The 72,089-nt window shown below is 44.5% G+C and overlaps 1 protein-coding gene across 1 annotated transcript; it reads right to left on the reverse strand.

Moving 5' to 3' along the window:
* Window positions 1-11,916: 11,916 nt before the first annotated feature.
* LOC147990117 (uncharacterized) lies at window positions 11,917-56,356 on the reverse strand. Its single transcript, XM_087537151.1, has 9 exons — window positions 56,149-56,356; window positions 15,008-15,113; window positions 14,250-14,469; window positions 14,161-14,171; window positions 13,978-14,074; window positions 13,717-13,890; window positions 13,103-13,627; window positions 12,948-13,010; window positions 11,917-11,931 (listed from the first exon to the last, which is right to left on the reverse strand). The coding sequence occupies exons 1-9, from the start codon at window positions 56,354-56,356 to the stop codon at window positions 11,917-11,919; spliced, it is 1,419 nt and encodes a 472-aa protein (XP_087393277.1).
* Window positions 56,357-72,089: the final 15,733 nt, after the last annotated feature.

Here is a 72,089-nt window from a genome sequence, read left to right on the forward strand (position 1 = left end):
GATCACATCCGAGACTCCGAACAACCTTCAGTACATCAAATCACAAAAACCCTAATTACGATCGTCACCGAACTTTAAGCGTGCGGACCCTACGGGTTCGAGAACTATGTAGACATGACCGAGACACGTCTCCGGTCAATAACCAATAGCGGAACCTGGATGCTCATATTGGCTCCTACATATTCTGTGAAGATCTTTATCGGTCAGACCGCATAACAACGTACGTTGTTCCCTTTGTCATCGGTTTGTTACTTGCCCGAGATTCGATCATCGGTATCTTAATACCTAGTTCAATCTCGTTACCGGCAAGTCTCTTTACTCGTTCCATAATACATCATCCCGCAACTAACTTATTAGTTGCAAGGCTTGAGTGATGTGCATTACCGAGAGGGCCCAGAGATACCTCTCCGACAATCGGAGTGACAAATCCTAATCTCGAAATACGCCAACCCAACAAGTACCTTCGGAGACACCTGTAGAGCACCTTTACAATCACCCAGTTATGTTGTGACGTTTGGTAGCACACAAAGTGTTCCTCCGGTAAACGGGAGTTGCATAATCTCATAGTCATAGGAACATGTATATGTTATGAAGAAAGCAATAGCAACAAACTAAATGATCAAGTGCTAAGCTAACAGAATGGGTCAAGTCAATCACGTCATTCTCCTAATGATGTGATCCCGTTAATCAAATGACAACTCATGTCTATGGTTAGGAAACATAACCATCTTCGATCAACGAGCTAGTCAAGTAGAGGCATACTAGTGACACTCTGTTTGTCTATGCATTCACACATGTGTTATGTTTCCGATTAATACAATTCTAGCATGAATAATAAACATTTATCATGATATAAGGAAATAAACAATAACTTTATTATTGCCTCTAGGGCATATTTCCTTCAGTCTCCCACTTGCACTAGAGTCAATAATCTAGATTACACAGTAATGATTCTAACACCCATGGAGCCTTGGTGCTGATCATGTTTTGCTTGTGGAAGAGGCTTAGTCAGCGGGTCCGCAACATTCAGATCCGTATGTATCTTGCAAATTTCTATGTCTCCCACTTGGACTAAATCCCGAATGGAATTGAAGCATCTCTTGATGTGCTTGGTTCTCTTGTGAAACCTGGATTCCTTCGCCAAGGCAATTGCACCAGTATTGTCACAAAAGATTTTCATTGGACCCGATGCACTAGGTATGACACCTAGATAGGATATGAACTCCTTCATCCAGACTCCTTCATTTGCTGCTTCCGAAGCAGCTATGTACTCCGCTTCACGTGTAGATCCTGCCACGACGCTTTGTTTCGAACTGCACCAACTGACAGCTCCACCGTTCAGTATAAACACGTATCTGGTTTGCGATTTAGAATCGTCTGGATCAGTGTCAAAGCTTGCATCAACGTAACCATTTATGATGAGCTGTTTGTCACCTCCATATACAAGAAACATATCCTTAGTCCTTTTCAGGTATTTCAGGATGTTCTTGACCGCTGTCCAGTGATCCACTCCTGGATTACTTTGGTACCTCCCTGCTAGACTTATAGCGAGGCACACATCAGGTCTGGTACACAGCATTGCATACATGATAGAGCCTATGGCTGAAGCATAGGGAACATCTTTCATTTTCTCTCTATCTTCTGCGGTGGTCGGACATTGAGTCTTACTCAACTTCACACCTTGTAACACAGGCAAGAACCCTTTCTTTGCTTGATCCATTTTAAACTTCTTCAAAACTTTGTCAAGGTATGTGCTTTGTGAAAGTCCAATTAAGCATCTTGATCTATCTCTATAGGTCTTAATGCCCAATATGTAAGCAGCTTCACCGAGGTCTTTCATTGAAAAACTCTTATTCAAGTATCCCTTTATGCTATCCAGAAATTCTATATCATTTTCAATCAATAATATGTCATCCATATATAATATCAGAAATGCTACAGAGCTCCCACTCACTTTCTTGTAAATACAGGCTTCTCCAAAAGTCTGTACAAAACCAAATGCTTTGATCACACTATCAAAGCGTTTATTCCAACTCCGATAGGCTTGCACCAGTCCATAAATGGATCGCTGGAGCTTGCACACTTTGTTAGCTCCCTTTGGATTGGCAAAACCTTCTGGTTGCATCATATACAACTCTTCTTCTAGAAATCCATTTAGGAATGCAGTTTTGACATCCATTTGCCAAATTTCATAATCATAAAATGCGGCAATTGCTAACATGATTCGGACAGACTTAAGAGTCGCTACGGGTGAGAAGGTATCATCGTAGTCAATCCCTTGAACTTGTTGAAAACCTTTCACAACAAGTCGAGCTTTGTAGACAGTAACATTACCGTCAGCGTCAGTCTTCTTCTTGAAGATCCATTTATTCTCAATTGCTTGCCGATCAACGGGCAAGTCAACCAAAGTCCACACTTTGTTCTCATACATGGATCCCATCTCAGATTTCATGGCTTCTAGCCACTTTGCGGAATCTGGGCTCACCATCGCTTCTTCATAGTTTGTAGGTTCATCATGATCTAGTAGCATGACTTCCAGAACAGGATTACCATACCACTCTGGTGCGGATCTTACTCTGGTTGATCTACGAGGTTCGGTAGTAACTTGATCTGAAGTTTCATGATCATTATCATTAGCTTCCTCACTAATTGGTGTAGGTGTCACAGAAACCAGTTTCTGTGATGTACTACTTTCCAATAAGGGAGAAGGTACAATTACCTCATCAAATTCTACTTTTCTCCCACTCACTTCTTTCGAGAGAAACTCCTTCTCTAGAAAGGATGCATTTTTAGCAACGAAAGTCTTGCCTTCGAATCTGTGATAGAAGGTGTACCCAACAGTTTCCTTTGGGTATCCTATGAAGAAACATTTCTCCGATTTGGGTTCGAGCTTATCAGGTTGAAGCTTTTTCACATAAGCATCGCAGCCCCAAACTTTCAGAAACGACAACTTTGGTTTTTTGCCAAACCACAGTTCATAAGGTGTTGTCTCAACGGATTTTGATGGTGCCCTATTTAACGTGAATGTAGCCATCTAAAGCATAACCCCAAAACGATAGCGGTAAATCTGTAAGAGACATCATAGATCGCACCATATCTAGTAAAGTACGATTTCGACGTTCAGACACACCATTACGCTATGGTGTTCCAGGTGGCGTGAGTTGCGAAAATATTCCGCATTGTTTCAAATGTAGACCAAACTCGTAACTCAAATATTCTCCTCCACGATCAGATCGTAGAAACTTTATTTTCTTGTTACGATGATTTTCAACTTCACTCTAAAATTCTTTGAACTTTTCAAATGTTTCAGACTTATGTTTCATTAAGTAGATATACCCATATCTGCTTAAATCATCTGTGAAGATGAGAAAATAACGATATCCGCCATGAGCCTCAATATTCATCGGACCACCTACATCTGTATGTATGATTTCCAACAAATCCGTTGCTCTCTCCATAGTACCGGAGAACGGCGTTTTAGTCATCTTGCCCATGAGGCACGGTCCGCAAGTACCAAGTGATTCATAATCAAGTGATTCCAAAAGTCCATCAGTATGGAGTTTCTTCATGCGCTTTACACCGATATGACCTAAACGACAGTGCCACAAATAAGTTGCACTATCATTATCAACTCTGCATCTTTTGGCTTCAACAATATGAATATGTGTATCACTATTATCGAGATTCATCAAAAATAGACCACTCTTCAAGGGTGCATGACCATAAAAGATATTACTCATATAAATAGAACAACCATTATTCTCTGATTTAAATGAATAACCGTCTCGCATCAAACAAGATCCAGATATAATGTTCATGCTCAACGCTGGCACCAAATAACAATTATTTAGGTCTAAAACTAATCCCGAAGGTAGATGTAGAGGTAGCGTGCCGACTGCGATCACATCGACTTTGGAACCATTTCCCACGTGCATCATCACCTAGTCCTTTGCTAGTGTTCGCTTAATCCGTAGTCCCTGTTTCGAGTTGCAAATGTTAGCAACAGAACCAGTATCAAATACCCAGGTGCTACTGCGAGCTCTAGTAAGGTACACATCAATAACATGTATATCACATATACCTTTGTTCACTTTGCCATCCTTCTTATCCGCCAAATACTTGGGGCAGTTCCGCTTCTAGTGTCCAGTCTGCTTGCAGTAGAAGCACTCAGTTTCAGGCTTAGGTCCAGATTTGGGTTTCTTCTCCTGAGCAGCAACTTTCTTACTGTTCTTCTTGAAGTTCCCCTTCTTCTTCCCTTTGCACTTTTTTCTTGAAACTGGCGGTCTTGTTGACCATCAACACGTGATGCTCCTTCTTGATTTCTACCTCCGCAGCCTTAAGCATTGCGAAGAGCTCGGGAATTGTCTTATCCATCCCTTGCATGTTATAGTTCATCACAAAGCTCTTGTAGCTTGGTGGCAGTGATTGAAGAACTCTGTCAATGACACTATCAACAAGAAGATTAACCCCCAGTTGAGTCAAGTGATTATGATACCCAGACATTTTGAGTACATGTTCACTGACAGAACTATTCTCCTCCATCTTGCAGCTATAGAATTTAATAGAGACTTCTTATCTCTCAATCCGGGCATTTGCTTGAAATATTAACTTCAACTCCTGGAACATCTCATATGCTCCATGACGTTTAAAACGTCGTTGAAGTCCCGATTCTAAGCCGTAAAGCATGGCACACTGAACTATCGAGTAGTCATCAGCTTTGCTCTGCCAGACGTTCATAACATCTGGTGTTGCTCCAGCAGCAGGCCTGGCACCTAGCGGTGCTTCCAGGATGTAATTCTTCTGTGCAGCAATGAGGATAATCCTCAAGTTACGAACCCAGTCCGTGTAATTGCTACCATCATCTTTCAACTTTGCCTTCTCAAGGAACACATTAAAATTCAACGGAACAACAGCACGGGCCATCTATCTACAAATAAACATAGACAAGCAAGATACTATCAGGTACTAAGTTCATGATAAATTTAAGTTCAATTAATCATATTACCTAAGAACTCCCACTTAGAAAGACATCCCTCTAATCTTCTAAGTGATCACGTGATCCAAATCAACTAAACCATAACCGATCATCACGTGAAATGGAGTAGCTTTCAATGGTGAACATCAATATGTTGATCATATCTACTATATGATTCACGCTCGACCTTTCGGTCTCAGTGTTCCGAGGCCATATCTGCATATGCTAGGCTCGTCAAGTTTAACTTGAGTATTCTGCGTGTGCAAAACTGACTTGCACCCGTTGTAGATGGACGTAGAGCTTATCACACCCGATCATCACGTGGTGTCTGGGCATGACGAACTTTGGCAACTGTGCATACTCAGGGAGAACACTTTTATCTTGAAATTTAGTGAGAGATCATCTTATAATGCTACCGTCAATCAAAGCAAGATAAGATGCATAAAAGATAAACATCACATGCAATCAATATAAGTGATATGATATGGTCATCATCATCTTGTGCTTGTGATCTCCATTTCCGAGGCACCGTCATGATCACCATCGTCACCGGCGTGATACCTTGATCACCATCGTAGCATCGTTGTCGTCTTGCCAATCTTATGCTTCCACGACTATCGCAACCGCTTAGTGATAAAGTAAAGCATTACAGCGCAATTGCATTGCATACAATGAAGCGACAACCATATGGCTCCTGCCAGTTGCCGATAACTCGGTTACAAAACATGATCATCTCATACAATAAAATTTAGCATCATGTCTTAACCATATCACATCACAACATGCCCTGCAAAAACAAGTTAGACGTCCTCTACTTTGTTGTTGCAAGTTTTACGTGGCTGCTACGGGCTTAGCAAGAACCGTTCTTACCTACGCATCAAAACCACAACGATAGTTTGTCAAGTTGGTGTTGTTTTACCTTCGCAAGGACCGGGCGTAGCCACACTCGGTTCAACTAAAGTTGGAGAAACTGACACCCGCCAGCCACCTGTGTGCAAAGCACGTCGGTAGAACCAGTCTCGCGTAAGCGTACGTGTAATGTCGGTCCGGGCCGCTTCATCCAACAATACCGCCGAACCAAAGTATGACATGCTGGTAAGCAGTATGACTTATATCACCCACAACTCACTTGTGTTCTACTCGTGCAAATAACATCATCGCATAAAACCTAGGCTCTGATACCACTGTTGGGGAATGTAGTAATTTCAAAAAAATTCCTACGCACACGCAAGATCATGGTGATGCATAGCAACAAGAGGGGAGAGTGTTGTCTACATACCCTCGTAGACCGGCAACGGAAGCGTTGACACAACATAGAGGAAGTAGTCGTACGTCTTCCCGATTCGACCGATCCAAGTACCGAACGTACGGCACCTCCGAGTTCTGCACACGTTCAACTCGGTGACGTCCCTTGAGCTCCGATCCAGCAAAACATTGAGGGAGAGTTTCGTCAGCACGACGGCGTGATGACGGTGATGATGTTCTACCGACACAGGGCTTTGCCTAAGCACCGCTACGATATGACTGAGGTGGAATATGGTGGAAGGGGGCACCGCACACGGCTAAGGAACGATCACGAAGATCAACTTGTGTGTCATGGGGTGCCCCCTTGCCCCCGTATATAAAGGAGGGAGAGGGGGAGGTGCGGCCGGCCCTAGGGGTGCACCTGGAGGAGTCCTACTCCCACCGGGAGTAGGACTCCCCCCTCTTGCCTTGTTGGAAAAGGAAGGGGAAAGGGAGAAAGAGGAAAGGGGGGGGGGCGCCGCCCCCCCTTCCTTGTCCTATTTGGACTAGGGGGGGAGGGGGCGTGCGGCCTGCCCTAGCCGGCCCCCCTCTTCTCCCTTATGGCCCATGTAGGCCCAATAACCCCCCGGGGGGTTCCGGTAACCCCCCGGTACTCCGGTAAAATCCCGATTTCACCCGGAATGTTTCCGATATCCAAATATAGGCTTCCAATATATCAATATTTATGTCTCGACCATTTCGAGCCTCGTCGTCATGTCCGTGATCACATCCGGGACTCCAAACAACCTTCGGTACATCAAAACACAAAAACCCTAATTAGGATCGTCACCGAACATTAAGCCTGCGGATCCTACGGGTTCGAGAACTATGTAGACATGCCCGAGACACATCTCTGGTCAATAACCAATAGCGGAACCTGGATGCTCATATTGGCTCCTACATATTCTACGAAGATCTTTATCGGTCAGACCGCATAACAACATACGTTGTTCCCTTTGTCATCGGTATGTCACTTGCCCGAGATTCGCTCGTCGGTATCTTAATACCTAGTTCAATCTCGTTACCGGCAAGTCTCTTTACTCGTTCCGTAATACATCATCCTGCAACTAACTTATTAGTTGCAATGCTTGCATGGCTTGAGTGATGTGCATTACCGAGAGGGCCCAGAGATACCTCTCCGACAATCGGAGTGACAAATCCTAATTTCGAAATACGCCAACCCAACAAGTACCTTCGGAGACACCTGTAGAGCACCTTTATAATCACTCAGTTACGTTGTGGCGTTTGGTAGCACACAAAGTATTCCTCTGGTAAACGGGAGTTGCATAACCTCATAGTCATAGGGACATGTATAAGTTATGAAGAAAGCAATAGCAACAAACTAAATGATCAAGTGCTAAGCTAACGGAATGGGTCAAGTAAATCACGTCATTCTCCTAATGATGTGTTCCTGTTAATCAAATGAAAACTCATGTCTATTGTTAGGAAACATAACCATCTTCGATCAACGAGCTAGTAAAGTAGAGGCATACTAGTGACACTCTGTTTGTCTATGTATTCACACATGTATTATGTTTCCGGTTAATACAATTCTAGCATGAATAATAAACATTTATAATGATATAAGGAAATAAATAATAACTTTATTATTGCCTCTAGGGCATATTTCCTTCACAAACACCTTCAGAGACACCCGTAGAGCATCTCTATAATCACCCAGTTACGTTGTGACGTTTGATAGCACACAAAGTGTTCCTCCGGTATTCGGGAGTTGCATAATCTCATAGTCAAAGGAATATGTATAAGTCATGAAGAAAGCAATAGCAATAAAACTTAACGATCATTATGCTAAGCTAACGGATGGGTCTTGTCCATCACATCATTCTCCTAATGATTTGATCTTGTTCATCAAATGACAACACATGTCTATGGTCGGGAAACTTAACCATCTTTGATTAACGAGCTAGCCCCCTCCCCTTGTCCAATTCAGACTGCCCATGGGGGGGGCGCCACCCCTTGTGGGCTGCCCTCTCTCTCCCCTATGGCCCATCTTGACCCATTACTTTCCCCGGGGGGTTCCGGTAACCCCTTGGTACTCCGATTCCGAAATACTCTGAAACCATTCCGGTGTCCTAATACAATCGTCCAATATATCAATCTTTACCTCTCGACCATTTCGAGACTCCTCATCATGACCGTGATCTCATTCAGGACTCCGAACAATCTACGGTCACCAAAACACATAACTCATAATACAAATCGTACACGAACGTTATGCGTGCGGACCCTATAGGTTCGAGAACTATGTAGACATGACCAAGACAAATCTCTGATTAATAACCAACAGCGGAACCTGGATGCTCATATTGGTTCCTACATATTCTACGAAGATCTTTATCGGTCAAACCGTAATGACATCATATGTTATTCCCTTTGTCATCGGTATGTTACTTGCCTGAGATTCGATCATTGGTATCCTCATACCTAGTTCAATCTCGTTACCAACAAGTCTTTTTACTCATTCTGTAATGCATCATCCCGTAACTAACTCATTAGTCACATTGCTCGAAAGGCTTATCATGTTGTGCATTACCGAGAGGGCCCAGAGATACCTCTCCGATACTCGGAGTGACAAATCCTAATCTCGATCTATGCCAACCCAACAAACACCTTAAGAGACACCTGTAGAGCATCTCTATAATCACCCAGTTACGTTGTGACGTTTGATAGCACACAAAGTGTTCCTACGGTATTCGGGAGTTGCATAATCTCATAGTCAAAGGAATATGTATAAGTCATGAAGAAAGCAATAGCAATAAAACTTAACGATCATTATGCTAAGCTAACGGATGGGTCTTGTCCATCACATCATTCTCCTAATGATGTGATCTCGTTCATTAAATGACAACACATGTCTATGGTCGGGAAACTTAACCATCTTTGATTAACGAGCTAGCCCCCTCCCCTTGTCCAATTCAGACTGCCCATGAGGGGGCGTCACCCCTTGTGGGCTGCCCTCTCTCTCCCCTATGGCCCATGTTGACCCATTACTTTCCCCGGGGGTTCCGATAACCCCTCGGTACTCTGATAAATATCTGAAATACTCCAAAACCATTCCGGTGTCCTAATACTATCGTCCAATATATCAATCTTTACCTCTCGACCATTTTGAGACTCATCATCATGTCCGTGATCTCATTGAGGACTCCGAACAATCTACAATCACCAAAACACATAACTCATAATACAAATCGTCATCGAACGTTAAGCGTGCGGACCCTACAGGTTCGAGAACTATGTAGACATGACCGAGACACATCTCTGATTAATAACCAACAGCGGAACCTGGATGCTCATATTGGTTCCTACATATTCTACGAAGATATTTATCGGTCAAACCGTAATGACATCATACGTTATTCCCTTTGTCATCGATATGTTACTTGCCCGAGATTCGATCGTCGGTATCCTCATACCTAGTTCAATCTCGTTACCGACAAGTCTTTTTACTTGTTCCTTAATGCATCATCCCATAACTAACTCATTAGTCACATTGCTCGCAAGGCTTATCATGTTGTGCATTACCGAGAGGGCCTAGAGATACCTCTCCGATACTTGGAGTGACAAATCCTAATCTCGATCTATGCCAACCCAATAAACACCTTCAGAGACACCTGTAGAGCATCTCTATAATCACCTAGTTGCGTTGTGATGTTTGATAGCACACAAAGTGTTCCTCCAGTATTCAGGAGTTGCATAATCTCATAGTCAAAGGAATATGTATAAGTCATGAAGAAAGCAATAGTAATAAAACTTAACGATCATTATGCTAAGCTAACGGATGGGTCTTGTCCATCACATCATTCTCCTAATGATGTGATCCCGTTCATCAAATGACAACACATGTCTATAGTCGGGAAACTTAACCATCTTTGATTAACGATCTAGTCAAGTAGAGGCATACTAGGGACACTTTGTTTCGTCTATGGATTCACACATGTATCAAGTTTCCGGTTAATACAATTCTAGCATCAATAATAAACATTTATCATGATATAAGGAAATATAAATAACAACTTTATTATTGCCTTTAGGGCATATTTCCTTCACTTGGGTGGCAGAGATGAGTGGAGGGGAGGGGAGTAAAGTGGACGGGGAGGATTTTATGTGGGGTCGGGCGGGCCAACGTTGGCCAGGTCCAACGTGGCGAGTGTGCCCGGGGCCCCCATATCCACTCTATATTTGGGCTGAATATGGGGAGTGCCGATCAGCCCGGGCATTTGAGGGCCCGTCTAGGTCAAGAAATCGTGACCAGATAGTGACCGGGCGGCCCGCCCCGGTGTATGAGGCGGGTTTGAGGCACCCAGCTATAGATGCTGTAAGTGTCATGGTTTTCTCGTGCTTCTCATATACCATTCATTTTGCATTACTAAAGGCATCTTCAACAGCAACCCACAAATTTCCTCCCGCATCCGTCCGAGGATAGGGGACCAGTCCGCAGACACGGATGTAGGAGGACGCCATTCAACGCTAGCCGCACACATTTCAACCCACATTTTAACAAATCATATGAAATTCATGCAAACCGACCGATATTCATCAAAGTTCAGATAGAAAAATAGTACAAAGCATACATATCATGCAAATTAAGTCTAGTACAACAAGGTCTCAAATTCGACTAGATCCCGGATGTCCAACAAGGTTTTCATAAATGGATCATGTCGTCCCACACATACTCTCCCTTCAGCTTCATCCAACGTGTGTGCACGTAAATGGCCGTCTCTGTATTCAGTGTTACACCACGACAGCACGTGCGGGCTACATATAACGTGTAGACCAACATTGAGTGAATGAATCAATCAACAAGTTGAGCAAGAGGAAGAAAAACTTACGATCTCGTCCTCTGCCGCGTGCAATGGCCACCTTGCCTTGAGCGGGGTAACCATGTCGCAAAACTTTTGGTGACGCTGAATTGGATAGCGTGGAAGCGATATGACAACGACCTCATATTGGGTGGTTGAATGATGTACATGTCGTAGAGCGCAATGTGCTTTCGTGCGTGAAAATTTCCATGCACTTTCTCCCAGAAGGGCTCCCCAGTGCTCCTACCTACGAACCCGCCGATACGGCCAGCCACGCATCGCACAACAACTCATCCTCCATGGTCGAGTAACTGACCATCCTGCATACTCTAAAAAACAACATACACTACAAGAATCAGGCACTTTGCTGCCAGCTAGCAGACGACAACAGGTCCGACTGAATAAGCTACGACAAAGGCCTCTTTGCCATCTACTGGCAGACGGCAAAGACGCAAAGGCCTTTGCCATCCGTTGGCAGAAGGCAAAGAGCCTGGACGGCACACGTGGCAGCTTAGCTCCGTTAAGGGGTTAACGACGTTCTTTGTCGTCTGCTAGCAGACGGCAAAGACCTTTGCATCTTTGCTGAAGTGCCCATATAGGCCAGGTTAGGTAGCTGCCACGTGGGCAGACGGCAAAGATGCAAAGGTCTTTGCCGTTTGCCAGCAGACGACAAAGCAACCATATAGGCCAGCCCAGTGCCCCCAGGTTGCACAGGTAGCTGCCACGTGGCAGCTTTGCCGTCTACTGGCCAATGGCAAAGCTCTTTGCCGTCTGCCAACATACGGCAAATTGCCTGTATAGCCCCTGTTTTTTTTCTTATCAATGGAAGCTTCCTCATCTAAAGCAAATCTGCAAATTAGGAAAGATGAAAGTTAGAAGCAGAAAAAGACTAGCTAGAAGAAAAAGAAGAAAAGGAAGAAGAAGAAGAAGAAGAAGAAGAAGAAGAAGAAGAAAAAGAAGAAGAATTTATCTTCTCATTATTTTTCTCCTCTCCTCTTCTTTATCTTCTTCTTCCAACTAAGGTAGGTAAAAATGCCATTTTTTAGCTAAGCTAGGTAAAAATGCTAAGTGTGTAGGTCATTTTAGAGCTAAGCTAGGTAAATAGGCCATTTTGGAGCTAACCTAGGTAGTTATGCCATTTTGAGCTAACTTAAGCATATTTCTTCATTTTGTAGGAAAAAATGGTAAGTGCAGGTCATTTTAGAGCTATCCTAGTTAAAATCGGTCATTTTGGAGCTAGGTAATGTTATTTTGTCATTTTGGAGGAAAATAAACTAATTATATGATAGTTTGGAGCTAAACCAAGGTTATTATGCCATTTTTTACCTAAGTTAGCTAATTATGTCATAAATGAACTAGCTAAGGTATAGATTATTATTGAGCTATCCTAGGTAGTTATGCTATTTTTACCTAAGTGAGCTAATTATGTCATAAATGAACTAGCTAAGCTAGCTATAGATCATTATTGAGCTATCCTAGATAGTTATGCCATTTTCTAGCTAACTAAGCATATTTTGTCATTTTGGAGGAAAAATGCTAAGTATAGGTCATTTTATAGCGATCCTAGGTAAAATATGTCATTTTGGAGCTAAGTAAGTCATTCCTTAAGCTAAGTATGCATTTTAAAGCAAAACACTTGGGAAAACTTACCATCATCACAGAGGTGAAGGACCGGTTGGGTTTGCGCCAATGCTAGATGGAGAAGGACCGGTCGGGGTCGGGGTTGCGCAAGTTCGAGACAGAGAAGGATCGATTGATGCTTGTCGGGAGGCATGCTGCACCAAAGATCATTTGCAATGTCTCGTTAGCATGATGCAACCGAAATGTGAATACTAGTAACCAATGACCATTCAAATGAAACTCACCATGTCCGCTATGCCAATCTGGGGCATCGGCGGAGGGGTGTGACTGTTTTTCTCGCACACGGACTGCACATTTTGTTTTCATGAGTCAGTCATATTAGTTAGTAATGAAACGAACATTACGTGCATGATTGGGCTAATATGCAGGGGAAACTTACCACGAGGAGCTCATATAGGGCCCGGTGAGATATGTCGTTCCGATTCCTCTCCGCCTCCAACAGACTAGCTGTCCTCTCCTCCAACTCCCTCTCCCTCTGCTTAGCCTGCCTGTTTGCCTCCTCCAGAAGCTCATGGGCCCTAGCCTCAATGGCGAGCTGCATTGGCCGTGGACGAGGCGGTATCTCAGGATCGGAGCTCGTCTGGCGCTTCTTGATCTCCCGAAGAGTTCTAGGACAACACATGAGTCCATCCCCAATGGCTACTGAGCAATGGTACCTCCCGTCACCAGATAGCATCTTGATCTCTGGATCAAAAGGACTCTGTCTCGGGTTGAAGTCGTCCCCTTTCCTCGTCTTCCCAACGTCTCTGTACCTCACGATCTTGGTGTGGGAGGACATGTTGGTGAAGCTCTCTGGATGATCAAGGTCATCCTTAGAGAATGCCTTGGCCTTCTTGAACGGGGCAGTATGGGCCATGGCATAGAGGTCGTACAGCGGTGGCACGTCCTTCTTGTTGTGTTTCGCCTAAAAGAGAGGAACAGCATATTAGTTAAGGGCTCAAGCTAGCATGAAGCATGAAATTGCATGAATCGTTAAGGGCTCAAACCACATACCCAGTGATCCCCATACCTAAACAGGTTGGAGCTCTGTTGATGGTGTGGCACACCTTGCATTTGGGCACGCTTATCCCTGGTCTTGTTGTGGACGGCTAGCCATTCAGGAGAGCACCACTCATCCACCAACGCCTCCCAACATTCCATCCTATCCACACACCATCTCGGGGGCACCTAAGTTAGGCAAAGAGAAATTTCAGCACTACGCCTGCGAATGAAATCAAGGAAACTAAGTACAAGGCCTTAAGAATAGGTAATTACCTTCATGTACTTCTCCTTACTTAGATAATTGGCGCGACACTTCTTCTTGGCCCTCCTAATGTTAGTCGAGGCGTAGTAGTCCCGAATAGCCTGCACCCTAGCCTCATGCGTAAGTTCTGAAGTAGGCGCTTGAACTCGGCTTCAAGAACCCTAGCCACCTCCGCCTTGTGTTCCTCAGGACACCTGTAGAAGGTCTGCAATCGACGAAGACAACACTGATTAGTACAATCACTAGGTACTGTTGATTTTTAATTCTATAAAGGAGAAATTACCCAAAACCGGTGCCTCACAATGTTAGCCACCGTCTCGCACAAGACACCATCGACCCTCTCCTCCGGCGGGGACGGGGCAGCCACGTATAGTTCCCAGCTCAGTGCTAGCTGTGGAACCTGGCCCTCACCGGGCAACGTGACCCACCCCGGGAAGTGGCGCCGGCAAAGCACACCAAGGACCTGGTTGGGCCTGCGGACACCATCGCCATATTTCCAACCACTGCAGTATGACAATGCCAGCACATTAGATATTATTTTGAAAAAACATGAAGGACAAAGGTTAAAAGGAGTAAATGCACTTACTTCTCCCCGTTAGGCTCAATCAACCACCTCTGATCGCGCGGTCGCCGGCACGGCCAGGAGCTTCGTACCACCATGCTGGTAGACCGTCTTGCCCCCCTCAACTAGCTCACCCTCGCTATAACTATCATCAGACCAGGTGTCCTCGCCATTAGCATGGCCACTAGTCTATGGAGTCTCGTGGGACGAAGACTCTGGGGCCCGAGTCTCGTGGGACGAAGGCTCGGTGACCCGAGGCTCGTGGACCGGAATCCGAGACGGGTCCAAGTCTGACGGGTCCACCTGAGACGAAGCACTCTGATGGTCCGAAGAATCAGATGGGGTTGGCAGCGAGGAAGGCGCAACACCCTTCCTACCTCTCCCGCCACCGCGTCCACCTCTAGCTGCACCCCTCTTCATCTTCCCCGACCCCTCTCGGTCGAATAAGAAGCGCCCGCCGGTGTCGTCATGCTGTCTACCAATGCTCTTCGAAGGTGCTGGGGTGGAATAATAGCACCCCTCCCAGCACGCGCCGAGGAAGTAGGCTCGGAGCGCTCTCGACCCTCGCCCACCATCTGTCAACACCTGCAATGACAAAGAGTAAACGAAATTAGTACAACATAAACATAATAAAATATTTAAGTGTGTACCATCATCATGAACATAATAAAAAACTGAATACCTAATAACATGAACTAATTGGATAATAGCATCGGGGTGTTGTGTCGGGGTCAGGCGTGCCGTGTTGGGTCGGGGTGCTGTGTCGGGGTCGCGGTGCGGGTGTCGAGGAGGGTCGGGGTGCTGTGTCGGGGTCGCGGTGCGGGTGTCGAGGAGGGGTCGGGGTCAGGGGGTTAGGGTCTCATGGTTGGGATGGCAAATCATCGACACCTCGGCGACCCTCGACCCCTTCTCCCCTTGACGCTCTACCCCTCGACACCTCGATCCTCGACCCCTAGACCCTCAACTCATTTTCCCCTTGATCCTCGACCCCTGGACCCCTTTTCCCCTCGACCCCTTGACACCTCGATCCTTCACCCCTAGACCCTCGACTCCTTTTCCCCTCGACCACTTGGTGACCCTCGACCATCGGTGACCCTCTTTTTCTACTTTTCCTACTTCTTTTTTTTCATCTTCTTCTTCTACTTCTTTTTTTTCAACATCTTCTTCTTTCTTCTTCTTCTTCTCCTTCTTCTTCTACTTATTGTTCTTTTTATCATCTTCTTCTTCCTCTTCTTCTTTTACTTCTTTTTTCATCTTTCTTGTCTATTCTTAAAAAATAGAAAAACCTAAACTAATTAAACTAAACTAAGGCCAAGAAAGAATCACCTACCATGGCCAAGAGGCATACATACATCCATACATGCTAATTTAACTCAAGCCGTTCAATTTCTCTAGGGAATTTAGCCTAGCTAGATTAGCATCACATGGAAATAAACAATATACCAAATCAGCCCTCTTCTTATCAAAATTACTCCATAGAATTTCTCTCAATGAAAAAAGGTTGTACACCCACAAGTCATGCCATACGATTGCTAAAGAAGCTACAGACAGTTAACAAACTACTGAGAACTGAGGAAGCATCAACCAAATCATTCAAAAAGAAGTCTAGACTTAGCATGCTACAAATATTCTAGTGTGTTATTCCGAATCATTTAACCGAATCAAATCAGCCCTTTTTAATTAAACAAAATAACCTAAACTAATTAAACCTAAACTAACTCAACTAAAAACCCTAAACTAATTAAACCTAAACTAAAAAACCTAAACTAATTAAACCTAAACTAATTAAACTAAAGAATGTAAACTAACTAAATTGAAAAAGCTAAACTAAAAAACCTAAACTAAACAGAAAAAACAGGAGAGGGGTGGCAGGGGCTCACCGTGGGGGTGGCGACTGGTGCGGGAGGAGCGGCGATGGGGCGACGGGAGGCGTGGTGGCGACGGGGCTGGGAGGGGGCGGCGACGGGCGGCGCTCCTCGGGGGTGGTCGACCCGCGGCTGCGGCGGGGAGGCGGCGACCGAGAGGCTCAAGAGTGGGGTGAGGAGGCAGGAAGGGGTGTGGGGAGGTAGGGAGGGGGCGGCGACGGGGCGGGGAGGGGGTGGCGACAGGGCGGCGACGGTGTGGGGAGGGTGCGGCGGCGACGACACGGGGTGGCAAAGGGAGGAAAGAGGAGAGGAGACAGAGAGAGAGGGCAATGGCAGGGGCGTGACCCCGTTAAATCAATTTGGATGCTTTGTCATCCGCCTCTCGTTTGCCGTCTGCTAGCGGATGGCAAAGAGGGGGGCCGTTAGGGTTTGACGGCCAGTGGGCCAAACCCCCTCTTTGCCGTCCGCTAGCAGACGATAAAGAGTTGGCTGATGGCAAAGCCTACCTTTTCCTTCCGCTGCCTCTTTTCCGTCTGCTTTCTGGTGGCTGATGCCAAACCTACGTTTGCCGTCCGCTAGCGGATGGCCAAGAGTGGGCAGACGGCAAATTTGCTGATTCCAGTAGTGATATCATTTGAAAATAAGCTCAATGGCATTTGACCTAACACCTGCTAGGTGTGGTGTCCACCATGAAGGTCCTCGACAAGGGCGGAGTGTACCTGGGTACAAACGGCTCCAGGATAGAAAGCTTCGTCGTAACGGCGAGCTCGCAGGTTGGTGCTGGTTGCGGACGTCCGGCGGCTGAGGTGGAGGGTGCAAATGCAAAACAAGGTAGAGAAGGGGCGAAGTGGAAGGAAATGGGACCGGGAGGGGGGTTGGATGGGCTGGGGGCGTACTAGTCCTACGTTTTGAGTGTCCGGACTCCCGCGAACCTCCCCCCAATTTGTCTCCAATTTGAGGAGGAAGTCATGTCTGGACCGGCCCACAGACCGATACATGCCCGCATTGGATGTCTGGATCCGGATAGCTCGGTCCAGATGGATGCAGGCCGTTTATGGGTCCGCCTTGGAGATTCCCTAATAGTATAGCCAACAACCGTCTATATGGAGTTGGTACGTCTTCTATAATCAACGTAATAATCAACATGTAAGGTAGTTACTGAGGGCATCTCCAATGGTAACCCGCAAAAATCCTTCCGCATCCGTCCGCGGACAGGGGTGACTAGTCCGCGGACATGGATGCAGGAGGTCAACATCCAATGTTAGCCACATACATTTCAAACTCTTTTTTAATAAACCGATGAAATCATGGAAACACGGACGGATTTCATACAAACATGATAGATTTCATACAAACCGAACGAAAACGGTTACATTTTGGACATATTTTCAACTAAAAAGCTAAAACTATGTGCACATACGGTTGCGTGGAGCTCCACTCCCAGGACACGAATACACTACACTAGTCTATGGACGGCCGCAGGTTGTCTTCCCCATGTCCGACAGCCTTGAATAACCGACTGTCGGGAGCCCCGGAGGCATGTTCTTCCCTTGTATCTTCCCTATGCCTGGTTGTGCCACTCATCGGAGCGGCAAAGAGGGTGCTTCAGCTGGAGGGGAAGGGTGTTTCCACGGAGCTCAAGCGGGTGCCCAGGATGGTCTGAGGTAAAGGAGAATCAGTCGGGTATCCGGCGATGCTCATCCACATCCGCGCAACAGGCTTCTTTCTCTAGGTGCATGGCACGGCTATGCGCGTGTCGACAGCAGATGGTGCGGTCGCGTGCACTGGATGTGGCCATGCCCGTGCCCCCCTTTCCCCCCGTCGTGCCGGTGTGGAGCAACTCGCGACTCCTCATCGAGTTGTCTTGGAGCAGTGATTTGTTGAACCATGCGGCAGCTTGGGGTGGCAACTTACTCTGTCGGGTAAGGCGCGGGAGCTAGAGCAGCGAGCTAACTCACTCATATCAGGCAGGCTGTAGCGATCCGACCTCAAACGGTCAAATCTCTGTGCATAAGTGGCATCCCTGGATCGGTAATGCTGACACACACAGTACTTGAAGAATTTATAACAGAGTGGCAATCACACACTTATTACATCGAATGTCTCAAAGAGAACTTATTACAATAAATATGGCTTAAGACCATCTAAATAAGATAACATCGGAAGGCTTGGAAGATAAAGTGAATCCATCAACTCCAATGGCATAGCTGAGTGCACGACAACGACCTAGTGCACCTTACTCTTCGTCTGAAAAGTCTGCAACATGATATGTTGCAGCCCGAAATGGGTCAACACATGGAATATGCTGGCAAGATAACATAGTAGAGCAATGAAATAAGTAAATGCTATCACTACATGCATATATGGCCGGTGGAGGCTCTATGGTTATAATGTTTTTGCGAAAAGCCAATTTTTCCCTACAATAAAGGAATATATTTTATTTAACTATCATGGTAGTTGAAAAACATTGAGAATGGTAAAACCCCATCTCAATCCCAATTAAAAGTAATTAACATCCCCACAAATTAATTTAGGGTGATGAGATCCACATGATAATCCAAGAACCAGATACTCAAGATGTCCATAACTGGGGAGACGACTAACCATGATTAGTTTGTACACTCTGCAGAGGTTTGCGCACTTTTCCCCACAAGACTTGATCTAGTCCGTTTTATTTCTCGCACTGCATGGTGTTTGAGAAATGGATGACCGAGACACAGTCTTTCCGAAGAGGTCCCCTTAACCGATAGATAGGCCGGTGCACCTATAATCCCCTACATCTGCTAGCCATCATGGAAAGGTTCCCCACAACTTACTCAACTATGCCAGAGCCCATAATGTCTTGTTCCTGCACACGGAAGTTTCTAGCATGAATAATCTTATGATCCCTTTGAGCCTGGGTGACGAACCAAAAAGGACATCACTGGTATATCCCCAGGTGCCCGCAACCAATCCACCCAGATGTGTGTTTAAGTAGCCACCTTAAGTAAACCATTAATTAATAATCTCACATCTGTCATGGATACACACAAACCCAATCCACATCTACGAGCATAGCATGGCAATAAATAGCATAACGTAGCAGTACTCCCAGGGTTTGATGATAAAAAGGGTAATGGGCTCTACCTCATCATCTACTTCCCAAACCCACATGTTAAGAGATCCTACTCACAAAATGTTTGAGGGTTGAGCTAATGCATAAAAACTGGGTAATAAAGGGGTATGATCAATGTGTTACTTGCCTTGCTGATGATCCGCAAAACCTAGTGACTCGTAGTAGCACGCTGCGCACTCCGGGAATTCTAGCACAAACAAACAATAGCATACATAAGCACTCAAGCAAATATGCAAGGGGAAATCTTCAAATAAGAAGATCCAAACTAAAAGTTCAATTGAAGAGGTTCGATTTGCAAAAAGAATCGATCAAAACAGAGATACAGAACTGAAACTACCATCAAAAGAACTTTGTAGACAAATCTGCTTGAGACCAAATTTTAAATTTGTCAAAACCTTGTTCAATTTGATTAAACAGAAAGAGGGTTTCGAAACAAAGATTTTGGCGTTGGTTTCACTGGACTTGGACAAACGGTTAAGAAACGGCAAGGGTTTGAAGATCAGGGGCTAATCTGCAAGAAAAATAATCGCGAATAGGTCCCTGGCTGAAAATAAAATGAAAAGAAAAGACTAACGAATGAACGTTCGCTATCTGAACCTAACCGGCGAACAACATTCGTTAAAACAAATGAACGGACGAACGTCCCCTAAATAAATAAACCGACAAAAACCGATCTAAGAAAATAACCGCCAAACTAAAAAAATCGGGGTTAACCGAAGAAAAACCGACCGGTCAACGGCGGTGGTTTCCGGCGAGATCCTATGGGCGGGCGATGGCTTTCAGGCGGGCGGCGGAGCTCGGCGAGGTGGCAGGGTGAGGCAAGGCGGCGCGGCACTGCGGCGGCGGCAGGCGACGGCGGCTGCTGCGCTTGTCGGTGTCAAAACTGGCGGATCTCGGGTAGGGGGTCCCGAACTGTGCGTCAAGGCCGGATGGTAACAGGAGACAAGGGACACGATGTTTTTACCCAGGTTCGGGCCCTCTCGATGGAGGTAATACCCTACTCCTGCTTGATTAATATTGATGATATGGTAGTACAAGAGTAGATCTACCACGAGATCAAGGAGGCTAAACCCTAGAAGCTAGCCTATGGTATGATTGTTGTATATGGAGTTGATGTCCTACGGACTACAACCCTCCGGTTTATATAGACACCGGATAGGGTTAGGGTTACACAGAGTCGGTTACAATGGTAGGAGATCTTGAATATCCGCATCGCCAAGCTTGCCTTCCACGCCAAGGAAAGTCCCATCCGGACACGGGACGAAGTCTTCAATCTTGTATCTTCATAGTCCTGGAGTCCGACTGAAGGTATAGTCCGGCTACCCGAACACCCCCTAATCCAGGACTCCCTCAGTAGCCCCTGAACCAGGCTTCAATGACGACGAGTCCGGCGCGCAGATTGTCTTCGGCATTGCAAGGCGGGTTCCTCCTCCAAGTCCTTCATAGAGATTGTAAACACCAAGAGTAGTGTCCGGCTCTGCAAAATAAGTTTCCACATATTGCCATAGAGAGAATAATATTAACACAAATCAAATCTGCTGACGTATTCCGCAGTGCGCCATTGCACTACGGCCAAGTCCTTTACTCGAATCGTTTTTACTTTTCCACCTCAGCATGTTTTGCGAGGCGGTTTCCTTGGCACGTCTTGTCAAAGCAGAGATCGTGTACCCCTTTTACGGGATTGTCATCAATACGGACGTGGGTAACCCAACCGTGCCCGTTAGCACGTTTCCTCGAGTAAAGACGAGTCCCGAACGGTTGCGAGGAGGGCTCTTGGTATTCAGTCTCTTATAAAGAGACCAAGGCCTTACTCCTTTTTTCAATCTCAAGCGAGTTCGCTCGTCGCCTCGAGTTCCAACACCCTAGGCTCCAGATTCCAGGCGCTTCGGACCTTCGACGATGTCCGGTTCTGACCTTCAAGGCCGATGGACGCCCTCCTCCGTCACGGAGGAGGACGTACTAAAGTTGAGGGAGGCTAAGTTCCTGACCGGCGAAATTTCGCATAGGTTGCCTGCTCAAGGGCAGGTCATTCCGAGTCCCCAGCCCGGTGAGAGCGTGGTGTTCATGTCTCACTTCCTTCGGGGGTTGGGCTTCCCAATGGATCCCTTTGTGAGGGGACTGCTGTTTTATTACGGGCTGGAATTCCATGACTTAGCCCCGGAATCCATCCTCCATATCTCCTCGTTTATTGTCGTGTGTGAAGCATTCCTCCGTGTTACCCCTCACTTCAGATTATGGCTCAAGACCTTCAAAGTGGAGCCGAAGATGATCAAGGGACGGCACGCAGAGTGCGGAGGCGCTGTTATAAGCAAAAATGCTGATGCTCCATGGCCCGAGGGCTCTTTTCAGGAGGAGCTAGGCTTGTGGCAACGAGAGTGGTTTTATATCACCGCTCCCGGGAGCACCAAGTGGGTGGCGCCTCCTGCCTTTCGCTCGGGTCCCCCATCACGGCTAGCGTCATGGGTCAACAGAGGGTTAGATTGGGGTTTTCCCAAAGATGTTCCCTTGTTACAGGGCCGCATTAAGGATCTCTTGGAAGGAGACCTCAGCCTGGTCAAGGTGACGCAGGTCATGCTGATTCGCCGAATATTGCCCGGCAAACGTCGCTCCCTTCGCTTGTGGGAGTTTAATCCAGAGGGACCGCGAGCTCTCCAGAATTTCATGGGAGCCACGCCCGCGGAGATGTATAACTTTTCTTCGGATCACAAGAGATGTGTCAGGATTTAACCGAGGACGCAGGCCTAAGCTGGAATCGCCCGGATACTCAAGTAAGCAACCTTGTTCCCGGACCTTCTATCCGTATAATTTTCATAAACTTGCCCCTAAAAGAGCCGTCCTTTTAAACAGGAGTGGATAGCGAAGGAAAAGCCAATCAGGTGTCCGGCTCCCCTTCCCGAAACCAGGCCGGATCCCGTGCTGGTGAGGATGCTGGAGATAATGCCTTTGGAGGAAAGCAAGGGGAAGGACAAGGAAACTATGGCCTCCTCGAAGGAGGCTGCTCCGAAGGGAGGAACCGACGATTCCTCTCCTAAGGGGAAGAAGAGAGCCGCCTCTGACGACCCGGAAACCATGGCCTCGAAGCGGGGGGAAAATCCTCGTCAGAGGGTCCAACGCCGGGGAGTTCCTCGGCCGGACTACGCCCTCAAGGGGATCAGCCCTCTAGCGAGCCGTAAGTAGAGAAAGATTTTCCTTTTGAGGGGTGAGGGAAATCCTTGATTTATATCTGAGAAGATTAACCGAATTTTTACCTTGTAGCTCGGACCTCAGCCCTTCTCAGCAGAGCTCGTCTTCGGGGGATCTCCTTCCGGAGATGATGGAGAGCGGGACGCCTCCCCCTGCTGTGCCACCTAGCGAGGCGGGCGACCCTGAGGTGTCGCCGCAGAGGGTTTCTCCGAATCCGGCAGGGGCGGAAGATAGCTATGTGGCCCCCCGAGGTTCTCCGCGTCCGGCCTTCGAAAGAGGTCATGGGACAAGTCCGGCACCGTCTGGTGCTCGGCTGGAGGAGCTAAAGATTCTGCTGGGGCGAGCTTCTATCTCGGAGGAGCACCATGCATTGATGGGCACCGTGATTGGAAGGATTTCATCCGCAGAGAGCGGATTGCATGAGGCCGTCAAAAGTTTACTGACGGGTTTTGAGGTACATTAGATAATGTACACTTTTGTCAGTTGCGCATGAATAAGATGCGCCCTGTGTAGATAGTAGCCCCTGAGACTCTGCGCGTCGTCAAGAAATGACGGCACGCGGAGGATCATAATCCCAGGTCTAAGATGTCGCCTTTGAATGTAGGCGGCAGGGTGTCCGGAATCAAGCCGAACTGATGATTTTGCCGAACTAAAGCGGCAACTGGACGTGGCAGATGCCAACAGCGTGCTTGTTAACAAGTGGCTTGATGAGGCTCAAGGTATGTAATTCCTCGGGCGGCATCAGGTAAGAAGAGTTTTATGCCAGTGTCTTACGATGTGTGTGCTTGACGCGGATGGTGCCGCCGCCGTGGAGATTCTTAGGGCAGAACTTGCCCGGGCTAAAGAACAAGCCAAAGAAAGTGATGCGGCTGCCAAGAAAGCCCTTGAAGAGCTGAGAGCCAAACAGGCTGCTGATTGCCGAAGCAAGGAAGGGATGGCCGAAAAGTTAAAGAGTGCTGCAGACCGTTGCATACTTCTTGAGAAAGAAGACCAGGCGAAACAGACAGACTTAGAGAAGGCCGTTGCCAATGCCAAGGACGCGCGCTCTGCGATGAGAGCTGTGAAGGAGGAGCTGCGTCAGGCCGAACAGATTGCGGCTGGAAAGCCCTTTATGCTGCGAAGGAAATTTTGCAATCCGAAGTTTGCTCCGTTGGACCGGATGTGGAGTGTGGAGGATACCTATCTGGATTTGGCAGCGAGTGCTGCTGATGCGACCGAACACTTTCGAGATCAGAAAGATCGCGAAGTGGAAAAGCTTTTCTGGTCACAGTTTCACAATCCAGAGCATCCACTGGCAGTGGACGATCGTTTGGCTCAATGGGCCGAACTGAATAGGTTGTCCGGACTCGCCATGAAGTACGTCATGGGTCATCTGTGGCCGGGGAGATCGGAGCCGAAGAGTTATTTCAGCTTGGTGCAGCAATTCCTTGACGCGGTGCCGCGTATTAATGCAATGGAGAGGTCAGCATGTATAGAGGGCGCAAGGATGGCTCTGGCCCATGTCAAGACATACTGGGTAGAGATGGAGACCACCGTTGTTGCGTCCCGAGATTCGGACAAAAGCCGAGTACCCTCCGAGCACTACTTTCAGGAAGTCCTTGAAGGCGCTCGTGTAATAGAGACGCAGTGCTTGAAAGATGCTATGTTATGATAGCATATGTAATTATAAAGTAATATTTTGATAAACTGTAGTGGCCTTTTTATACTTGTGCCTTCAAGTATTGGGAATACCTCCTGTGCGGCCGTTTTAAGATATATATATACAAAATCTGAAAGATGGCAGTCATTGGCTTCAGCCCCCACGCACATAGTGCGGGGGTGCTCATAGAAGACGCATTTTCACACTTAACCCAACATCTTGGTCCTACAAAGGAGGTGATAGCGCAGCGGGCCAGGCAACCGGACTATAATGCTTTAAAACTTTCACTTAGCCATAGGAGCTTGACAGTGAGACTATTTAGGTAGCCCCTTGGTGGCGACTGCGCTCGCCCGAGTTCGGGGCGCGTATGTGCCTGACCGGGAAGCGGCCCTTCGTTAAAGTGGAGGAATCTGATAGATTCCGATAGGTCATCGAGTGGCTGACCAGTCTCACGCTACATCATGACAGTCAGTTTTCGGCTTTCTCTACTGAGGTGCTCGCCCGGCCGAACCGGGGCACAATCACAGTAGTTCTCCTGGTGCTACCTTAGCCGATAGAGCGGAACATAAGGTAGCCGAACTCAGGAGCCGGGCAACCCAACATTTGACCAAAGACATGATTCGGAGCTGATGCATATAATGCCAAAACTCGCGACGCCAAACACTCCCTAAGGTGTTCGGTCTTTATGAGTGCGGGCGAAACAACACTCTTTATTAAAAAAGCCCCTAGTGTCCAGGTACGTGCAAAAATTCTGACGTGGCCACATGCCAAGACGCCAGCCTCCTCCTTGGTTATATCAGAAAAAACCAGGGGATGTGTAGCAACAAGAGACAGTAAAAAAGGTTTACGCAGGGTCTTATCTAAAAAGAATCCTTTAGGACGGGTCCCTACTGCACGTCTGCGCCTGTGTCTCCGTTGTGCCGTATCCTGGACGGGCGCCGCACGACGTTCATCTGTAAAAGAGAGGAACTGAGTTGAAAATGGGCCGTTCCGAACAAAGTATAAAGTAAAATATATAAAATTGAGCTTTATTGTCTCTTATTGTATATGCATGGAGCCCCTAGTGGGGGTATATGGCCACTAAGCCCGCATCAATGATGATTTTGTCCCGAACTCGTCTATCCGCATTCGTGGTCTTTAATGACCTATTTCGAAGTTTATTGGCCGGTGAGGCCATTTTACTGTGGGGCTGTCAAAGCGGCCGCACAGTCCTCCGCTTGGGGAGGCGCACTTTAGTGCTTCCCCTTCAAAGAGATGATGCCTCGTGGACCGGGCATCTTAAGCATGAGAGATGCATAATGCGGTATTGCGTTAAAGCGGGCGAAAGCTTCGCGTCCCAGTAGTGCTTGATAGCGACTTGAGAACGGGACGATATGGAAGGTCAGCTTTTCGCGGCGGAAGTTATCAGCAGAGCCGAATATAACTTCGAGCCGGAGAAAACCCATACAATGGGTGTCCGGACCAGGTGTTACCCCTTGAAAGGAGGTTTTGCTGCGGCGGATTCTTGCTGGGTTTATCCCCATGTGATGGATTGTATCCTGATATATCAGGTTTAGTCCACTGCCACCGTCCATAAGGACATTTGAAAACTGGAGTCCGCCAATTATTGGATCGAGTATCAAGGCAGTCCAGCCTACATTCTTGATATTTCTAGAATAATCTAGCTGATCGAAGATGATTGGTTTTGACAACCAGTGGCGGGACCCTTTGGGGATAGGTCGTGTGGTGCGTACCTTTATGGGCGCCGCACATTTTGTTATGTGAAGTAAGTTTACTGTTTTTACTTCTTGTGGGAAATTCTTTTGTTTCCTGGTCCTCTGCTTTTGGGGTTCGTCCTCGTCTTCGCTTGGTGTGTCGAGCCCCTTGTGTTCGGCATTGAGTCTGCCGGATTGTTTGAAAACCCAACAATCTCTCTGGGTATGGTTAGCAGGCTTCCCGGGAGTACTGTGTATCTGACATATCCTGTCCAGGATTTTATTTAAGTTGGATGGATCGTCCCTGTTATCCTGGAGGGGCGGTTTTGTCTGATTTTGTCGTGAGCCTTTGAATCCGGCATTGACTGCCGTGCTCTTCAGACTTTTTTCCTTAGTCCGGCGACGGTCCTTGTGGCGTCGCGGTTTTCCGTTTCCATCCCTAGTTTCGGATGTACTTGGATCGCTGGGGCTGCACCTTGCCAACCAGCTGTCCTCTCCTGCAGAAAAGCGGGTCATGAGGCTTGTTAGTGCGGCCATTGTTCTTGGCTTTTCTTGGCCGAGGTGTCTGGCGAGCCATTCGTCTCGGACGTTATGCCTGAAAGCTGCTAAGGCTTCGGCGTCCGGATAGTCGACTATTTGATTCTTTTTAGAGAGGAATCTATTCCAGAACTGCCGAGCTGATTCTCTAGGATGTTGAGTTATGTGACTAAGATCGTCTGCATCCGGAGGGCGGACATAGGTCCCTTGAAAATTTGCTCGAAAAGCATCCTCGAGCTCTTTCCAACTTCCAATTGTGTTTTCAGGAAGGCTATTAAGCCAATGCCAGGCTGGCCCTTTAGGCTTAAGGGGTAAATATTTTATGGCGTGGAGATCATCTCCTCCAGCCATGTGTATGTGGATGATATAATCCTCGATCCAGACTCCAGGGTCTGTTGTTCCATCATATGCCTCTATGTTTACGGGTTTGAATCCCTCTAGAAATTCATAGTCCAGGACCTCATCAGTGAAACATAGGGGGTGTGCGGCGCCCCTGTATTTGGGTGTGCCGGATTCTGATGATGGCTTTATTGCATTGCTTACGAGAGCTTGCTTTCTTGGTCCATAAATGGACCTAACTGGGCCATGATGCAAATCCTTAGGTGGGTCACATGCCGATTTAAGTGCGGCGCCACTTGCCGCTTTATGGGGTCGTCTATCCGACCGTGTGGCTTTCTTATTTTTTGAATGCGAGGGCTCTAGGGCCTCTTCGTTGAATTCAGGTAGTAGCTTTCTTTTCGGATAGCTTTTAGTGCGGCTACCATCGCCGTATTTATCTGCGGTATTGATTACTTTGCTCCATCTAATCCGGAGTGCATCTTCCGCTGTTTTTAGCTTCCGCTTCTGCTTTTTCAGGCTGCGTGCAGTTGCAACGAGCCTCTCGTGGAGATTCTTATGCTCCATGGGTTTATCCGGCGTGAGGTCGTCCGGAATGCCGTTTTCGCCGGAGGAGGGATGTTTGGTTTCTCTATCCGTGTTGCCCTATTCGGACGGTTGCTCTAAGGCTTGCTCATCGTCTACCGGCTCGTCCTGCTCTATGGCTAGGTTTTTATCGAGGCGGGGCTTGGGTCGGCGTTTACGCCGACGCTTTGATTGCTTTTCGGGGGGTCGATCTCCCGTTCCATCCCCTTTTTCCTCGTTGTCGCTTCCTTTAGGGGTATCCACCATGTACACATCGTGAGATGAGGTGGCTGTCCAATGCCCTATGGGTGTTGGTTCATCGGTATCTCCTGCATCGTCATCCATGCTGTCGATGTCTCCGGAGTCGAAGTTGAGCACGTCGTTTAAATTGTCGACAGTGGCTACCAAGTGGGTGGTGGGTGGGCTTTAAATTTCTTCATCGTCCGTATCCCATCCTCGCTGACCGCAGTTCGGCCAGGGCTCTCCTGATAAAGAGAGAGACTTGAGAGAATTCAGGATATCGCCAAAAGGCGAGTGCTGAAAGATGTCCGCGGCGGTGAACTCCATTATTGGCGCCCAATCGGATTCGATCGGCAGGGGCGTGGGGGGTTCGGAGTCCGAAGAGGAGTCCGGATCCTCGGAGTCGTGAGTCACGCGGAGTGTGGGGCCGGCGTTCGGCTCGATCGCCTTTGAGATCACAGCCCCCAAGGTGACGCGCAACCGCTCATCCTCGATTGACACAACTGGCTCCGAATTAAGGGTCAGAGCTGGTGCGTTTGTGGCCTCCGGGATACTGTTCCATGACAGAGCTAGATCATGCCCCGCGAGACAGTGCAGCGCGCTTGGTTGTGGCTCGAATCCGTCGAAGATCAAATCTCCGCGGATGTCTGCCATGTAATTTAGGCTTCCAAACCTGACTTGATGGCCAGGGGCGTAGCTTTCGATCTGCTCCAGGTGGCCAAGCGAATTGGCCCGCAGTGCGAAGCTGCCGAAGACGAAGATCTGTCCGGGGAGAAAAGTCTCACCCTGGACCGCATCGTTGTTGATGATCAAAGGAGCCATCGGGCCTAAAGGCGACGATACAGAGGAACTCTCAATGAAAGCACCAATGTCGGTGTCAAAACCGGCGAATCTCGGGTAGGGGGTCCCAAACTGTGCGTCAAGGCCGGATGGTAACAGGAGACAAGGGACGCGATGTTTTTACCCAGGTTCGGGCCCTCTCGATGGAGGTAATACCCTACTCCTGCTTGATTAACATTGATGATATGGGTAGTACAAGAGTAGATCTACCACGAGATCAAGGAGGCTAAACCCTAGAAGCTAGCCTATGGTATGCTTGTTGTATATGGAGTTGATGTCCTACGGACTACAACCCTCCGGTTTATATAGACACCGGATAGGGTTAGGGTTACACAGAGTTGGTTACAATGGTAGGAGATCTTGAATATCCGCATCGCCAAGCTTGCCTTCCACGCCAAGGAAAGTCCCATCCGGACATGGGACGAAGTCTTCAATCTTGTATCTTCATAGTCCTGGAGTCCGGCTGAAGGTATAGTCCAGCTACCCGAACACCCCCTAATCCAGGACTCCCTCAGCGCTGCTGCTGCTGCTGCGGGGCGGGGCGAGGTGGTGGCAAGGGGCGGCGGCGGCGCTATATAAGAGGGGGAGGGGCAGTACCATCTTGGGGTAGGGGCAGGCCGCGGCGGCGGGGCAACCCGAACTCCGGCTAGAGTCCTGCTCAGGCACGCGGGTGAGTGGGAAGGCGGTGGCGCTGCGCTGGGCCGGCTGGGCCTTCGACCCAGTTCAATCCGGAACTTTTTTTAAAACGATTCCACCGAGAAAAATCCTAAATAAAATAAAATAAAAAGCAAAAAATGCCAAAACAAATTTTCACCGTCTAAATAAAATATTTAGAACTTAGTGAACATTTTCTTGGCCTAAAAATGCAATTTTGAAAAATGCATATTTTTCTAATTCAAATAAAATAGCAATAAAATCCAAATGAAATAATGTATTTGATTTTAATAATTTTCCTCCAATATTTCATTTATTTTGCAGAAGTCATATTATCTCCTCTCATATGTTTTTAATATTGGAAATATTATGTGGAGAAAAAATAATTAAAACTAAAGTGATCCACTTTTCAATATTTAGAAAATTCAAATATGAAAACAATAAAATCCCCAACTCTCTCTGTGGGTCCTTGAGTTGCTTAGGATTTTGGGATCACAAAGCCAAAATGCAAATAAAATATGATATGCATATGATGACCTATGTATAACATTCCAAATTGGGAATTTGGGATGTTACAAACCTACCCCCCTTAAGGTGAATCTCGCCCTCGAGATTCAGGTTGGCTAGAAAGTAGGTGTGGGTGGTCATTACGTAGATCATCCTCTCGTTCCGAGGTGGCTTCATCCTCGGTATGGTGGCTCCACTGAACTTTGCAAAATTTGATAACCTTACTACACGTGACTCGGCTGGCAAACTTGAGAATCTTGACTGGTTTCTCGTCATAGGTCAGATCACTATCCAACCGAATTGCTTCCAGGGGCACTGTATCTCTCAGAGGGATATCGGCCATCTCAGCATGGCACTTCTTCAACTAGGAAACGTGAAACACATCATGAACTCCTGACAGTCCTTCGGGTAACTCCAGCTTGTAGGCAACTTCTCCCATACGTTCCAAAACTCAGTATGGTCCTACGAATCTTGGGGCTAGCTTCCCCTTAACTCCAAAACGTTTAACTCCTCACAGAGGTGACACACGAAGATATGCTCTGTCTCCGATTTCATAGACTACCACCTTGCGTTTTGAGTCTGCATAAGTCTTCTGCCTAGACTGAGCTACCTTCAGTCTATCTCAAATCAACTTAACCTTCTCTTCGGACTCTTTGATCAAATCGGGTCGAAACAACTGATGGTCTCCAACTTCATCCCACATCAATGGTGTTCTACACCTTCTTCCATACAAAGCTTCGAAAGGTGCCATCTTCAGACTGGCTTGGTAACTGTTGTTGTATGAGAACTCTGCGTAGGGCAAATTATCATCCCAACTAGATCCATAATCTAGCGCACAAGCCCTCAACATGTCCTCCAGAATCTGATTGACTCTCTCGGTCTATCCATCTGTCTGCGGATGAAAAGATGTACTAAACTCTAGCCTGGTGCCCAAAGTCTGGTGTAGCCGGTGCCAAAACTTTGAAGTAAATTGTGTTCCCCTATCTGATATGATAGTCCTCGGAACTCCATACAGACATACGATCTTGGTCATATATATCTTGGCCAACTTGGCACTCATATAGGTGGTTTTCACTGGGATAAAGTGAGCCACTTTGGTCAAACGATCCACTACTACCCAAATAGAATCGTATCCCGATCGGGTTCTGGGAAATCCGGTGATGAAATCCATGCCAAGCTTGTCCCACTTCCATTCAGGAATCGGCATAGGTTGCAGTAATCCTGATGGCTTCTGATGTTCTGCCTTCACTCTCTGACATACATCACATACGGCTACATACTTGGCAATATCCTTCTTCATACCAGTCCACCATAAATGCTCCTTCAAATCAAAATACATCTTGGTGTTTCCGGGGTGTATCGAGTATGGCGAGTCATGAGCTTCCTGAAGTATCAACTTCCTGATCTCTGCATTATTAGGTACATAAACACGGTCCTCAAACCACAAGGTGTCGTGCTCATCCTCACGAAAACTCTTGGCTTTTCCTTTGCTCATCTTCTCCTTTATCTCAGCAATTTCCTTATCATCCTTCTGAGCTTCTCGAATTTTTCCCAATAATGTTGACTGAATTTCTAATGCGGCAACAAAACCTCTAGGGACTATCTCCAAGCGTAGCTCCCTGAGATCTTCATCTAACTCTTTTGGCAATCCTCCACTTACGAGGATATTAGCGTAACTCTTTCGGCTCAAGGCGTCTGCTACGACATTGGCCTTGCCTGGATGATAGTGCAACTTCATATCATAATCCTTCATAAGCTCCAACCATCTCCTTTGCCTGTGATTCAACTGCTTTTGTGTGAAAATGTACTTCAAACTCTTATGATCCGTGTACACGTCACAATGATTTCCAATAAGGAAATGACTCCAGGTCTTGAGCGCATGCACTACTGCTGCTAACTCCAAATCATGCGTGGCATAATTCAACTCATGCGATCGAAGCTGACATGAGGCATATGAAACAACTCTTCCGTCTTGCATAAATACGCCTCCAAGTCCTAAGTGAGATGCGTCGCAGTACACTTGGAAATCCTTGCGTATATCCGGCAGAATCAGCACTAGGGCTGTAACCAAACGTTTCTTCAACTCCTGGAAACTTGCCTCACATTCATGGGTCCATTTGAACTTGGTGTCCTTCTTCAACAACTCCGTCATAGGCTTCGCAATCTTAGAGAAATTCTCAATGAATCTCCGATAATATCCCACGAGTCCAAGAAAACTTCGGATCTCTCCAACTGAGGTGGGTGCCAACCACTCAGTGACTGACTGAACCTTAGTAGGGTCTACTGTTATACCTTCTCCTGATATAACATGTCGAAGGAATCCAACTTCTTTCAACCAAAACTCACATTTGTTGAACTTGGCGTATAACTGATGTTCCCTGAGCTTCTCGAGAACTAAGCGCAAATGCTCCTTGCGTTCCTCTTCATTCTTTGAGTATACCAAAATGTCATCAATGAACACCACGACAAATTTATCCAAGAACTCCATGAACACCTTATTCATCATACTCATGAAATAGGCAGGGGTGTTAGTCAATCCAAATCACATAACCATGTACTCATATAGCCCGTACCTTGTGGTGAAAGTTGTATTAGGTATATCCTGTTCTCGGATCTTCAGTTGGTGGTATCCTGATTGAAGATCGATCTTGGAAAATACTTTAGCTCCTTGTAGTTTTTCAAACAACTCATTGATCATCAGTAGTGGATACTTGTTCTTGATCGTCACTTCATTCAATGCACGATAATCAACAACCATTCTCAAAGATTTATCCTTCTTCTCAACCAAGAGCACTGGGGCTCCACATGGTGATGAACTTCGGCGAATGTAACCTTTCTCCAATAACTCCTTAATCTGTTTCTTAATCTCCTCCGGATCATTAACGGGCATCCGATATGGTCTCTTCGATATTGGTCCGGTTCCTGGCAATAGCTCTATCAAAACCTCAATGTCCCGATCCGGCGGCATGCCTGGTAGTTCCTCTGGAAATACATCCGGGTAATCCTTCACTACAGGCACTTCCTCCTGAACAACTCCCGTGAGGGAATTTACGTGAGTCCTCTTTGGTGTATGCCTGGATACATACTTAATCCTTTTTCCCTCTAGTGTGGTGAGCAGAATTGACTTACTAGCGCAATCAATGTTTCCTCCATACATCGATAGCCAATCCATACCGAGTATCACATCCAATCCTTGTGATTCCAAAATTGTTAAGTCTGAGGGGAAAACATGCCTACCTATGGTCAATGGCATTTGAAAACATCCACTGCTTGCCATATACTCCGCTCCAAGTGAACTTACTAACATAGGTGTCTTAAGAAGTTTGGTGGGCTACTTATACTTATCCACAAATCCCCTTGATATGTATGAATGCGATGCACCAGTATCAAAAAGAACTATTGCAGTAAATGACTTAACCAAAAACTTACCGATAACTGCATTTGGCTGCTCCTCAACCTCCCCCACGTTCACGTGGTTCACTTGTCCCTTGTTAAAAGGGTTGGGCTTCTTCCCAGAGCTTCCATTGCCATTTCCATTCTTGAGCTCAGGACACTCATTGGCATAGTGTCTAGTCATCCCGCACTTGAAACAAGTAACGTGACTTTGGTCCTTCTTGGCGGGCGTGCTTGGGTTAGAGTGGTTCCGACTGCTTGGTCCACTCCCATTTCCATTCCTAGAGCCATTGTGGTTATGCGAAATTCCTCCATTGTGATTATGGCCTCCATGGTTATGGGTATATCCTCCCGAGTTCGGGGTAAAACGTGGCTTTTGCTGAGCTCCTGAATTGTACTTCCCTTGTCCATTCTTCTTTTTGCGGCTCTCATTTTGCTGCCGCTTTCCTTCAATCATAAGAGCCTTATCTACCAACTCCTGGTAGTTGTTAAATGTTGCCACCATTAACTGCATACTCATCTCATCGTTCAGCCCTTCCATAAGTTTCTCTTGCTTCGCGGCATCTGTGGCCGCATCATCTGGGGCATATCGAGCTAACTTGCTAAACTCATCCACGTACTGCCCCACAGTACGGTTGCCCTGGCGTAAGTTGCGAAACTCACGCTTCTTCATGCTCATAGCTCCAGTTGAGACATGAGCAGTGCGGAACGCTTACTGAAACTGCTCCCAAGTAACATTGGCTATGGGGAAGGTGGATGTGTAATTCTCCCACCATGAGGCTGCAGGTCCATCCAATTGGTGTGCGGCAAAACACACCTTCTCAGCATCTGCGCAACCTGCAGTGGTTAACTCCCTTTCAATCATGCGTAGACAGTCATCCGCAACTATGGGCTCGGTGCTACAGGAAAACACCGGCGGTTGTAACCTCAGAAAACGAGCTAAGTTGTCAACTGGAGGTGGTGGCGGTGGGTTGTTGTTGTTGTTATTGTTGTTGCCTTGATTCTGAACTAGAAACTGCATCAGTGTATTCTGCTGTTGGATCAACTGAGTGAGCTCCGGTGGGAAAGCAAATCTGTGGTCACGTCTCGGAGGCATCTGATGGGTTTAGAGGGGAGAGATTAGAATAGAATGAGGTCTAATGAGAAAGCACTACCCATGTGCACATGAGACAAACACAAACATATCACACCAAAACAATTTCAAACAAGGCATACAAATCGATCTAACTATCGTTACAGTCTCGGACTACTAATATATACATGGGGAAATACTACTAATAGTATGGTGGTCTACTAAAAATTTTGATCCATAGATGACTCCATGATATCTGCTCCAACTTCGTCTTCATAATCATCATCACTGGGGTCGGAGTCGGTGTCATCGATGATGATGTAGTCCTTGGGGTGGTCGTCCTCTCCTCCTGGCGCAGGGTCTCCCATGAATACACATAGCTTCCTTGTCAGGTCGTCGTTCTTCTCCACTACTATTGTGATTTCCTCCTCATATCCGTCACGTGTAGACTTGAGTTCCTCTTCGAGCTCCATGTTCCTAGTCATCAACTTCTTCAGATCTATCATGCTTGCGCACATTTGGTTCTCCTGGCGACGAATGTGCTGGTTTAACTCCTAGATGTAAGCTGCAATGGACCTCTCCTTCTTGGAGCTGATCATCTCCCATTGCTCATCTCGGCACCCACATATCTGGTAGATGGTGTCCTTAAGATCCTTGTGATAAACTTCACCGATGCGTCCTATGGCGATGTGGGCTGCCATGCTCTTTCCTAGACTCCAGGTTGGTGCATCAAAGGAAAACTCTATGGGATCAGTTGCTGGCGTGAATGTCCTTCCTGGAACTTGAACTCGAATCATCCAACGCTCCTCTTCTGGTAAAGTGGCGGTGTAGGTCCCGGTGAAGCTTGGTATTCCAATGTTTAGGTATCTAGTGACTTCCTTCAAGTCCCGGTGTGTTTTCATCTGGTTGTGCAAACTTGTTCCTTGTGTCCGCCATCCTATAGATTAGAAAATGGAGAGAAGTCAGAAATGAGTAGAGAAGAGTGACCTATGGCTCATCTTAGTGGTCGTGTCCTACATTCAGCGTGTGCTCTAATACCATCTTGTAGCGATCCAAGCTCAAATGGTCAAATCCCTATGCATAAGTGTCATCCCTGGATCGGTAATGCTGACACACATAGTACTTGAAGGATTTATAATAGAGTGGCAATCACACACTTATTACATCAAATGTCTCAAAGAGAACTTATTACAATAAATATGGCTTAAGGCCATCTAAATAAGATAATAGCTAAAGGCTTGAAAGATAAAGTGAGTCCATCAACTCCAACGGCATAGATGAGTGCACGACAACGACCTAGCACGCCTTACTCTTCGTCTGAAAAGTCTGCAACATGATATGTTGCAGCCCAAAATGGGTCAACACATGGAATATGCCGGCAAGATAACATAGTAGAGCAATGAAACAAGTAAATGCTATCACTACATGCATATATGGCCGGTGGAGGCTCTATGGTTATAATGTTTTTGTGAAAAGCCAATTTTCCCCTACAATAAAGGAATATATTTTATTTAACTATCATGGTAGTTGAAAAACATTGAGAATGGTAAAACCCCATCTCAATCCCAATTAAAAGTAATTAACATCCCCACAAATTAATTTAGGGTGATGAGATCCACATGATAATCCAAGAACCAGATACTCAAGATGTCCATAACCGGGGACACGGCTAACCATGATTAGTTTGTACACTCTACAGAGGTTTGCGCACTTTTCCCCACAAGACTCGATCTCCTCCGTTTTATTTCTCGCACTGCATGGTGTTTGAGAAATGGATGACCGAGACACAGTCTTTCCGAAGAGGTCCCCTTAACCGATAGATAGGCCGGTGCACCTACAATCCCCTACATCTGCTAGCCCATCATGGAAAGGTTCCCCACAACTTACTCAACTATTCCAGAGCCCATAATGGCTTGTGCCTGCACAAGGAAGTTTCTAGTATGAATAATCTTATGATCCCTTTGAGCCTGGGTGGCGAACCAAAAAGGATAGCACTGGTATATCCCCAGGTCCCCGCAACCAATCCACCCAGATGTGTGTTTGAGTAGCCACCTTAAGTAAACCATTAATTAATAATCTCACATCTGTCATGGATACACTCAAACCCAATCCACGTCTACGAGCATAGCATGGCAATAAATAGCATAACATAGAAGTAACTCCCTAGGGTTTGATAATAAAAAGGGTAATAGGTTCTACCTCATCATCTACTTCCCAAACCCACATGTTAAGAGATCCTACTCATGAAATGTTTGAGGGTTGATCTAATGCATAAAAACTGGGTAATAAAGGGGTATGATCAATGTGTTACTTGCCTTGCTGATGATCCGCAAAACCTAGTGACTCATAGTAGCATGCTGCCCACTCCGAGAATTCTAGCGCAAACAAACAATAGCATAAATAAGCACTCAAGAAAAGATGCAAGGGGAAAACTTCAAATAAGATGATTCAAACCGAAAGTTCAACTCAAGAGGTTTGATTTGCAAAAAGAATCGATCAAAACGGAGATACGAAACTGAAACTACGGTCAAAAGAACTTCGTAGACAAATCTGCTTGAAACCAAAATTTCAATTTGTTAAAACATTGTTCAAGTTGATTAAACATAAAGAGGGTTTCAGAACGAAGATTTTGGCGTTGGTTTCACTAGATTTGGACAAACGGTTAAGAAACGGTGAGGGTTTGAAGATCAGGGGCTAATCTGCGATAAAAATAATCGCGGATAGGTCCCTAGCCGAAAATAAAATAAAAAGAAAAGACTAACGAACGAACTTTCGCTGTCTGAACCTAACTGGCGAACAACGTTCATTAAAATGAACGAACGGACGAACGTCCGCTAAATAAATAAACCGACGAAAACCAATCTAAGAAAATAACCGCGAAACTTAAAAACCTAGGGTTAACCGAAGAAAAACCGATCGGTCAACGGCGGCGGTTTCCGGCGAGATCCGGCGGGCGACGGAGCTCAGCGAGGTGGCGGCGCGGGGCAGCGGGCGGCCCGGACGGCGCGACGCTACGGCGGCGGCGGCGACTGTTCGCTGCTGCTGCTGCGGGGCGGGGCGGGACGACGTGGTGGTAAGGGGCGGCGGCGGCGCTATTAAAGAGGGGGAGGGGCGGGGCCGTCTTGGGGAAGGGGCAGGCCGCGGGAGCGGAGGCAACCCGGACTCCAGCCGGAGTCCGGCTCGGGCACGCGGGCGAGTGGGAAGGCGGTGGCGCTGCGCTAGGCCGGTTGGGCCTTCGGCCCAGTTCGATCCGAAACTTCTTTTAAAAAACGATTCCGCCTAGAAAAATGCTAAATAAAATAAAAGAAAAATCTAAAAATGCCAAAAAAATTCACTGTCTAAATAATTATTTAGAACTTAGTGAACATTTTCTTGGCCTAAAAAAATGCAATTTTGAAAAATGCATATTTTTCTAATTCAAATAAAATAGCAATAAAATCCAAATAAAATAATTTATTTGATTTGATAATTTTCCTCCAATATTTCATTTATTTCGGAGAAGTCATATTATCTCCTCTCATATGTTTTTAATATTGGAAATATTATGCGAAGAGAAAAATAATTAAAACCAAAGTGATCCACTTTTTAAAATTTGAGAAAATTCAAATATGAAAACAGTAAAATCCCCAACTCTCTCCGTGGGTCCTTGAGTTGCTTAGGATTTTGGGATAACAAAGCCAAAATGCAAATAAAATATGATATGCATATGATGACCTATGTATAACATTCCAAATTGGAAATTTGGAATGTTACACGGGCTCGGTGGAACACCCTGCCGGCTTGTATGCCGGAGAACTCCTCTTCGGAAGCCATTGGAAGAGTGGAAAAGGAAGAGATGGGGGAGCAGCGGAGGGGTGTGGTTCTTGCCTAGCGTTTGGCCTTATTTAAATAGAGGGCGGACAGGAGGCGCTCGGCCGACATTGCGTTTAATGTTGAGCCACTCATGAGCAGACATGTGGCCGGAGTAGGTTTCTCATCTTCCACACGGGTTTAATGGAGGCGTATGAATGCGACGAGGAGGCGTATTCAGCTGAGCGTGCAGCGGGCGGCGCCATCGGCCGGCGAGACGCTTCAATGGGGGAGGCAATGAGAGATCGCGTCTGCCCTGAGCCGCCTTCAATGCGGAGCGGCGCGCTCTACAGCGGCATGAATCCGGGTAGTTGGCGCCGGGTGGGATGAGTGCATGGGAGGGAGGAGGGGTTTTCGAAGGGCCAGGGTAGTCAGAAGCGCGCGTGGTTCGGTCCAGACTCCCGCAAACCTCGCCCACTTTTTTCTCTGGTTTGCGGGAGAAATCGCGTCCCGACCGTGCCGCGGACCGATACAGGCCTGCGTTGGATGGCTTCCGCAGTCTGGACGGATGCGGGAAGTTTGCGGGTCCGCCTTGGAGATGCCCTAAGAAGTACTACTTTATTAATATCTAACGCATGTTATGCTCTCACACTATGTATTGAAGCTCGTGTTGCATGTGGCTCTTAATCTACAGTCTACTCCCCTTATGTCTCATCCAAAATATAATATTTCAATCAGTGGCGGAGCTTAGTTAGATCCTTTGGGGAGAGGGGAATCCAAAATAAAGGTGTTTGGGGGGAGGGGGTGCAAAATACATTATTTCTCCAAATCTTTCACATATTTTAACCAGGCTGGGGGCCCCATCACCCCTGCTACTAGCAATGTAGCTCCGCCATTGATTTTAATCCTTACAGACTACTGATTGTACCTTATTAAACTTGATCTAAAGGTTGTTGCTTCATTGGATGATGTGTGCTTACCCACATAGGAATCAGATCAAGTTGTTGGAGCCCTTAAATTAGACAACAAGTAATATGTATGCCATGGGTAAACAACCACACAACCAAACTTTTGAGTAATCACACATATGATCAAGTAAGTGACATGCAAAACCACATCACCATTCCCGTACATCACTCATGTCCAAGATGGACTACCATGCATGTGTGATGGATCACAATAAAACAGTGAGATCAAATACTAAAATTATCTTGATAATACCATAGATCCCCATGACATGACAAAGGATGTTTCCAGCTCCCGCGCTGGAGCTGCCTCATGCTACCTCTTGAGCACTTGCGTTGGTTTTTCCTTGAAGAGGAAAGGGTGGTGCAGCAAAGTAGCGTAAGTATTTCCCTCAGTTTTTGAGAACCAAGGTATCAATCCAGTAGGAGGCTAAGCACGAGTCCCTCGCACCTACACAAAAAATATAAATCCTCGCAACCAACGCGATAAGGGGTTGTCAATCCCTACACGGTCACTTACAAGAGTGAGATCTGATAGATATGATAAGATAATATTTTTGGTATTTTTATGATAAAGATGCAAAGTACAATAAAAGCAATGAAAATAACTAAGTATTGGAAGATTTAATATGATGAAGACAGACCCGGGGGCCATAGGTTTCACTAGTGGCTTCTCTCAAGAGCATAAGTATTTTAAAGTGGGTGGACAAATTACTGTTGAGCAATTGAAAGAATTGAGCATAGTTATGAGAATATCTAGGTATGATCATGTATATAGGCATCACGTCCAAGACAAGTAGACCGAGTCCTGCCTGCATCTACTACTATTACTCCACACATCGACCGCTATCCAGCATGCATCTAGAGTATTAAGTTCATAAGAACAGAGTAACGCCTTAAGCAAGATGACATGATGTAGAGGGATAAACTCATGCAATATGATGAAAACCCCATCTTGTTATCCTCGATGGCAACAATACAATACGTGCCTTGCTGCCCCTACTGTCACTGGGAAAGGACACCGCAAGATTGAACCCAAAGCTAAGCACTTCTCCCATTGCAATAAAGATCAATCTAGTAGGCCATACCAAACTGATAATTCGAATAGACTTGCAAAGATAACCAATCATACATAAAAGAATTCAGAGAAGATTCAAATATTGTTCATAGATAAACTTGATCATAAACCCACAATTCATCGGTCTCGACAAACACACCGCAAAAGAAGATTACATTGAATATATCTCCACAAGAGAGGGGGAGAACTTCGTATTGAGATCCAAAAAGAGAGAAGAAGCCATCTAGCTAATAACTATGGACCCGAAGGTCTGCGGTAAACTACTCACACTTCATCTAAGAGGCTATGGTCTTGATGTACAAGCCCTCCGTGATCGATGCCCCCTCCGGCGGAGCTCCGGAACAGGCCCCAAGATGGGATCTCATGGATACAGAAAGTTACGGCGGTGGAATTAGGGTTTTGGCTCCGTATCTGATCATTTGGGGGTACGTAGGTATATATAGGAGGAAGAAGTACATCGATGGAGCAACAGGGGGCCCACGAGGGTGGAGGGCGCGTCTTGGGGGGGTAGGTGCGCCCCCTACCTCGTGGCCTCCCTGTTGGTTGCTTGACATAGGGTCCAAGTCTCCTGGATCTTGTTCGTTCCAAAAATCACGTTCCCAAAGGTATCATTCCGTTTGGACTCCATTTGATATTCCTTTTCTTCGAAACCCTAAAATAGGCAAAAAAACAACAATTCTAGGCTGGGCCTCCGGTTAATAGGTTAGTCCCAAAAATAATATAAAAGTGGATAATAAAGCCCAATAATGTCCAAAACAGAAGATAATATAGCATGGAGCAATCAAAAATTATAGATACATTGGAGACGTATTACCTCACCAGCCCAGAGTTTCTTCCGGTGCTGCCCGCACTAGCATCCCCAGTCGGGCGGCGAAGCACGGATAAATCTTGATGTCGTTCTCCGGTAGGGGAGGCATCAAGGTGAATCCAAAAAGAGTCTGAAAAGCATAATGAATCAACATTTAGGAAAATAACTCGACACAAATAAAAAACATTAGTTATGGATTGAACTGTCTTCACATAGTGGGTGATGTTGGAAATATGCCCTAGAGGCGATCATGTGATGTTATTTTCTTATGTATTCATGAGTTATTTGTATTGTCTTTGAATACCATCCCTGATATATATATCAATAAGTATGTGACTTATTTGTTAGATTATAGATTGTATGATGATTGTTCTAACGGCCATTAATAGATAAGTTATGAGGACACATATCCTTTTATAAGTATATGATTTGATTAATTACTATGTTTCACAAGTCATGGGCATAGAGATGCTAACCCAATAGTATATACTCGGGGATGGGGATCACCGAGTTGGGCAGATCCACATTAAGAAGCACCGAGATATTTCCATTTTTTAGTCTTTGGAACAATATATACGCCATGTCCTAGACCTGAGATCCTCGCATGTACTCAGGGTATGAATAGACTTTCGTAGGGTCTATCGTACGCTACTTCATAACTAAGTAGTTATAAGAGTAGCCTTTGGGTTAGTCATGAAACATGTCATAGACATGATTGAGCAAGATGGGATTTTCCCCTTCGATTAGAAGAGATATTTTCTTAGGCCTCTAGAACACTACTAGGAAAAGGCTTATATGTGAACTCAAATGAATGGTGGGCACTTTTAGGCACCTGCCACAACTATTTTGAAAAACAAACAATGGCGGGTGCTAAAAACCACTCACCACTGCTATGCACAGAACAGTGGCGGGCACGTAAAGGTGATGGTAAATTACCTCCCGCTGGTCTTGAAGGGGCCAGCCCACACTTGGCTCATGAACTTGCCTCCATCATCTATCAGCTCGTGGAATGAGTAATGCGACCATTTTGTCGCCAACTTCCAGGGCGCCAGAAGGCACGAACGCGTGGAGGGCGATCTCATCTTAGTTACCTAACGCTCTGGAGAGACACTATGTTGGTATATTATACGTCCATTTTGCATCATGTTTTCCTACTGTTATTTACAATGTTTTTATGCATGATAATGCTTTATGGAGTAATTCTAATGCCTTTTCTCTCATAATATGCAAGGTTTACACAAAGAGGGAGAATGCCGGCAGCTGGAATTCTGGACCTGAAAAATCTACGTCGGAGATACCTATTTTGCACATCTCCTTATGAGCTAAAAATTTACTGAGAATTGTTTTGGAATATATAAAATTACTGGAGCATTAACTACCGAAGGGGGGCCTCCTGATGAGCACAAGACACCAGGGCGCGCCAGGCCCCCCAGGCGCACCCAAGTGGGTTGTGCTCAGCCCAGCTCACCTCCGGTGCCCATCTTCTGGTATATAGATCATTTTTACCATGAAAAATAAATAAGAAGAGGACTTTCGGGATGGAGCACCGCCGTCCCGAGGTGGAACTTGGGCAGGAGCACTTTTGCCCTCCAACAGAGCGATTCCGCCGGGGAACTTCCCTGTCGGAGGGGGAAATCGAAGCCATCCTCATCACCAACAACCCTCTCATCTTTGGGAGGCCAATCTCCATCAACATATTCAACAACACCATCTCCTCTAAAACCCTACTTCATCTCTTGTGTTCAGTCTTTGTACTGGAACCTCAACTTGGTACCTGTGGGTGACTAGTAGTGTTGATCACATCTTGTAGTTGATTACTATATGGTTTATTTGGTGGAAGATTATATGTTTAGATCCATTATGCTATTTAATACCCCTCTAATGTTGAGCATGATTATCATTTGTGATTAGTTACTTTTGTTCTTGAGGTCACGGGAGAAATCTTGTTGCAAGTAATCATGTCAACTTGATATGTGTTCGATATTTTGATGATATGTATGTTGTGATTCACTTAGTGGTGTGATGTGAACGTCGACTACATGGCACTTCAGCATCTTTGGGCCTAAGGGAATGCATTGTGGAGTAGTTATTAGATGTTGGGTCGCTAGAGTGGTAGAATCTTAAACCCTAGTTTATGCGCTACTTCGTAAGGGACCAATTTGGATCCAAATGTTTAATGCTATGGTTAGATTCTATCTTAATACTTTTCTCATGGTTGCAGATGCTTGCAAGGGGGTTAATCATAAGTGGGAGGTTTTTTAAGTAAGAACAGCACCCAAGCACTAGTCCACCCACATATCAAATTATCAAAGTAGCGAACACGAATCAAACCAACATGATGAAAGTGACTAGATGAAATTCCCGCGTACCCTCAAGAACGCTTTGCTCATTATAAGAGACCGTTTTGTCATGTTCTTTGGCCACAAAAGGATTGGGCTACCTTGCTGCACTCTGTTTACCGTTACCGTTACTTGCTCGTTACAAATTATCTTGCTATCAAACTACCTGTTACCGACAATTTCAGTGCTTGCAGAAATCACCTTGCTGAAAACCACTTTTCATTTCCATCTGCTCCTCGTCGGGTTCGACACTCTTACTTATCGAAAGGACTACGATTGATCCCCTATACTTTTGGGTCATCAAGACTCTTTTCTAGCATCATTGCTGGGGAGTGAAGTGTTCTTGGTAAGTGGAAATTGGTAAGGAAAAAATATTACTACGTGCTGAAATTTATTGTCACTTGCTACGATGGAAAACCATCCTCTGAGGGGTTTATTCGGGGTATCTTCACCTCGACTGGAAGAACAATTAGTTGCCCCTCAACCTACTACACCTACTGAAAATATTGGTTATGAAACTCCTTCAGGTATGATAGAACAACTGCTAGCTAATCTTTATGTAGGACATGGAACCGAACATCTTGATATGCACAAGATATATGTGGATGAAATTTGTGGATTGTTTAAGCTTGCAGGTTTATCCGAAGATGAAGCTAAGAAGAAGGTTTTCCCTTTATCTTTGAAGGGAAAGGCATTGACATGGTATAGGCTATTCAATGATATTGGATCTTGGAACTGGAATCGATTGAAATTGGAATTTCACCAAAAGTTTTATCCTATCCATCTAGTTCGTCGTGATCGGAATTACATATATAATTGTTGGCCTCGTGAAGGAGAAAATATCGCTATAGCTTGGGGGAGACTTAAGTCAATTTGATATTCATGCCCCAATCACTCTCGAGAGAGATTATTATTCAGAACTTTTATCCTCGGCTTTCTCGTGATGATCAATCCATGCTCGATACTTCTTGTACTAGTTCTTTTATGAAGAAGACTATTGAATTCAGGTGGGTTATTTTAGATAGAACTAAACGCAACTCTGAAGATTGGGAACTCGACGAAGGTAAAGAGTCAGGTGTTAAGCTTGAGTTTGATTGTGTTAAATCTTTTATGAATACCGATGCTTTTCACAAGTTTAGCACTAAATATGGATTTGACTCTGAGATAGTAGCCTCCTTTTGTGAATCATTTGCTACTCATGTCGAATTCCCTAAGGAGAATGGTTTAAATATCATCCTTCTATTAAAGAATAAATTAAAGAACTGATAATAGCTAAAGATGAAACTATCTTTTATAATGTTGGTCCAGTTGTGCCTACTACTGATATTGAAAACCAACTTTCCCTATTAGGATAAAGGAACATGCTAAGGTTTCAACCATGGTTCGCAAAAGTAATATTAAAGCACCTAGACCTTCAGAACAAATCAAAGTAGAACCTAGTGTTGCTATGGTTAAAGATCTCCTGGTAGATAATATTGATGGACATGTTATTTATTTCTGTGATGAAGCTGCTAGAATTGCCAAACCCGATGAAAAAGATAAACATAGACCTGTTGTTGGCATGTCTGTTGTCTCAGTCAAAATAGGAGATCACTGCTATCATGGCCAATGTGATTTAGGTGCTAGTGTGAGTGCTATTCCTATTACCTTATACCAATAAATTACGAATGATATATCACCCGCTGAAATAGAAGACATAGATGTTACTATTAAACTTGCCAAGAGAGACACCATCACACCACTTGGGATTGATAGAGATGTTGAAGTCTTGTGTGGGAAAATAAAATATCCTACTGATTTTCTAGTTCTTGGTTCCCCACAAGAAGACTTTTGTCCCATTATCTTTGGTAGACCTTTCTTGAACACTATCAATGCTACTATAGATTGTCATAAACAAACTGTTAGTGTTAGCTTTGGTGATGAGTCTCATGAATTTAATTTCTCTAAGTTTAGTAGACAACCCCGTGATAAAGAATTACCTAGTATGGATGAAATAATTGGTCTTGGTTCTGTTGCCATGCCTCCTACTGATCCTTTAGAACAATATTTGCTCAACCATTAAAATGATATGCACTTGCGTGAAAGAAATGAAATAGATAAAATATTCTTTGAACAATAACCTATACTTAAACATAATTTGCCTATTTAAACTATAGGAGGTCATCCTCCACCTAAAGGTGATCCTGTGTTTGAATTAAAACAATTGCCTGACACTTTGAAATATGCTTATCTTGATGAGAAAAATATATATCCTATTATTATTAGTGCTAACCTTTCAGAACATGAAGAAGAAAGATTATTGAGAATTCTGAAGAAGCACCGAGCTGCTATTGAATATACTCTTGATGATCTTAAGGGCATTAGTCCCACTCTATGTCAGCACAAGATTAATATGGAACCTGATGCTAAACCCATTGTTGATCACCAACACCGTTTGAATCCTAAGATGAAAGAAGTGGTAAGAACTGAAATATTAAAGCTTTTGGACACAGGTACAATCTATCCCAGGGCTGATAGTAGATGGGTAAGTCCCGTTCATTGTGTCCCTAAGAAGGGAGGTATTACGGTTATTCCTAATGATAAAAATGAACTTATTCCACAAAGAATTGTCACTGGCTACAGAGTGGTAATTGATTTTAGAATGTTAAATAAAGCTACAAGAAAAAATCATCACCCTCTGCCTTTTATTAAACAAATGCTAGAAAGACTATCTAAGCACACACACTTTTGTTTTCTTGATGGATATTCTAGTTTTTCTCAGATACCTGTTTCACAACCTGATCAAGAGAAAACCACCTTTACTTGTCCTTTTGGAACTTATGCTTGTAGGTGTATGCCTTTTGGTTTATGCAATGCACCTCCTACCTTTCAAAGTTGTGTGACCGCTATATTCTCTGATTTTTGTGAAAAGATTGTTGAGGTTTTCATGGATGATTTTTCTGTTTATGGAATCTCTTTTAATGATTACTTAAGCAACTTTGATTGAGTTTTGCAGAGATGTGAGCAAACTAATCTTGTCTTGAACTGGGAGAAGTGCCACTTTATGGTTAATGAAGGTATTGTCTTGGGGCATAAAATTTCTGAACGAGGTATTGAGGTGGATAAAGCTAAAGTTGATGGAATTGAGAAAATGCCATGTCCTAAACATATTAAAGGTATTGGTAGTATTCTTGGTCATGCTAGTTTCTGTAGGAGGTTTATTAAAAAATTCTCTATATTTTCTAGGCCTCTTACAAATATTTTACAGAAGGATGTTCCATTTGTTTTTTATGATGATTGTGTAGAAGCCTTTGAAACACTTAAGAAATCCTTAACTTCTGCACCTATTGTTCAACCACATGATTGGAACTTGCCTTTTGAAATTATGTGTGATGCTAGTGATTATGTTGTTGGTGTTGTTCTTGGACAAAGAGTTGATAAGAAGTTAAATGTTATCCATTATGCTAGCAAAACTCTAGACTATGCTCAACGAAATTATGCTACTACTAAAAATAATTTTTAGCAGTTGTGTTTGCTTGTGATAAATTCGGATTTTACATTATTGATTCCAAAGTAATTGTTAACACTGATCATGCTGCTATAAAATATCTTATGGAAAAGAAAGATGCTAAACCTAGACTCATTAGGTGGGGTTTTTTTTGCTACAAGAATTTGATTTACATATTACTGATAGAAAAGGAGCTGAGAACCCCGTAGCTGATAACTTGTCTAGGTTACAAAATATTCTTGATGACCCACTACCTATTGATGATAGTTTTCCTGATGAACAACTAGCTGCAATAAATGTTTCTCATAACACTCATAGGTTTGCTGACTATGCTAATTACATTGTTGCTAAATATATACCACCTAGTTTCACATACCAACAAAAGAAAAAATAATCTTGTTTGATTTAACACATTACTTTTGGGATGACCCACATCTCTATAAAGGAGTAGATGGTATTATTAGACGTTGTGTACCTGAGCATGAACAGGAACAAATCCTATGGAAATGTCATTCCAAAGCTTATGGAGGACATCATGCGGGAGATAGAACTGCTCACAAGGTATTGCAATATGGTTTTTATTGGCCTACTCTCTTCAAGGATGCCCGTAAGTTTGCTTTATCTTGTGATGAATGTCAACAAATTGGTAACATTGGTAAGCGTTAGGAAATGCCTATGAATTATTCACTTGCTGTTGAACCATGTGATCCTTAGGGTTTTGATTATATGGGACATTTTCCTTCCTCTAATGGGTATACTCATATTTTGGTTTTGTTGATTAAGTTACTAAGTGGGTAGAAGCTATTCCAACTAGTAGTGTTGATCATAACACTTCCATTAAAATGCTTAAAGAAGTTATTTTCCCAAGGTTTGGAGTCCTAGATATTTAATGAGTGATGGTGTTTCACACTTTATTAATGGTGCTTTCCGTAAAATCCTTGCTAAATATGATGTTAGCCATAGTATTGCATCACCCTATCATCCTCAATCTAGTGGTCAAGTTGAACTTAGCAATAGATAAATAAAACTTATATTACAAAACAATGTCAATAGGTCCCGAAAGAATTGGTCTAAGAAATTGGATGATGCACTTTGGGCCTACATAATAGCTTACAAAATTCCTATGGGTATGTCTCCTTATAAAATGGATTATGGAAAAGCTTGTCATTTGTCTCTTGAGCTAGAACATAAAGCATATTGGGCAATTAAAGAACTTAATTATGACTTCATGCCGGTGAAAAGAGGTTATTTGATATTAGTTCACTTGATGAATGGAGAACCCAATCTTATGAAAATGCCAAACCATTTAAAGAAAAAGTTAAAAGATGGCAGGATAAAAGAATCAAAAAGTGGGAATTGAAAGTTGGTGAATATGTTCTTTTGTACAACTCTCGTTTTAGATTCATTGCAGGAAAACTTCTCTCCAAATGGGAAGGACCTTACATTATCGAAGAGGTTATCGCTCTGGAGCTATCAAAATTAATAATGCCGAAGGTAGTAGCCCGAAGGTGGTCAATGGGCAAAGTATTAAACACTATATCTCAGGTACACCTATTAATGTTGAAAGCAATATTATTCAAACCGTGACACTAGAGGAACACATAAAAGAAACATTCCAAAACACTCCAGAATCGTGAAAAAGGGGAGGTACCTGATACCGTAAGTAAACGGACTCCGAAAAATCCGCAAAAATATTTTCTGTCAGTTTTGGAATATTACAAAAATTAGGAAAATAAGAAATAACCAGGAAGGAAACTGAGGAGGGCACAAGACACCAGGGCGCGCCTGCCTTGCCTGGCGCGCCCAGGTGGGTTGTGCCTACCTCGGGAACCTTCCCTACTCCATTTTCCTCTCGTTTTCTTTTTCCCAAGATACAAAATCTTTGTATACCCCCCGGGCGTATTGACCATCGTATCATAGAGAAATCTTCCGATCTTATTTCTTGTTGTTTTTCCCGACAAATCTAAAATATGTCGTCTCAAGATTCAGAGGAGGAGAGCCCTGTTTCCCACCAACCTCTGGATCCAAATGTCTTTAAGAAGAAATTACCATATTTTTGGTTCTTGGATGAGGAGGAAGACACCGATTTGGAGTCTATCCCTTCTTGTTTTCTGCAGGATAGCAAGGCAGCATTATGCAAGAAGATCTTAAAGCTTGTGCTTGAGAATGAGGATCTTAGGGATGATAATTTAAGCCTCCAACGCAAGCTGGGGAAAAATAACAATACTACACCACCACCTCCTTCTTCACCACCAAAGGAGACTTGAATAACGGTATGGGCACTCCCCTTGGCTTGTTCCAAGCTTGGGGGAGGTGCCCCGGTATCGTATCACCACCACCTTCTTTGCCTTTATTTATCTTAGTTGGATCTTTAGTTATCCTAAGAATTAGTTGAATAAAAGTTTAGTTCAATCTATCTTCGAGTGTTTGCTTAGTGATCTATCTATCTATGTAATCGTGTGCAAGATATATAATAAAGAGTAGTTTGAGTTTGCTTTCTTTACCTTTTGTTTCAATAAAAAGAAAAGAAAATAATGAAAAAGATCATATGCTAATCTTATGTTAAGTAATCACATCACATAAAGAAAAGTACAAGTGGTAAAATTTGTTGAAACTTGACAAACATAGCATTGGTCAATGATGCAATTCATGAAAGAATTAATAAGGCAAGAGAAGATTCACATGCAAATACACTATCTTGGACATCTTTTATCATTGTGAGCCCCCATCAAAATATTATATGCCAAAATTGTTGACGTTGGATAGGGAAGACAACGTAATGATTTATGTTTGTTCATATTCACATAGAAGTTATATTTTCATAGATCCTTTAACATGTGGTGCTTGCCCAATATCCATGCTAGCCAAAAATTCCGCACTAAGTAGAGATACTACTTGTAAATCCAAAAACCCTTAAACCCAAAATCTTATTTTGAGAGTCCACCATACCTACCTATGGATTGAGTAATATCCTTCAAGTAAGTTGTCATCGGTGCAATAAGGCAATAAAAATTGGTTCTAAATGTGTTGGATCATTTAGTCTAAGAGAAAATTGAGCAATGTATGAACTTGTGATGGCAAAGTAATAAAAGCGACAGTATGCATAATAAAGGTTGCTATCATAAGGGGCAATATAACATGACGTTCTTTTGCACTAAGAGGCTGAGCATACAAACCAAAAATCGCATGACAACCTCTGCTTCCCTCTGCGAAGGGCCTATCTTTTACTTTTATGTATTTACTTTTATGCATGAGTCAAAGTATTCTTCCCTATTCCTTTTTATTTTTCTCTCTTTGCAAGCATCGTGTGGTGAGGAAAGATCTAGTCACATATATCCAGTTGGATATGAGTGAGCATGAATTATTATTGTTGACCTCACCCTTGAGGTGAATACATTGGGAGGCGAAACTATAAGCCCCTATCTTTCTATGTGTCTGGTTGAAACTTTTTGCTCATGGGTATGCGGTGAGTGTTAGCAATCATAGAATTATATGATGGTTGAGTATGTGGACTTGCCAAAAGGCTCTGATACGAGACCCTTCCTAAAAAAGATGATGAATCGTAGTTGCAAAGTTGACCGAGAACATTGTTTGTTGGTTTTCATTAGATTTTATTCTTTTACTTCGATGTTGTGATGAATTGTTACTTGTTCATGAGAAGTTATATGATAAACTTATGCGATAAACATCCATGATAAAGTTTTTTGTTGTTATAATGATAAGCATGAGGCTTCTATGTCTGTATTTTGTTTTTATGGACACCTCTCTCTCTCTAAGCATGTGGGTATGTTTTTCGTAAGGATTTTTCGCTTGAGGACATGCGAGGTCTAGACTTGGGGAAGTTGCACTACAAAAAAATACAGTTCCGTGATGATACGTGTTTGTCATAGTAGGTCATGTTTTTTGTCATGCATCTACAACCATGACAAGTTTATGACAGAATCAAGATAGTCATACCTGTGCTGTCGTAGAAGTGTTCCATGACATTACCAAAATTATCATTACAGAAGTGTCCACTTCCATGACGATAAATCACGCGTCATAGAAGTGCTTTCGTCGAGGGTGACTGACACATGGCATCCACCATAACGGGTCGCCGTTAAGCTATCGTGTTCCGGTTTGGATCCGATAACCCGTTAACAGCCCGGACCAATGGGGATTTTCCATGTGTAAAATTCTCATTGGCCGGAGGAACCACGTGTCGGCTCACCGTTGGGACAAATGTCATCCACTCATTGGATAGGAGGCGCCTATGATAGATTGACACATGACACGGTCCAACAGTGGCCCACTCCAGTGAAAAAGGCCGGCCCAGTAAGAATTCGCAGGCCGGCCCATATAAGGCCTACTTGTGTCAGGTCCATTTAAGCCCACGGCCCATATGAGATGTGCCAATTCGGCCCGTCAATGGCTCGTTAATGATTTGACGCCATTGCAGCCCATCGTCAGTTCGAGCCTGTTAATAGCCCGCTATATATTTGGGCTCAATATCGGCCCGATGTGGTTTCAGCCTGTTAACAACCCATTCAAGGGATGGGCCAATTTTTAGGATGTACATCTTTCGGCCCTTTAGCGACCCATTTAAGTGTTGGGCCAATTTCCGGCTCGGTGTGTCTTTCAGCCTGCTGACGGCCCATAAGTGAGTTTTGGCCTTTTAACGGCCCATCCTCTTCATGGTCCAATACCAGCCCGGTTTCTCTTTCGTCCTGCTAAAGGCCCACAACACACTTGGGCCATTTACAGTACAACCTGACTTTCGGCCTCTTAGCGACCCATGCTCTTCATGGTCTAGTACAAGCCCGATGTCTCTTTCGGCCTGCTAAAGGCCCACAGTATAGTTGGGCCATATGTAGCCCAACCTCAGTATCAGCCTGTTAACGGCCCGTGAAATCAAATGGGCCCACCTATTGCCCGCTTCGATGTCGGCCTATTAACGACTCAGGATGTAAGAGGGCTGACCATTAACTTTCGGCCTGGTAATGGCCCATTAACTTAATGGGCCCACTAAAGTTCGTACATGTCTTTAGGTCCAATTAGATAATTTGAGCCCATTACGACGAGCAATTATGCACAAGACCAAAACAGATCAAGCATAGGTACGACATATAGGGAAAAACGTTGCACATCCAGCATATATTACAGGAAATTACATCCACTAGGCAATCAAAGATTGATGCCAATGCAAATAAATGAACAGAACCTAACGATCTACAACGTCACAATTTGCAACCTCAACGCGGATGACACCCATAAGCATGTGGGCAAGTTCTTGCTGCTTTGCTACACTATCTCTGAAAAAATTGATCAGTTGTTGTTGTGCACGAATGTGCACCTCTGATTCCTCCACCATTTCGATCATTGCTTCAACCATTAATTGGCTCACAAACATACATTTTTTCCATTGCATTCGAGACAGAGGAAACTGAACAGATTCAGATGGTGATTTTGGCAGGCTTTTTTATTGATAGTGGAGAGTGTCTCGACCACTGCATCATAACATAAATTAGGAGGGGAACCGAACAGATTAATCAAGAGTTATTGCCATATTACCTGGCCTAGATTTATTGGAAAGAAACAAAAGCCTGCTTATCCTGTGTTTACACTACTTGTACTATGTGCTTGTTTTCATTTCATCATGATGACTGTGCTACTACCCAGTTATGCTTGCATCTGAGTACTTATTCCGCTGCTAAGTAGTTCATTGCTTAGGAATTTCCTAACCCTGAAATTCCTCAATGATGAATTTGTAAAAATCGCCTATTCACCCCCCTCTAGTCGACATAATGCACTTTCAATTGGTATCAGAGCAAGGTACTCCCTTATTCTGTGTGATTTTTGTTTAACCGCCTGGAGTTTTAGTTATGTTGGCTGCAGGTATGATTAAGGTCTCTGATGGGTGTCCTACCTTCGATGGGATGGACTACCCCTACTGGAAGAATAAGATACGAATGCATCTTGAGGCAATTGACAACGATCTCTGGTACGTTGTGGAAAATGGCGTTCACTCCGTCACTCCTACCATTAACGCTGCTGATGTGAAGAGATTCAAGCAACTCGACTATCAAGCGAAGAACATCATATGTGGCCATCTGAGCAAAGGGCAGTATGACAGAGTGAGTGCTTTGGAGACAGCTAAGCTTATCTGGGATAGGTTGTCCAAGGTCAACGAAGGAGTCTCAACACAGCGTGACTCTCGAGTTGACATTCTTCGCAATCTCTTCAACCGCTTCAAAAGACTCGACAATGAAAATGTTCAGAAAACCTTCGATCGCCTCACTGACATCTCAAATGAGCTTCAAGCACTTGGTGCCACTGACATCACCAACCATGAGGTGGTGAAGAAATCACTGAGATTGCTTGATTCCTCATTTGACACTCTGGCACCAATGATACAAGAACGTGGAGACTACAAGTCACTTGATCCCACTGATATCCTCGGGAGGCTAAACACTCATGAGTTTCAACTTGCTGAGCAGAGAGATCTCTATGGACCGAGCTATGGCAGATCACGCGCACTAAAGGTCAAGGCAGTCTCTAAATCTGAAGGTGAGGATTCTGGTGGCAGCCTTGGTGATCTTGAAGAACTGAGCCAGGAGCTAGCAATGCTCGTGAGGAAATTCTAGAAGTTCTCAAGGCGTGGTCGCTTTAGTAAATCCTCAAGAGGTGATGCCATGAGATCGGATTCCTCATCCAGTGACTACCAGAAAAGAACTTGCCATAAATGCAAGAAACCTGGTCGCTACATTACTGATTGTCCTCAATGGGAAAAGGAATCAAAGAAGAAGAAATACAAGGATTATAGTTTGGATGACTCGAAAAAGAAGAAGAAATCTTCAAAGTCCTCATCATCAAAATCTTCAAAGTTTTCATCTCACAAGAAGAGTAGCTCCAAAAAGGCTCGGGCATTCATTGGCAAGGAAATGGACTCTGAAGCTGAATCTGAGGAAAATGAGGAAGAGGAGGCATTTGAGGAGTCAGACTCTGGTGTGGCGATCCTAGCCCTCGCTACTGCTTTCGTCAGCAAGTCCATCTTCAAATCTGAGGAAAATGACTTCCCCAACACTGCTGACGACGGTGATGATGACTATGCTCCCACCTATTGCTTCATGGCAAAAGGTGCCAATGTACTCAAATACCCCTCCTCTAAATCAAGTGAGGATGAATCTGATGAAAACCTCAAGCCTAACTATTCTAAACTTGCTAAGATTGCTGTGAAACAACAAAAGGCTTTAGAAAAGGTTCAAAATATGCTAGACAAAAGCGATGACCTGTTGGGTGAAATGGATCAAACTCAAACTCTAACTAATAATCTTCAGAGACTTCAGTCAAAGTTTGACAACCTTCAGAGTCATCATAACACTCTCTTATCTGATCATGAGAAACTTTCTTATGAATTTCTTCAAAGAAAGCAAGATCGTGAGCAGCTAAGGGTGAGTTATGAAGATCTTCAGAAGGAACGTGATTCATTGCTTGCTCAATAGATCAGTTCTTCTCAGGTTGAATTCATTCCACCATGTTTGAAATGCATTGAACATGAATATGCTAATTCTTCACTTGAAAGTTCAAATGCTTCTATTGCTACAAATTCTTCAGGTTTCTTTGCTATCACAAATTCCTCATCTGAGGATGCTACTAGTATCACTGACAGTGCAGGGATGAAGGAATTGTATGTGACAGGCATGTACAAAAGCCTCAAAGGGCATCAGGCTCTTTGTGATGTGCTTAAAAAGCAGATCCTCAACAGGAACCCTAGGAAAAAGGGTATTGCCTTTAAGAGGAAACTCAATGCTGATGGGACCTACTGGAAACCTGACAGTAACCCAAAACCTCATGGGTTGCTGCAAAAGGACCTCCAGTAGATCCATCTTCTTTATCTGGCTTTACATGTGAATCTTCATATTCTTCCGATGAGTCATTTGACTCCAACTATAGATTGTTCAAAAATCAGAATGGTGAAGTATTTGCTCGATATGTTGGCACTAACTGCAGGAACGTTACCCCTATGAAGAAAATCTGGGTTCCCAAAAAGTGTGTTGAAAGTCTTCAGGTGAATGTAATCATGACACCACCTGTGAAGAATTGGAACCCCAGATCAAATTCTTCATATGGACCAAAGTCTTCATATGGATCCAGATCCGCATATGAACATCACCGTGCTAACACTTCTGTTAAGCAGGGAAAGCATAAGGGCTATGAATATGTGCATTATTCTTCATATCATTATGTTCATAAGTCCTCGAAGAAATTCTCTGCTTATTCATATGCTTACACTAACCCCTCTTATGTGAACCGAAGTGGATTGGCTTCTATGCCACCTTTCCCGTATGGAGCTCACAGAATGATGAACTCTTTGTCACCCCTCCAGATGTGGGTGCTGAAAAAAAAGAACTAATCTCTTATGCAGGATCAGGTCTCCAGACGAACTTAAACGTTTGAAGAATTTGCTGGAGACCTGAATTCGCTTGAAAGGACGCAAGCTAATCATGAAGAAATGAATTTTCATTTCTCACGTCCTCATACTGCTATATTTGTTCTATTACTTGATGAAATTGATCTGATAAATTTGAGGTCATATTCTTCACTGATGAAGAATACGAGTTCATAAGATGCACTAACTCATCTGTAGGATGATCAACCCAAAGTCACCAAGTGGGTCCACTAGTGCATAACCGAGAATTATCACCGGTTCGTAAGGCCCTTCAGTGCCGGTTCTGTAACCGGCACTAAAGGGTGGGGACTAAAGGCCCCCCCTTGTACCGGTTCAACACGAACCGCCACTAAATGGCCACCACGTGGCACGAGCCAGTGCCGAGGGCTGGGATACCTTTAGTACCAGTTGGTAGCACCAACCGGTACTAAAAGGTTTGGGGGTTTTGGTTTTATTATTTATTTTTCCTTTAATTTTGTGTTCTCCATTTTTTTCATTTGCTGGTATTTTACGATACTACATCTTGTACACGTTATGCATATATATATATGAATAGAATTTCTCGTAGATCACACATATATATATAGGGTGGGTCTATTCTAATAACACCCTTAAGACTCTTATTCCGATAACAAAATCTTCTTATTCTGCTAACACCCCAACCCACCTCCCGCACGACCACGACCCCATTCCGACTCCACCTTCTTCCACCGGCACCACCCGCTCCCATTCCCTCCACCTCCTTCTCCACCCATGACCTGTCCCCTCCACCCACTCCCTCCTCGTCGTTCCTTTAGCCAGGGTCGCGCCCACCCCACCCCGCAGTACCTCCCTCCACCACGCCGCACCACCACCTCCCTCCCTTGCGCCACCGCGCCATCTCCCTCCACGCGCCACACCACCACCTCCCTCCCCCGTGCCGCCCCACCACCTCCCTCCCCTGCACCGCCGCTCCACCTCCTACCCATGCGTTGCCGAACCACCTCCTTCCTCGCACCTCCTCCCGATCGATCCAGCCCGAGGAGGCAACTCCGTCCATGGATCCGGCCACCCTGACCACAGATCCTCTATTCATTGAGCCCCTCACCTCCACTGGCCAGGGCAAGGTGCTCTCCGACGTGGTCCTGCGCGATGCGGTGCAACTGGGTCCGGTCAACCATGGCAACGCTGGCTTTTTTCTTCCCCTTCCTATGGCGCATCCTCCTCCGACGAGCAATAAGGGCCGCCGGATCCCATTGCAGGGGAGCGGCATTGGCTGCGGCTTCACTTCTCGGCCCTTCCTCCCCCCTCCTCATCGAGCGTTATCTCGCCAGGGCGATCCCGACCACCACCATCTCGCCGTTCCTCGCCCCGTGCATCGGTGACGCTACAGTCTGTTCCTCTCTCTCAAGAGGTAACGAGCACGGGGGCTCGTGCGACGGTGGGCATGGCGGCGAGACTCCGCGGGTGGCGTCCGGCTTGGTGGCGCAAGGAGGGTGGCGGTGACGTGCGGTGATTGGGGACTGGATGCCTGGAGCTGCTCTATAGCCCCCCTCCTCTGCTTCAGATCCCCTGCAAAACCGATGCAGTTCATCCGCAGCAAGCCCCACTGCCGGCGAGGGTCGTCGTCACCAGCGCCCTGCTGCTCGACGGGATCCAGCGCAGCGCCTGCCTCGTCATCTCCAACCTTGCATGCGTGCACCCCGTGGGCCGCAGCAGCCCAAAATCTGTAATCGCGTTGTTCGCTTGTGGATGCCTCAGCTGTGCAGTTTTTCTTCTTCATATCCCCGCCTTCCACCACTCTGGACATTGCGCGGCCCCGTGACTCTGCCAGCAACCTTCCTCCCCCGAGCCCCTTGCTCTTTCGCAGCACGGCAGACCAGTGGTATCTCTGCAATGGAACCATGGAGGGGTAGCGCGACCATGCAGTCCGGCATGCGCGTCCGTGCAGTACGGTTGTGGCCGCAAGGTAGCTCTGCCATGGATCGAAGGTGGGGCAGCACGTCATGCAGTCCGGCATGCGCGCGTGAGCAGTACAGTTGTGGTTGCTCTTCCTCCCCCAGCCGGCTACTTGCCAGAAGCGGCTCTCCCCCCTCAGCCCGACTCCGATCTGAAGCCATGGTTGGTGCGTTCCGATTTTGATGGATGGCCCCGTTGCTTCCCTCCTCTTCCGTCAGCCGCTACCAGCGCCCTGCATCAAGGCATGTCCTCTCCAGTCCAGAGGAGGCTACCACCACATGTGACAGTGAGCAGGACTAATAGCATACGTTAAGCATGGCTATCTAGTGAGATGCAGTTTGGTGCATGTATGTGTTGTGTAGTTCAGCGATGAACAACATGCGTTACGCGCGGCTCGTGCGTGCAGTCCAATTGTGTGGGCAACGGCTGAGCACCGTAGGCTGGCGATGGAGTCCACTTGCCGTGGTCAGAGTGTGCGGCATGTAGTCTGGTACAAGCAGGCATGCAGTGCATTTTAGTTCCTCCCAGGTGTTTACTTGGCCGATGCCTTCTACTCCACCTATGTGTTCAGTTAGCTTCAGTGCGCTCCGGTGTGATTCGAATCCCCTACAAGGAAAGAGCAGTAGCCAGCGAGTACAAGCGTTCAGTCCGCCAGGAAACTACAGAAGAAAAAGGATTATTTTTTTTAAGTTCACTTTCTTCTTGAATGTTTTAGAGAGAAAATGTAAAAAAATATAAAAAAGATGCAGTCCGTTGGTGCACTGCTTGCGGCTCGCACGGTTCATCTGTGAAGTTTTTTAGGTATTTTTTATTTGTAAAAAAGGTGTCTAGTTCATTTTGTGGTGGTTAGTGCTCCACTTTATGAAAAAAATAGGAAAAAGTAATTCCCCTCAGAAACAAAAACATCAGAGGCACCCACTTGGTAAACAGAAAAAGTGCGTGGCATATAAATTTTTGAAGCTCACTTTGTAATCTCATGTTGTTCACTATAAAATCCTCCGTGGTTCATTAGTAAATAGAAAACAAAAACATCTAAAAAAAGCTCGCTTCTTATTATATGTAGTTCACTCGCTCAGTCCATGCGGTCCACTTGCTGGATCTACGCACGTAAAATAAATTGAGTTTGGAAAAAACTCACGCGGTTCACTTTCGGAAGTGTTGCGGCCCATTTACGATTGTCTCGAGGTTCACTTTTCATATTATTGCGGTTCACCAACGCTAGACATGAAGTGCACTCCACCTTGTTTAAGAAAAATTACGTCCCACAAAAAAGAAATCATGCAGTGTACTTGTTTGTCCAATGAAGTGCGGTTGTTCATCCGATGCAGTGCGGTTTTCAGTCGGATGAAGTACCCACGTCGATTTGGGTATCGTGAAAAACAGAGTGTCCGCATTTCGGTAAATTTAAAACTACTCTTAAACCGTAAGGAATTAGAGAGAGTGTTCTACATGAAAAAATTGCGTCTCGTCGATATCTTTCCAACGGCACATCATTTGAATCATTTCAACGACCGGTTTGTAAAAATTTCGCGAAAAACGGCCGCTGCCACTTGTTGTCTACCACACGATTTTCAAAATTAACTTAAAACTGTAAGGAATCTCAAAACCATTTCTACATATGAAAGTTGCGCCTTGTCCATAGCTTTCCAATGACATATTACACAACTCGTTTCGACAAACGGTTAAAAAACTAGAGCGAAAACAGTACCGAAAATTTGAATTTTTTTAAAAAACAGAATTCCGCGATTTAGTAAATTTGAAACTGCTCTTAAACCGTAACGAATTAGAGAAATAAATAAATATGAAAAAGATGCGCCTCAACGATATCTATTCAATGGTGTATTATTTGCTTCGTTCCGACGAGCGGTTTAGAAAAAAAATGTGAAAAAACGCTCGCTGCCACTCGTTGTGGGCCGCACCATTTTCAAAACTGCTCTCAAACCGTGAGGAATCTCGAAAAGTGTTCAACATGGCGAAGTTGCACCTAATCCATAGCTTTTGAACGATATATTACACGCCTTGTTCCGACAAAGGTTAAAAAACTAGAGGGAAAACAGTACTAGAAAGAACACTGTGTGCAGTTTTTTGCCACGGGAAGTTCACTCGCTTCAGTACTGCAGTGCTCTAGCTAAAGAAAGTGCAGTGCCCTCGCGTTGAGCATGCAGTACGAAAGTGTTATCAGAATAGTTATTATGATAATATTATCAGAATAGACCGGCTGTATATATATATATATGTATATGTATATGTATATGTATATAGGGTCACGCTATTCGTCACCCTGGATGAGGAATAGTTATTTTTCACCCTCATCTATTTTATCATCAATGCACCATAATTTTACGTTACGTAAGTTTTGTCTTATTTTTGACGTAAAAAGAGACCGTAAGAAAATATATAATCGTCGTAAAAAATATTTTATATTATGTAAAATTACAAACGTAAAAACATAGTGTAAAATACACATAAACTGCAAATTTTCTTATATTATGACCTATATTTTTATTTTTTTATGTCAAATTTTACGTAGTGAATCAATAGAATGTAACTATTTGAATTCCAAACGTAATTTAATTTTGAAATGATCGTAAAATTACCTCGGATGAAGAATAACTTATTCTGCCCCCTAGATGATGAATAGTAACACTATATATATATATCATCGAATGTCTCACACCACACCATTTACACATACACACACATATATATATATACAATTTGGTATATACAAAGACCGGTGAGGTATATTTACGTACAGTAGCAATTTAGAGATTGTTTTTACATTATAATGAGTTATTAAATCTCTAGGTGAAAGAACCGCGGATTAGTTTTAAGCTGATGGATCCTAAGTGATCAAGTGATATGGATTACTGATAATCCATATTACTTGATCACTTAGGATCCATCCAGTTGAACTAATCCACGGTTCTTTCACTAACTGATATAATAACTCATCATCATCATCATCGTCATATTAATATAAAAACTCTTGCATCATATCATCACCAACAACACTAGCTAATAATCAACATAGTCATTACCACTATTTAATCATCATAGTCATTACCGCTATATAATCATATCACGAACACTAGCTAATAATAAACATCAAGACAACAAAAGCAAATCACTTTGAGATTAAGTTCAGGACGAAGAACACGGACATGAGAGGACAACAAGTACTAAGAGCAGGAACTAGCTAATCACTCCTGCTGCTCTCTCTCATGTAAAATTGCATAGAACATGTGTAGCTCTCCTGATTCATCATATTAGAGCATGCAGATGAACATGTCTCCTAATTGTGAGCTGCGCTTCTGATTGCTGCTCCTTAGTACTTCTCTGCGATCCTTCACAATTTTTCTCCAGTCTTTCACTATTAAGCATTCCTCGGTTTTAGAAATCCTGAATGCACGTGCGCTGTAGGATGTCTTGGTCGTAAGCTAATCATTGCCATGCGACCTTTAGTCTCGATCCAATGAGGCACAACTATCATCGGGAGTCCCTATTGAAGAACATTGTATAGTAACATACTTAGCAATGAAGTTTAGCTTAAAAATAATGTATGCAAAAGATGCACTAAGGACAAATAGTAAAAATCTTACCATCTTTCCAAAATAGATGTGACCGTAGTTCAATATGAACACTATTGGTCACACGTTTTGAGTACTAAGATTTTCAAGTCCAGGAAAATAATTTCTATTGACAGCATCAAGATCCTCAAGCCATGAAACATAATGACTTATCCCGTCGCAGTTTAGTTCAGCCCCGGGACAGTGGACGGTCCTATCTACCAAGTGCCGGACATATTTGCTTGAATGGAAATAAGCTATCAATAGAAATTAGTTGTCAACTACTCCCTCCGTCCCAAAATTCTTGTCTTAGATTTGTCTAGATACGGATGTATCTAATACTAAAACGTAACTAGATACATCTATATCTAGACATATTTAAGACAAGAATTTTGGGACAGAGGGAGTATTTTTGAATAAACAATATCAAAGACATAAATATGGTTGAGAAACTCACATAATGGTAGAATTGGAGGCGTCTGCACATCGACCCAGATGTCGATATTACCTTCAATGTCATCTTCCGGATGAATATCAAAGGTGGTAGCCATATCAGGCTGAAATGCATAAGCCTTGCATAGTGCTTGACAAGTTTTACATTCAAAATAGGTGTAGGTGTCTACATTGTATAATTTTGCGTCGAAAGTATAACCATGCTCGGTTTTCAAGTAAATTCTCTTTACCTCCATTGTTTTCATAGGACTGAAACCAATCTTATCCAAGAAAAACATTCTTGCATGGCAGGGGATATGCTAGTAAATAGTACAAATTTAAAATTATAAGTTGAAGGAAATGAATCATAAGTCATGCTTAATTACGAAAAAAGACTTGTCGTTGTGACTTACTGTATCCACTTCGAAGGTCTCATCCATATTGATGCTGAAGCGCCTACCATCAACTAGGAAATTTCTGTTGCACAGGCCGCGCTCGTCTTCGCAGTATTCACACATACCGAAATCATTTTTGTCGTCAGACATTTCCTATGCTCATAGTTGAAACATTAATTGATAAACACTTAATATTCTATTAATTCAACTAATTCAACTAGTTCTATTAATTCAACTAATTCAACTAATAAGCACTTGCTAAAAATAAAGTAGTTCTATTAATTTTCTTACTAAAAATAAACTAGCTACTTCTATAGTAAAAATTTAATTAGATCATCAAATCTCATATACCTAACTTTTCTTACTAAAAATAAACTAGTTCTATTAATTCAACTAGTTCAACTAAGCACTTTCTATAAATAAAAATAATTAATTTTCTTACTAATTCAACTAAGCACTTACTAATTCATCTAACATTAATATATCTATCTAATTCATCTAACAGTTGACATTAATCTAACATTCTTATCTAGCTAATTCATTTAATTTCGGTCATCTAATTAACAATTTAACATGCATTAATTTAATTCATTTAGCTAGCTAAAACTTTGACATTAACAATTTGACTTAATCTAAAAAACAGAAAATAGAAAATAAGTAAAAAAAAGGATGTGTGTGTATGTGTGTGTACAAGCAGGGGCGACGGGGCGGCGGCATACGGGGCGGCGGCGAGGCGGCAGTGTACAGGGCGGCGATCGACCGGGGCGGCTGCGACGGGGACGGGGGCGACGACGGGGACGAGGGCGGCGACGACGACGGGAAGAGCTATTGGATGAAGAAATTGAAGTGGATAATATCCCTTCAAATCCACAAGTATCATAGCACATGCCTCAGTTCACAGCTGAAGAGGCAGACGTCCAAGAAATAGATGATGAAGATGAAGATGTGGACATTGGGTGTACAACTCCTATTTTGAATGATGACTACTGGGAAAGTCAACACCTCAATTCACCACTTTACACCCCTCTGCAACAGATTCCCCAGTCCCCAGTTCAAACTGAAGAAATTCACACGGGCTCTGAAGAACGTCAAGCTTCTCTTCTCACTGTTCCAGAAGAATTTCTAGCCACTAGCGCTGATGAACATGTTGTTGAAGAAATGGAGGCCAAGGCTGCTGCTGATAACATTGATCCTAAAATTCCTCAGTCTGTGGCTCCAGAGACTGTGATTCAAGAGGCTGTGAAGACCTCAACTACTAATCTTCAGCCCAAGCCACTGAATCCTCTCACCAAGAAGTAGAAGTTCAATGCTGATGACTTCTTTGCTGAGCGCATTTCCTTCACTGACTACAATCCGTGTGACGCTGCTCGACTTTGTCGCAAGCGCTTTTCGACTGCTATCTAGATAAAATTTTATTCCTCACTGTTGTTTGATAAAGACAAGATCTTTGACCATGAGCAGATTCCTCATGTGGACATGGAATCTCTACCATGCTTCACCCCAGTCCTCAGTGTTTTTCATGACGCTGGGCTGCTAAACCTCTGGACCGACATCTGCGACTGGAATGAAGAACTCATTCTTCAGTTCTATGCCACGTTGCACATCACTGGCAACGTTGAAGATGTGAATTGATGGGTATTAGACTGGATGACAGAAAATACTCACTACAAAGCTACAGCCTCTGAATTGCTTCATGTCGTCCCAGTTAGTCCTCCCACTGAAGGTGCAAGGCGCATCTATGATGAACCTGAGCTCTCCAACCATCTGATGCAAGTCCTGATGAAGCCTTTGAAGCTAGGCCAAGCTCCTAGAACCAAATTCCTCGTCAAGGAATTGCTTTATGTGCCAAGGACTATATACAGGATATTGACCAAAACCCTCAGTCCAATCAAGGGCCACAACTCTGATAATGAAGAAGTTGTTGGCATCATGAAGAATCTGCTTTTCAACATCATACATTGTATTCCTATCAACTACCATGATTTTTTCATGAGGACTTTGGCTAATGTAACCCTGTCACCAGTTGAATTGAAGCCTTACGCTCACTGGATCATGAGATTCATCAGATCAAGGTCTTCAATCAACTATAATGCTAATTGTCAAAATCATCTCAACTACTTGTCGTCGATTGAAGTCCTCAAAATGACTCTTTCCTCAGCTGATGAGAAGGGCAAGGATGCTGTTATCGATGAAGGCCCTCGTCCATTGGATGGACAGTTTCGCAAATCTGCATCTTATTCCACCAATGATGACTCTACCACCCATGACATTGCCACAAATGCTTCAAAGCAATATTCTCAAGCCACTGCTCCATGGGTGATGATTGATCGTGAGCTTCTCCTCAGTCTTCATCAGAAGGTGGATCGCAATAACAAGTGGGTCAAGCGACAGTTTGTTCAATTCTTCAGAACATGAAAATCACGCAAAACACTGTGAAGAAACACTACTACTTGCATGAAGTTTTTGACCGCACTTGGGTTGTATTGTCTCACCTCTACGGTGATGAAGATCTTAAGCAGATGGGTTTCTAATAGGACTTTAACTAGTCTCAGCCGCCTTCGAAGAAATTCAAGAAGGTCAAATTCCTCACTTGGTGGCCAGTTCATATTCTTCATCGCGCGAGATAGACGAAGCCGAAGACTTGAACGACACTGCGGCAGGCCATACATCAACGGACGACCCCAACAACGTTGGCGCTCCTCCATTGACTTCATGATTATATTATTCAGGGGCGTTAGTCCTCATTTTTCGTCCCTTTTGGTCATTCGATGACAAAGGGGGAGAAATTTGAGTTAGTCTCCAAGCGGGTCTCTATATATGGGCATTTTTTGCTAAGTTACAACTCTCGTTCTTCTGAAGTATTTGTTGGATCGAGTTGTAAACTTAAGTCCGATCGTGGTCTGATACTTTTGCTGTCTTTTTCTGCATGCTATTTCATCATGCACTTCAAATTCTTCATATCATATGTTAAATGTGTGTATGAATTACAAGATATAGGGGGAGATCTCCATAATTCCACTCTATAATGTGCATTTGCTATTCAAAACAAATTCCTCACATATGCACATCTTCAGGGGGAGTTCTTTTATATCTTGCAATCAAATTCCTCAATATCAGTATTTACAATTCATATGTTTATCCCCGTTGAAAACTTAACTTATATTATCATCAATCACCAAAAAGGGGGAGATTGTAAGTGCATCTAGTGTCCCTTAGTGATTTTGGTGTATTGAAGACTTATAGGTTAAGGGACTAATGTGTGTATGAGTGTACACAGGTCTATAAGTCTATGAGGAGTTTGATATTTATGGAGAAAGTCGACCCCTAAAAATGAATGTCTTCAATTGAAGACTTTGGCCTTCTGAAGACTTTGAAAGTGAAGAAATTGGTATGATCCTGAAGGCTTGATATTCATGTGAGGATTATGAAGCGTGAAGACTTTTGTTTTCGTAGTTTCATTTTTCTATTTCTTCAGTCATAGGAAACACCGTACTGTTAAAGGGGGTCGAGGTAAAACTAAGGAAAAGTTTCCAAGTGATGCTCATCTCAAAATCCTACACCTACCAATCCTTTCGAGTGAAGCCATTGGAAATCTCATACAGTTCAGTCAATTTCTTCAGTGACAGAGACGAAGATCTTCTGGTCTCTAAGGAATTTTTTCTGACTGAGGAGTTAGGAATTCACCTGTGCGGATTTCCTACAAGTGAGGAACATGATAGCCCTGAGGAATTTGATAGCCAAATTTCCTACCGTTGTTGTGCTACGCGCTAGCTGTCCCAAAATATCTACCCACCTAACGGTCATATCATTGAAGGGCATTTACGTCTTATCATGTCGGGCTGCTCCCTATGCTATAAATAGCTGCCCCCTACAACCACTAGCTGGTTGGCTGCTCCGAGAGAAACTGACACTTGTCATTGAGATCATCCCATCCTCTGAGGACTTTGAGCGAAAATAATCAAGTGACGAAAACCCAAACCCAAGAACCTACAAACCCAAAGTGATTGAGCATCACTGAAGAGATTGTTCCTGTGTGGAACCAACGCTTGTTACCTTTGAGGACTGTGCATCCTCCAGGCGGTTAGGCGTCATGGTCTAGAGCATCCAAGAGGAAATTGTGGATCGCCGAGTGACCGAGTCTGTGAAGGTTTGGAAGTCACCTGAAGACTTAACACGAGTGATTGGGCAAGGTATGTGTGACCTTAGCTCAAGGAGAATACGGTGAGGACTGTGTGACCGGGACTGTGTGTCATCAGGTTTAAATACCTAGCCGCTCCAACCAGACGCACGACTGTCACAACAGTTGGAACTGGTCTACCAAATCACTGTCTTCACTAAGCTACTGGTTCTATTTCCTCAACCCTTTAATTTCCTCATTTCTGTGTAGAAGTACTTGATCATTACTATTTGAAGACTTTGACTAAAGACTTTCTCAATTTCCTCAATCCTAATTCTTCAGTCACTTTGTCTTCAGCCTGCTTTTCCTGTGTTTAGGCTACTTGTACTCTATGCTTGTTTTCATTTCATCATGATGATTGTGCTACTACTCTATTATGCTTGCATCTAAGTACTTATTCCGCTACTAAGTCATTCGTTGCTTAGGAATTTCCTCACCCTAAAATTCCTCAATGACAAATTTGTAAAAATCGCCTATTCACCCCCCCTCTAGTCGATATAACGCACTTTCACCCAGCCTGCAGCCCGACCTCAGGGGCCCGCCTGCTCCTCGTGCTCGAACCTCGGGAGGGGTGCTGGACCGAGGAGTTCAAGGCGTACCTGCTCCGAGGTGCCTTGCTAGAGAAGGAAGAAGACGCAGAACGGGTGGCCCGCCAAGCCACCGCGTACTGCATCTAGGACGGCGAGCTCTACCGAAGCCGCCCAAATGACGTCTCTCTGCGATGCATTTCCAAAGAGCAGGGGTGCGAGCTGCTGGCCGACATCCACAGCAGGGACTTCGGGCATCATTCCTTGTCGCGTAACCTCGTGGGCAAGGCGTTTCGCAACGGGTTCTACTGGCCCATGGCGCTCAACAACGCCGTCGAGCTTGTGAGGACCTACGAGGCATGTTAGTTCCATGCCAAACAGATCCACCAACCTGCTCAAGGCCTCCAGACCATCTCGCCCTCATGGCCGTTCACGGTTTGGGAGCTGGATATCTTGGGCCCCTTTTCCCGAGCAGCTGAAGGCTACCGCTACCTCTACGTCGCCATCGACAAGTTCACCAAATGGGCAGAGGTGGAGCCTGTGCGCACCATCCCAGTTGGGTCGGCCGTCAAATTCATCAAGGGCCGTCAATTTTATCTCGTATCATCATCGATAATGGCTCTCAGTTCATGAGCAACCTTTTCAAAATGTATTGTGCTAACCTTGGAACGTAGATATGCTACGCTTCGATGGTGCATCCATGGAGCAACGGTCAGTCTGAGCGCGCCAACGCGGAGGTCCTGAGGGGCCTCAAGGCAAGGAGCTTCAAGAAGAAACTCGAGGACTATGGCAGGGGCTGGCTTGATGACCTCTAGTCCGTGATGTGGTCCATCCGCACCACCGCGACCAAGCCCAGGCGAGACCCCGTTCTTCCTTGTCTACGGGGCTGAGGCAGTCCTCCCTCATTAGGTCAAGCATCGCTCCCCGTGGGTCTTGGCGTTTGACGAGGCATGCCAGGACGCCTCGCGGGGGATGTGATGTCTACTACACAACCTTCTTCTTGTAGACGTTGTTGGGCCTCCAAGTGCAGAGGTTTGTAGGACAGTAGAAAATTTCCCTCAAGTGGATGACCTAAGGTTTATGAATCCGTAGGAGGCGTAGGATGAAGATGGTCTCTCTCAAGCAACCCTGCCACCAAATAACAAAGAGTCTCTTGTGTCCCCAACACACCCAATATGATGGTAGATTGTATAGGTGCACTAGTTCGGCGAAGAGATGGTGATACAAGTGGTATATGGATATTAGATAAAGGTATTTGTAATCTGAAATAATAAAAACAGCAAGGTAACAAGTGATAAAAGTGAGCGTAAACGGTATTGCAATGCGTGGAAACAAGACCTAGGGTTCATACTTTCACTAGTGTAAGTTCCCTCAACAATACTAACATAATTGGATCATAAAACTATCCCTCAACATGCAACAAAGAGTCACTCCAAAGTCACTAATAGCGGAGAACGAACGAAGAGATTATGGTAGGGTATGAAACCACCTCAAAGTTATTCTTTCCAATCAATCCGTTGGGCTATTCCTATAAGTGTCACAAACAGCCCTAGAGTTCGTACTAGAATAACACCTTAAGACACAAATCAATCAAAACCCTAATGTCACCTAGATACTCCAATGTCACCTCAAGTATCCGTGGGCATGATTATACGATATGCGTCACACAATCTCAGATTCATCTATTCAACCAACACATAGAACCTCAAAGAGTGCCCCAAAGTTCTACCGGAGAATCATGACGAAAACATGTGCCAACCCCTATGCATAGGTTCATGGGCGGAACCCGCAAGTTGGTCACCAAAACATACATCAAGTGGCACGTGGTATCCCATTGTCACCACAGATATCCACGGCAAGACATACATCAAGTGTTCTCAAGTCTTTAAAGACTCAATCCGATAAGATTACTTCAAAGGGGAAACTCGATTCATCACAAGAGAGAAGAGGGAGGAAGAAACATCATAGGATCCAAATATAATAGCAAAGCTCGCGATACATCAAGATCGTATCATCTCAAGAACACGAGAGAGAGAGATCAAACACATAGCTACTGGTACATACCCTCAGCCCCGAGGGAGAACTACTCCCTCCTCGTCGTGGAGAGCGTCGGGATGATGAAGATGGCCACCGGTGAGGGTTCCCCCCTCCGGCAGGGTGCCGGAACAGGGTCTCAATTGACTTTTGGTGGCTACGGAGGCTTCTGGCGGTGGAACTCCTGATCTATGTTGCGTTCTGGAAGCTTTAGGGTACGTGGATATATATGCGTGCAGGGAGGATGTCGGAGGAGCCACGGGGGCCCCACAAGATAGGGGGCGCGCCCTGGGGGGGCGCCCCCCACCCTCGTGAGCACCTCATGTCTCCCCTGACGTAGGGTCCAAGTCCATCAGGTGTGTTTCCTTCCAATAATAACTTCTCCAGTTGATTTCGTTCCGTTTCGACTCCGTTTAATAGGTTACTCCCAAAAGTAATATAAAAGTGGAAAATAAAGCCCAATATTGCCCAAAACAGTAGATAATATAGCATGGAGCAATCAAAAATTATAGATACGTTGGAGACGTATCAAGCATCCCCAAGCTTAATTCCTGCTCGTCCTCGAGTAGGTAAATGATAAAAAAAGAATTTTTGATGTGGAATGCTAGTTGGCATAATTTCAATGTAATTCTTCTTACTTGTGATATGAATGTTCAGAGCCGAAAGATTCAAGATAAAAGTTCATATTGACATAAAAATAATAATACTTCAAGCATACTAACAAAGCAATCACGTCTTCTCAAAATAACATGGCCAAAGAAAGCTATCCCTACAAAATCATATAGTCTGGCTATGCTCCATCTTCACCACACAAAATATTTAAATCATGCACAACCCCGATGACAAGCCAAGCAATTGTTTCATACTTTTGATGTTCTCAAACTTTTTCAATCTTCGAGCGTGAGCCATGGACATAGCACTATAGGTGGAATAGAATGGTGGTTGTGGAGAAGACAAAAAAAGGAGAAGATAGTCTCACATCGACTAGGCGTATCAACGGGCTATGGAGATGCCCATCAATAGATATCAATGTGAGTGAGTAGGGATTGCCATGCAACGGATGCACTAGAGCTATAAATGTATGAAAGCTCAATGAAAGAAACTAGTGGGTGTGCACCCAACTCACTTGCTCACGAAGACCTAGGGCAATTTGAGGAAGCCCATCATTGGAATATACAAGCCAAGTTCTATAATGAAATATTCCCGGTAGTATATGAAAGTGACAACATAGGAGACTCTCTATCATGAAGATCATGGTGCTACTTTGAAGCACAAGTGTGGTAAAAGGATAGTAGCATTGTCCCTTTTAGTTGTTTTTTTATTTTTTTTATTTGGCCTTTTTTATTTGGCCTATCCTTTTTTTGCCTTTCCCTTTTTTTGGCCTTTCTTTTTTTTGGGACAATGCTCTATTGAATGATGATCATCACACTTCTATTTATTTACAACTCGATGATACAACTCGATACTAGAACAAAGATGACTCTATAAGAATGCCTCTGGCGGTGTACCAGGATATGCAATGAATCAAGAGTGACAAGTATGAAAGAATTATAAACGGTGGCTTTGCCACAAATACTATGTCAACTACATGATCATGCTAGCAATATGACAATGATGAAGCGTGTCATAATAAACGGAATGGTGGAAAGTTGCATGGCAATATATCTCGGAATGGCTATGGAAATGCCATAATAGGTAGGTATGGTGGCTGTTTTTGGGGAAGGTATATGGTGGGTTTATGGTACCGGCGAAAGTTGCGCGGTACTAGAGAGGCTAGCAATGGTGGAAGGGTGAGAGTCCGTATAATCCATGGACTCAACATTAGTCATAAAGAACTCACATACTTATTGCAAAAATCTAGAAGTTATCGAAACAAAGTACTACGCGCATGCTCCTAGGGGGATAGATTGGTAGGAAAATACCATCGCTCGTCCCCGACCGCCACTCATAAGGAAGACAATCAATAAATAAATCATGCTCCGACTTCATCACATAACGGTTCACCATACGTGCATGCTACGGGAATCACAAACTTCAACACAAGTATCTCTCAAATTCACAACTACTTAACTAGCATGACTCTAATATCACCATATCCATATCTCAAAACAATTATCAAGTATCAAACTTCTCATAGTATTCAACACACTCATAAGAGAATTTTATTATTCTTGAATACCTAGCATATTAGGATTTTAAGCACATTACCATGCTATTTAAGACTCTCAAAATAATATAAGTGAAGCATGATAGTTCATCTATGTCTTCAAAGTAAAACTACCACCATGCTCTAAAAGATATAAATGAAGCACTAGAGCAAATGACAAACTACTCCGAAAGATATAAGTGAAGATCAATGAGTAGTTAAATAATTATTTAGCTATGTGAAGACTCTTTAACATTTAATAATTTCAGATCTTGGTATTTTATTCAAACAGCAAGCAAAGCAAAAGAAAATGACATCTAAGAATAGCAAACATCATGTGAAGAAGCAAAAACTTAGGATCAACCGGTACTAACCGATAGTTGTTGAAGAAGAAAGGTGGGATGCCAACCGGGGCATCCCCAAGCTTAGATTCTTGATACTTCTTGAAATATTATCTTGGGGTGCCTTGGGCATCCCCAAGCTTGAGCTTTTGTGTCTCCTTAATTCTTCTCATATCATGGTCTCCCTAAATCTCAAAAGCTTCATCCACACAAAACTCAACAAGGACTCGTGAGATAAGTTAGTATAAACCATTGCCAAAACCTTATCATACTCTACTATAGCAAATCACTAAAATTATTATTCAACATTGCATACTAAATTCCTCTGCATATTTAATAGTCCTATCCTCAAATAGAATCATTAAAGAAGCAAACATATGCAAACAATGCAGCAATCTGCCTAAACAGGATAGTCTGTAAAGAATGCTGCAACATCCATACTTCCCTAGCTCCAAAAATTATGAAATAAAATCGTGGGGACCACGGGGGAGCCACGGGGGCCCCACAAGACAGGGGGGGCGCGCCCTAGGGGGCACGCCCCCCACCCTCGTGAGCACCTCGTGTCTCCCCTGATGTAGGGTCCAAGTCCATCAGGTGTGTTTCCTTCCCAAAATAACTTCTCCAGTTGATTTCGTTCTGTTTCGATTCCGTCTGATATTCCTTCTCTTCGAAACACTGAAATAGGCATAAAACAGGAAATCTGGGCTGGGCCTCCGGTTAATAGGTTAGTCCCAAAAGTAATATAAAAGTGGAAAATAAATCCCAATATTGCCCAAAACAGTAGATAATATAGCATGGAGCAATCAAAAATTATAGATACGTTGGAGACGTATCAGGATGGACCTCGTGTTGGGGGGCCATAAAGCCTCGCTCCGTGCGGCGAGGTACTAGCAGGCGCTACAGTGGTACCATAGTCGTAGCGTCCGCTCCAGGACCCTCGAGGTGGACGACCTCGTCCTGATGCAGGTGCTCTCTAGGGAGGGGCTTCATAAGCTCTCACCTATGTGGGAGGGCCTATTCAGGATCGCCCGTGTATCCAGGCCTGGCAGCGCGCGCCTGGAGACGCAGGACGGGGTCCCCATCCAGAATGCTTGGAACATCCAGCATCTCCGGAAGTTCTATCCGTGATCAAGGTCTCCGCTCCTGACACTCTCACGTAATAATGAGTTGGGGCTGTACACGCCTCGAAGTCTCCTGAGTGTCGCCCCTGGGCCTCACGAGGGCTCCCACCCACGTGCTAGTGGAGGCCCCATGCTCCGCGCTAGTGGGAAGACAAGAAGACTAATATAGGTACTGGATGCGGCTGTTCTTTTGCATGTTTTCTGTAGCTGGTTTGCAACTTCTTGAATGAAATTTGAAGTTTTCGCGTCTCCTTTTTGAGAGGGTTGGGAAATTTTTCTCCTTGCATCGTTCGCTATTCCAGGTCTTGCCTTAGGAGGAGTGGCAGTTGCCCGTCGCTCTTCCTCGTG

Source organism: Triticum urartu, chromosome 1A (genome assembly GCF_056163025.1).
Source record: "Triticum urartu cultivar PI428250 chromosome 1A, HENAU_Tu73, whole genome shotgun sequence".
Taxonomy (NCBI): domain Eukaryota; kingdom Viridiplantae; phylum Streptophyta; class Magnoliopsida; order Poales; family Poaceae; genus Triticum; species Triticum urartu.

Excerpts from the sequence above, each read along its gene's own strand:
- LOC147990117 (XM_087537151.1), bottom strand. The coding sequence starts at position 56,356 with ATGAGGAGGGGGGAGGAAGGGCCGAGAAGTGAAGCCGCAGCCAATGCC. Across the intron at positions 15,114-56,148 it reads CCTTGCCCTGGCCAGTGGAG|GTGTTGACAGATGGTGGGCG; the intron begins GTGAGGGGCTCA and ends TTGTCATTGCAG. Across the intron at positions 14,470-15,007 it reads AGCACCTTCGAAGAGCATTG|TGGTTGGAAATATGGCGATG; the intron begins GTAGACAGCATG and ends GTCATACTGCAG.